The 72,089-nt window shown below is 42.4% G+C and overlaps 3 protein-coding genes and 1 long non-coding RNA gene across 4 annotated transcripts; 1 reads left to right on the forward strand and 3 right to left on the reverse strand.

Annotated features, from left to right (window-relative positions):
• Positions 1–1,117: 1,117 nt before the first annotated feature.
• Positions 1,118–11,470, reverse strand: LOC121568450 (neuroblast differentiation-associated protein AHNAK-like). Its single transcript, XM_045216897.1, has 4 exons — positions 11,461–11,470; positions 10,909–11,102; positions 5,647–10,795; positions 1,118–5,322 (listed from the first exon to the last, which is right to left on the reverse strand). Exons 1-4 carry the CDS (start codon positions 11,468–11,470, stop codon positions 2,249–2,251), a joined length of 8,427 nt encoding a protein of 2,808 aa, XP_045072832.1. The 3' UTR covers positions 1,118–2,248.
• Positions 11,471–26,063: 14,593 nt separating this feature from the next.
• LOC121568257 lies at positions 26,064–32,499 on the reverse strand. Its single transcript, XR_006001222.2, has 3 exons — positions 32,261–32,499; positions 26,684–26,808; positions 26,064–26,365 (listed from the first exon to the last, which is right to left on the reverse strand). It is a non-coding gene; the product is annotated as an uncharacterized LOC121568257 (long non-coding RNA).
• Positions 32,500–33,056: 557 nt separating this feature from the next.
• Positions 33,057–36,448, forward strand: LOC121568258 (homeodomain-interacting protein kinase 4-like). The gene is made up of 2 exons (XM_041878814.1): positions 33,057–34,985; positions 35,124–36,448. Exon 1 carries the CDS (start codon positions 33,689–33,691, stop codon positions 34,775–34,777), a length of 1,089 nt encoding a protein of 362 aa, XP_041734748.1. The 5' UTR covers positions 33,057–33,688; the 3' UTR covers positions 34,778–34,985; positions 35,124–36,448.
• A 49-nt stretch (positions 36,449–36,497) lies between these two features.
• On the reverse strand, positions 36,498–44,887 carry LOC121568259 (5'-3' exonuclease PLD3-like). Its single transcript, XM_041878815.2, has 12 exons — positions 44,633–44,887; positions 43,059–43,157; positions 42,919–42,969; positions 39,145–39,302; positions 38,753–38,933; positions 38,537–38,654; positions 38,264–38,391; positions 37,763–37,963; positions 37,451–37,590; positions 37,157–37,322; positions 36,948–37,047; positions 36,498–36,775 (listed from the first exon to the last, which is right to left on the reverse strand). Exons 2-12 carry the CDS (start codon positions 43,083–43,085, stop codon positions 36,588–36,590), a joined length of 1,458 nt encoding a protein of 485 aa, XP_041734749.1. The 5' UTR covers positions 43,086–43,157; positions 44,633–44,887; the 3' UTR covers positions 36,498–36,587.
• Between the last annotated feature and the right edge of the window lie 27,202 nt (positions 44,888–72,089).

Consider the following 72,089-nt stretch of genomic DNA (forward strand, 5'->3'; position numbering starts at 1 on the left):
TGGCCTTGCTGAAAAATCTGTTTAGATTCTAAATCACTCATAGACAAAGCAAAAGCAGTTAAGAGAGACCCCTACCTCAGTATTCTTGAGTACCGCAACGCTCCAGTTGACAATTTCAAGTCACCGGCCCAGCATTGATGAGCCGCAGACTCTGCTCAAACCTTCCCAACACCAACCAGCAGCTGCAGCTCGAGGTCGTCAGCACAGGAGGTTGGTGGCACCTTAATTGGGGAGGACGGGCTCGTGGTAATCGCTGGAGCGGAATTAGTGAAATGGTATCAAATAAATAAAACACATGGTTTCCATGTGTTTGATGCCATTTCATTCATTCCGTTCCAGCCATTATTCCTCCCCTCAGCAGCCTCCACTAGTCGTCAGCTAAAGTACAAGGAAGTGCATGCAAAACGTGCACAGAGACAGCAACACAAAAAGGGATACTATGACAGGTCAGCTAGACCAATGCCACCACTGCACGATGGAGAGTGAATCAGAATCCAAGAGCATGGCTACTGGAAGCCAGCAGTCGTCATCCAGCCAGCTGACACTTAACGGTCGATCGTACCACGTCCGCACCGCAGAAGGAGCTACGTTTTCTAAAGATCCTGTCATACTGCATTGATTATTTTTATACAAAGTGTGCAAAACAAGACAGTTAGGGTTAGGTTTAGGGGAAGGGTTAGCTAACATGCTAAGTAGTTGCTAATTAGCTAAAATGCTAAAGTTGTTCTTGATGAGATTCGAACACACAACCTTTTGTTTGCTAGACGTTTTGCCTTAAGTAACCTTCTATATTATGTAACCATACCAAACGTAACATATCATACTAATTTAAGTGTCCTGGATTTACTTTACTATGTTACATCTAGTCTATGAAATCAGGCTGGTGGAGAAGGAGCATCTCATTTCAAGCAAGCACATGTTTACTCTCCTTGCTGACTCTCCTCAATTAACTTTGACCTTTTTCAAAAGGAGGCAACAGGACACTGAGGAGAGAGGATGCTGGACAAATCTAATTGATAAAAGGCTCATGACTATGTTGTGATAAGGCATTGAAGTATGTTTGCTGTAGTTGACAGGAGATGGTGCTGTTTGCCTAGAAAGACAATAAAATGGAAGATGATACTACTTTTTTCTTTTTCTTAGGAATATTAAGGTTTATTAATAATATGATCTCTTAACAACATTATTTATAATGACACTTTGTTAACACTTTGCTTTGAAAACTGCTTATTGTGAAGCCATATGCACTGAAAACATCACAAAGGTATTTGTAAAAATCTCTCTATACATGTAAATACTGTTAAACTGTGTTATCTGGTCATGTACATGTTCTCTCCTTGTCATTACCATTCTATGTGGTTATTTCAAATGTTCAGCTCCAACAGGTGTTAAATCTGGTTAATGAAAACTTTGTAAACTTGTTTGACAGATGATTGCTGAGACTCTTCCCATGCAGTTTAGCACATTGTCTTGCTACTTTCTAAGTCACCAAAAAAGAAAAGGAAAAATAAACAGTCTCAATGGAGACATTGAGACATTGTTTTGTCCAAGAGGTTTTGCATTCATTTTTAAATATTTCAATTAAAGAGAGGACATGTTCTGTTTCTTTAAACCATGGCTTAATATCAGATAATAGTTTCCTATTTTTTTAGGTCTTGTCTACTTATCTTGATTCTCATAGAGAGTGTTGAAATGTGTTGCATTGTAGAAGCCTTTAATCTTACATTTCAATATATGGTATAATACAAATAAACCGTAATTATATAAAAAAGAAAAAACAAGCTGAAGAAAGTAAATGATAAAACCAAAACATCCTCAAGTCAAATCACTAATATCCTTATTACTTTCCTATCATCGATAATATGAAAATAATTACATGTTTCATTAAGGGTTACTGCTGTAAGCAGGCAACATGTCAATGTATTTACATACAAATTGCTTTTGGTAAATTGGTTTGTGTTCTTTGTCAGTCTAATTCTACAATCATGCCCAAGTAAATGTCGGTAAATAAAATGGGAAGGCATTGAGAATAGACATTTCCTTTGGGAAATTAAAATGTGTGGTATTTTTGCATTAAAAAAAAGATATCAACAACAATACATAATGAATTGACATTCAGATTTAAAACAGTAAAACTATCAAAGATGATGAAGAGTAAAATAGAAAGAAAACGTGGAGGAACATTTACAAAAACAGTCGTCACATCAGGACAGAGGTAAAATATATTTTTCTCACATCTCTTCAGACTTCAGTAATTACAATGTGATAGCGATGTGTGGGTTTGACCAGTTCTGGACTCTGTTACCGTATGTTTTGTCGTCTTTGTCACCACAGTTACAGTTCCCTCCTTTGTTGTGGTAACATTCTCCTCAGACACCTCCTGTGTGGAGAACCCCATGCTTGAATTGAATTTGGGGGCCTTGAACCAGGTCGACTGCTCTCCTTCTTCTGTCTCCTTCTTGCTGCTCTCAGCCTCTGCCTGCCCCCTAGACTTCCCTGGTACAAAGCCAATGGAGACCATGGGCTTGGGTGATTCTGAACTATCCTGATCTAGCATTTCTGTCCTGGCAGATGAGGACACCAAATTGTCTTGAGTTTCCTCTTCTCCTTTTGCTGTCTTCTTCTTAAATCCCGGGAAGGACATTTTGCCTGATTTCACTTTTTTCCCCTTGGTTTCTCTGTCAGTTCCTGAGGACTCCTTGACAAGCTTAGCGCTCATTTCAAGGTCCTCTTCTCCACTGCCTTTTTTTGAATATGGTGCAGAGAACTCTATCTTTGGAAGCTTGAGGTTCACAAACTTAGCTTTATCCTCCTTGGATCCATTCTGGAATGTTGGATCTTTCTCACCATTGAGGCTGGAACTAGACCCCTCACCTTTTAGGGTTGCATCAAATGAACCTGTTTTGCCTGGAGAGAAAGTGACTTTGGGCATTTTTAGCTTGGCTCCCTTTGACTTGTCATCTCTATCCACATCTCCATCAATGCTCAAAGCAGCACTCTTTTCCTTGGATCCCGACCTTCCAAACAATGGCTTCATTTTGATCTTTGGCTTTTTGATTTTGGCCTCTCCAGACTCTACACTTTCTTCCCATACAGTGGACATAGTGGAGTGGTCTGTTTGGGAATTCACCAAAACAAATACAGCTTTTTTAACTTTGGGCATTTTAGGGCCTTCATACTCAACCTCTGGGTCCTTCAAATGTACTCTAGCTTCAGGTGAAGAAATAGCAGGTAAAGCCACCCCAAACTTGGGTATTTTGATTTTTTGTCTTGTACTTGTATCTGCTCCTTGGTCCTCAGCTTGAGACGCTCCAATAACAAAGTCTATATCTGGTATTTTGGGGGCTTTGATTCCAAGATTAGGTAATGTGAATCCATTCTCTGCGCTGGCGTCTGTGCCAGTGTTTTCTTGTTGTCCACTGTTGATTTGTGCTCCTCCTTGGCCTGTTATTGATGGACCTGAGATCTCCACATTAGGGAGTTTGAATTTTGGCAATTTAGCACTAATCTCTGGGCCACCCTCTTGGCTGGCTCCTTTGGATACTGAGTAGCCCACATCTGGGAGGGAAATGTTTGGCAACACAGAACCATCTGCCTCCGCATCTGCACCTTTGCCAAGTTTTGTCTTCTTAATCATAAATCTACCACTGACCCCTTCATTCTCTTTCCCAGTTTTCTTTGTGGCTGCATCTAATGCTTGATCTCCAGTGTACTTCATTTTTGGCATTCCAATTTTGAATTTGGTGCCTTTGACTTTTGTTCCCTTAACTTTGGTACCAGATGTTTTAAGGTCTAAGTCAGGCAACTCTATTCTTTTTCTATCCTTCTTTCCCTCAGCTTTGTGGATGCCTATATCCAGCTCCAGATCTCCTTTTGGGCACTCTATGTCAATTGTTGGCATTTTGATTTTCATCTTATGGTCTCCCTCTGAATGTGAACCAGTTTTGTCTGAACTTTTCCATTGAACCTCGGCTCCATGGTTGGGTTTTCCAACATTCATGTCTAAATCAAGGTCGGGAGTTGTAAACTTTGGTAAACCAATCAAAGGCATTTTTATCTTTCCTTCTGCCTCAGCATCGGGCTGTTTGATTTCAGCATCAATGTCACCAGACTTTTCCTTTGGCATTGTAATATCTATCTTTGTCAGTTTGATTTCTGGCATCTTATATCTTCCACCCTCACCTTCAATTTCCAATTCAGGTGCAATAACATCTCCAGTTTTTCCTTTTGGAAGTGATATGTCTACCTTTGGCATTTTCATATGTGGCATTTTGAAATGTCCTCCTTCGACTTCCATTTCTGGTGCTCTAATTTCTCCAGACTTTCCTTTCGGAAGTGATATGTCTACCTTTGGCATTTTGCATTTTCCTCCCTCTGCCTGAATTTCCATCTCTGGTGCTTCAATCTCTCCAGTTTTTCCTCTTGGAAGTGATGTACCAATATTTGGTATTGTCTTATGTGGCATGTTTAATTTTCCACCCTCTCCTTCAATGTCCATCTCTGGTCCTTCAATCTCTCCACTTTTTCCTTTGGGAAATGATAAGTCTACCTTTGGCATTTTCATATGTGGCATCTTGAATTTTCCACCTTCTCCTTCCATTTCAATCTCTGGTGCACTGATTTCTCCAGTTTTTCCTTTTGGAAGTGATATATCAACATTTGGCATTTTAATATGTGGCATCTTGAATTTTCCACCTCCTCTTTCAATTTCCATGTCTGGTCCTTCAATTTCTCCACTTTTTCCTTTGGGAAGTGATATACCAATATTTGGCATTTTCATATGTGGCATCTTGAATTTTCCTCCCTCTCCCTCAATTTCCAATTCAGTTGCATTAACAGCACCAGTTTTTCCTTTTGGAAGTGATATATCAACATTTGGCATTTTCATATGTGGCATCTTGAATTTTCCACCTTCTCCTTCCATTTCAATTTCTGGTGCACTGATGTCTCCAGACTTTCCCTTTGGAAGTGATAAGTCTACCTTTGGCATTTTTATTTGTGGCATCTTGAATGTTCCTCCTTCTCCATGAATTTCCATCTCTCGTCCTTCAATCTCTCCAGTTTTTCCTTTTGGAAGTGAAATATCAACATTTGGCATTTTAATATGGGGCATCTTGAATTTTCCACCTCCTCTTTCAATTTCTATGTCTGGTCCTTCAATCTCTCCACTTTTTCCTTTTGGAAGTGATATATCAATATTTGGCATTTTCATATGTGGCATCTTGAATTTTCCTCCCTCTCCCTCAATTTCCAATTCAGTTGCATTAACAGCACCAGTTTTTCCTTTTGGAAGTGATATATCAACATTTGGCATTTTCATATGTGGCATCTTGAATTTTCCACCTTCTCCTTCCATTTCAATTTCTGGTGCACTGATGTCTCCAGACTTTCCCTTTGGAAGTGATAAGTCTACCTTTGGCATTTTCATTTGTGGCATCTTGAATGTTCCTCCTTCTCCATGAATTTCCATCTCTCGTCCTTCAATCTCTCCAGTTTTTCCTTTTGGAAGTGAAATATCAACATTTGGCATTTTAATATGGGGCATCTTGAATTTTCCACCTCCTCTTTCAATTTCTATGTCTGGTCCTTCAATCTCTCCACTTTTTCCTTTTGGAAGTGATATATCAATATTTGGCATTTTCATATGTGGCATCTTGAATTTTCCACCCTCTCCCTCAATTTCCAATGCAGGTGCATTAACATCTCCAGTTTTTCCTTTTGGAAGTGATAGATCTACATTTGGCATTTTCATATATGGCATCTTGAATTTTCCTCCTTCTCCTTCCATTTCCCTTTCTGGTGCACTGATGTCTCCATACTTTCCCTTCGGAAGTGATAAGTCTACCTTTGGCATTTTCATATGTGGCATTTTGAATTTTCCGCCCCCTCCTTTAATTTCCATCTCTGGTCCTTCAATCCCTCCACTTTTCTCTTTGGGAAGTGAAATATCAACATTTGGCATTTCCATATGTGGCATCTTGAATTTTCCACCTTCTCCTTCAATTTCCACCTTGGATACATCCATTTCTCCATGTTTTCCTTTTGGAAGTGATATGTCTACCTTTGGAATTTTAATGCCAGGCATCTTGAATTTTCTACCCTTTCCCTCAATTTCAACTTTGGATGCATCAATGTCACCAGTTCTTCCTTTAGGAAGTGATAAATCTATATCAGGCATTTTGATGTTTGGCATCTTAAATTTGACTCCCTCCCCCTCAATTTCTGTTTCATGCTTGACTTTAGGCAGAGTTACATCAAGATGAATTTTGGGTGCTGATACATCAATAGTTGGCATTTTAGGGATTTTCAGGTTTCCTTCATAACCTCTGATGTCAGCCTCAGATACATCCACCTCAGCCTTTGGGAGTAACACTTCTCGCTCAGATGTCTTGGCAGCTGGCAAGTATATCTCCACTGATGGCATTTTGACCTTTCCTTTGGCATCTAGTTCAGCACTGGGTCCACTCCTGTCAAACTCTATCTCCTTTGAGCCAAACCCTGGCTTGGAGAACTTGGGCATTTTGATTGTAACATCGGGTGCATGAAAGCCACCTTTCCCTTCCATTCCACTATCCAATGAGTCATCTATCTCTCCCTCTGGTAGTTTACCTTTAGGAGATGACTTCTTAAACTTTGGGAATTTTAGTCTATATTTTCTATTTGTTTTGTCCTCTGGATTTTGTACACTGATCCCTGGCTTTGGAATGTCCACTTTCCCCTTTTTTGTCTTGATTTCCACATCCGGGCTGGCTATTGATACATCTTTCTTAGATATTCCAAACATCGGCATTTTCATTTTGGGCTTCTTTAGTTTACCTTTTATTTTTCCGTCTATGCCTATTTCCACTGATGCTGGTCTGCCCTCACCATCCACTTGTGGGGGGCTAATATCAATATCAGCCTCTGTGCCATATCCTTCTAGGTTTACATCTCCAATAGACTTTCCACCAAATTTAGGGAGAGAGAATCTTGGCATTTTAAGAGAGACATCTGGCATTTCAAAACTTGACCCAGAGGATGGCCTACCACCTTCTGCTTTTAGTAGCTCCATCTCTTCCCTATCATCTTCTTTAGCTTTTGACAGCCCAAAGTCTAAGTCAACCTTCGGTGCAGATATGTCTACTGTTGGCAATTTAACAGTTGGTAACTTGACTCCACTCCTACCCTCTGCTTCAATTTTGGCCATTTTAAACCTCCCCCCTTTGACTTCAAGGCCTTCTTTAACATCACCCTCTGGGTGCTTCATCTTCGGTAGTGACACATCAAATGAGGGCATATGAAACTTTCCTCCATTTCCAGAATGTTCTTCAATGTCAATTTCCCCCTCCATTTTTCCTTTTGGAAGTGAAATATCAGTTGTTGGAATTTCAAACTTTCCACCTTTGGCTTCAGGACCTTCTACTTTGACTTCACCCTCAGGTAACGTCATTTTTGGAAGAGTAATGTTAAGTGAGGGCATGTGGAACCTTCCCCCTTTGCCACCATGCCCGTCAACCTCAAGATCACTTTCTGCCTTCCCCTTTGGAAGAGAAATGTCAATGTTAGGCATATGTATTTTACTACCTTTCACTTCTGGCCCCTTTAATTTGATGTCACCATCATTTGACTTCATTTTTGGTAAGGTCATGTCGAATGTGGGCATGTGAAACTTTCCTTTTTTCCCCAAATGTCCATCAATGTCTATTTCCCCCTCTGTTTTTCCTTTTGGAAGTGAAATATCAATCTTTGGTATTTCAAACTTTCCACCTTTCATCTCAGGGCCTTCTAGGCTGACTTCACCTTCTGATGTCTTAATTTTTGGAAGTGATATATCCAATGCTGGCATTTGGAACTTGACTCCTTTTCCAGAATGTCCTTGAGTGTCAATCTCACCCTTTCCCTTGGGAAGGGAAAAGTCCATTGTTGGCATATGAAACTTCCCTCCTTTGATGTCCGGTCCTTCTAAACTGATACCTGCTTCTAGTGACTTCATTTTTGGAAGGGAAACATCAAATGTAGGCATGTGAAATCTTCCTCCTTTTCCAGAATGTCCTTCAATGTCAATTTCCCCCTCCATTTTTCCTTTGGGAAGTGATATATCAATCGATGGCATTTCAATCTTTCCCCCTTTGGCTTCGGGGCCTTCTACTTTGACTTCACCTTCAGGAAACTTCATTTTTGGAAGGGAAATGTCAACTGAGGGCATGTGGAATTTGCTCCCTTTGCTTGCATGTCCCTTAGCGTCTCCTTCCATTTTTCCTTTTGGAAGAGAAATGTTCATCGTTGGCATATTAATGTTCCCCTCTTTGACTTCAGGGCCTTCTAGGCTGACTTCACCTTCTGGTGTCTTCATTTTTGGAAGTGATATATCCAATGCTGGCATTTGGAACTTGCCTCCTTTTCCAGAATGTCCTTCACTGTCAATTTCCCCCTTTCCCTTGGGAAGGGAAAGGTCAATTGTTGGCATATGAAACTTCCCTCCTTTGACTTCTGGTCCTTCTAAACTGATATCTGCTTCTAGTGACTTCATTTTTGGAAGGGAAATGTCACATGTGGGCATATTAAATTTGCCTCCTGCTTCAGAATCTTCTTCAACATTGATGTCACCTTCCGCTTTTCCTTTTGGTAGTGAAATGTCAACTGTAGGCATGTGAAACTTCCCTCCTTTGACTTCAGGTCCCTCTATGTTGACCTTACCCTCTGGTGACTTCAACTTCGGAAAAGAAATGCCGAATTTGGGCATCTTAAACTTGCCCCCTTTACTGACATGGCCTTCAGTGTTAACTTCTCCCGCTGTTTTGCCTTTTGGAAGGGAAACATCAATATTTGGCATTTTAACCTTTCCACCTTTAATTTCAGGGCTTTCTACTTTGGCTTTACCCTCTGGTAACTTCACTTTTGGAGGAGAAATATCAAGTGAAGGCATGTGAAACTTTCCGCCTTGAAATGCATCTCCTTCAACACTGATGTCACATTCTATTTTTCCTGCTGGAAGTGAACAATCTATAGTGGGCATATGAAATGTGCTGCCTTTCACATCAGATCCTTCTATTTTCATGTCACCCTCTGGTAACTTTATTTTTGGAAGCGAGACATCAAATGAGGACATTTGAAACGTCCCTCTTTTTCCAGAATTTCCCTCAATGTCAATTTCACTTTTTCCTTTGGGTAGGGAAATGTCTACTTGTGGCATGTGGAACTTTCTTCCTTTTACATCAGGCCCTTCTACATCAACTTCTGTTCCTGACGACCTCATTTTTGGAAGAGAGATATCAAATGTGGGCATTTTGAACGTTCCTTCTTTTCCTACATTTGCATCAATATTGACTTCACCCTCTGCTTTTTCTTTGGCAAGGGAAATATCAAGTGTGGGCATTTCAAACTTTCCTCCTTTCAATTCAGGTCCCTCTAAACTGACATCACCCTTCATTTTAGGAAGAGAAATGTCACATGAGGGCATTTTGAACTTGCCTCCTTTTCCAGAATGTTCCTCAATGTTAATATTCCCCTCTGCTTTTCCTTTAGGGGGAGATATGTCAATAGAGGGCATTTGAATTTTGCCACCCTTCACTTCAGGTCCTTCTACATTAATTTCTCTCTCTGATGACTTCATTTTTGGTAGAGAAATGTCAAATGTGGGCATCTGAAATTTACCTCCTTTTCCTAAGTATCCTTCAATGTCCATCGCTCCCTGTGCTTTACCTTTTGGGCATAAAAGGTCAACTTTTGGCATGTTGAACTCCCCTTTGACTTCAGGCCCCTCTATATTCATTTCCTCCTCTGAAGACTTGAATTTTGGAAGAGAAACATCGAAAGTTGGCGTTTTGAACTTGCCTCCTTTTCCAATGTGTCCTTCCACATCAACATTGGCTTCTCCTGGTGTCATCTTTGGCAGTGAAATGTCAACAGTGGGTAGGCTAATTTTCCCACCCTTTTCTGGACATTCAATATCCATATTAGATGATCCAATCTTTGGTAATGAGATGTCAATTTTGGGCATGGATATATTTGGCCCTTTAAAAAAGGGTCCCTCTATCTCGTCTGGCACTCTACGCCGGGTGTCCAGCTGCAGATCGATGTTGGGTGCAGAGATGTCAATAGCTGGCATTTTAATGCCAGACAGGCCTGTTGACCCTTCAACTCCTTCAGCTAAACCTTTTGCTTTTATCTCATGATCAATTTCATCAGAGTGACGGGCTGAGGGGAGTCCTAATGAAAGCTCTACCTTTCGATGTATAAACTTTGACCCCTCCTTTACTTTCACTTCTGCTTTCTGTAGGTCAACATCCTTGTTTCCAGATGGCAAACTGTATTCCACTGAGGGTGGTGTGAATTTGACATCAGGAGGTTTCAGCTCCAGGGACCCTCCAGACAAGGCAATGTCCGATATTGTCTTTTTTGTTTTAGGGAAATGAATTCCGAACCTGTGGCCCTTTCCTTTGACTTTGATTTTAGCTCCACGCACGTCTGGCAGGGAGACATCTGCCTGTCCCTCTGGTTGCGTCATGTCAACTTCTCCTGTAGCCGCCTCAGCACCCTTTGCTTTCATCCTGGGACACCTTATCATCCTCTTCTTCCTGCCAGTGGTGACCACTCCTCCATGCTGCTCAGTTCCCTCTGCCTTCCCATCTTTCCTCAGCTTGAATTTGGGGAAGGCAAACTCCACGTCAACAGGGTTGAGCTCCACCTTGGAAGGTGATCCCTCCATCTCCAACTCTGCTCCAGTGCTCCCTTTCTTGTTCTCCTTCAGCCTTTTCAATCCGAAACGTCCTCCCCTCTTTTTCTTTGCTTTGAAAGGTTTGACGCTCTTGACACTCTGCAACAGAGATAGAAGCACGAGTTAGTTGGACATGAACCTGATTAATCTGGAATACCTAGTTGTATATCTCATTGTCAAATTGGCAATTACAAATACTATCAAAGCCGTACCATTTTCTGCATCTTGGTTTTGGGTCCTTTCAGTTCCAAGCTGGTGGCGCCAGGGTGCATGGTGACATCAGCGCCGGCGATGGTCCTCTTCAGGAAAAAGGAGACTTTATAAGGCTCCGCACACTGCAAGATCTTCAGGGCATCCTCATACTTCACATTGTCAAAGTAGACTCTTGCACTGAGCAACTGATCTCCTGCAAGGACACCAATCAACCAGACAAAAGTTAATATGCACACAGCACACATTAGATAAAGAGAACAGGGGGAAATGTTGAAGTCTTATAGTTGTGGTTTGCTTTGACAATCAAAGGAAGGATATGAAAGAGCATGGCATTTTGATGTTTCCATTTTATTTGCACAAGATAATGTACAGTACAGTATACACGTCAGAACAAGGTGATTGGTCAATGAAATGACTTACAATAAAATACACAATACACTTAATGGAAGTTACATGTACACGAGGAAGGGATACAGATGGGGAGAAACAAGATGGTTTCAACATTTTAAGTTATTTCTAGTAAGGAATTAATTTATGTTTGAATAGATTACTGTTGAACATTCTCATTTCTTTTTCTATCTACTAAACTAGTCCATAACTCATTTACCTCAGCTGTGTCTCATATCTTTATATTCATGTAACTCTAATTTCCCCGTCCAGTTACCTTGCTGGAGGCTAAGATGCTTTGCTGCAGTGGAGTCTTTAAGGACGTCCTTAATGAAGATGCCTCGCTCCCCTCCACCTGTGACACTGTAGCCGCTGGCTCCAGCCTCAGCCTCTGTCTCCACCACAACCTCCACCACCTCAGATGCAGTTTCCTCCTGTAAAGACACACCAGAGGAGAGGGTTTCCTCACAAGTCTCTTGTCTTCAAATGTAAACCGTAGAATGGCATGCAATTCTGAGCGTTTTCTAGGCCTGTGTAAATATCTACAGTGATATCAACAAACAACGTGGCTACTGTTTCATGAGTATTAGTTGTTTCTTGGCTCTTTACCACTGCTTGGGCCTCTGTTGAGGAATCCATCTCTGCTTGGGCCAAACGAGACGTCTCTTTCAGGTGGCTTCTCTTCAGACTCAGCACCTGCTTCAGCTCTGCATGAAGTTTCTCTTTCTGAACCTAAAAGGAAGGAAGCATTGTGTCTGTGTTGATGGCTCAGTTGATTGGACCATGATAGTAATGATAATAGTTTCTTATGGGTTCAAATCTTGCATGGGCAACATACAAAATAGGTTATTGTGTGTTATCTGTAAATCCTTTGGATTAAAGTATTTGGCAGGTAAATGACTTTGTAAGCATAGGGGATTGAACCCCAATGAGCTTGATGCGCGCGCGTGTGTGTGTGTGTGTGTGTGTGTGTGTGTGTGTGTGTGTGTGTGTGTGTGTGTGTGTGTGTGTGTGTGTGTGTGTGTGTGTGTGTGTGTGTGTGTGTGTGCTTGCGCCAACGGAACTAGCCAATGAATGCTTTGGGATATGGAGAGAAAATACCTATTAGGGATTGACAGAATACCTTCATTATAGCCACACTCATTATGAGATTCGAGACATTACTTCTCTCATCACATGGGCTTGGACATAGGAATATTACATACTCCATAAGCCCTGTGTTAGCTGCAGCCCTGGCCCCAACCTCACTGACTAAAGTACAATGACATAGTCAAAACCTGCTGAGGTCATTCTCTCCCCCGGTCGCTTCTCTCAACATAAACAATCATTATTTTAGCCAAGCTCAGCAGAGATGCCACTGTTTTCATACAGCAGGGCGCAGTGGCAACAACAATTGACCTCTTGAGTTAGCACACCTCCAAATATGCACAGGTGTTGGGGACTAGAGGATATGTCATAAACATTATTATAATGCATAATACTGTTGTCAATTCTGAAATACTTCAACTTTTTTTTTTAATAGAATATACGAGTGACGTGAAAATATTATACACCAGTGAGTGCATGTCCATAAACACACAGTGTATTGTTTGCTTTCCTTATTTATTTTTAGACCCCTCCCATGTACTTCATTCCGAGTATCAGCTCCTCCCCTCTGACGCTATAGGGTCCTACATGTAAGCTGAACGAGTCTAAGCACTCCTTCATTCCCATGTCTATCATAAAGTGAGCTGGGTTAGTAAGCCACTGACAGAATGTAAGGGAAATGTGCAATATGTATTCTGTATGTGACTGTATGAGAAGTGTACAATGTGTATGTCAGGGATAACATGCAATGTATGTATTATGTTGAGTGTGTAATGTATAGTGTCTATTTTGTATACAGCAGTACTGTGTGTCTAAGACAATTTTCCCCTCGGGGACATTAAAGTTCATCCTATCCTTGCCTGGCTTGAGTGTGTAAGGGTATCCAAACAGTCTCCACTCACCACTCTCTCTGGGCTCTCCTGGTCCTCTGTGGAGGCACTGTGGTGAGGGTTGGCGTGGGGGGCGGTGGGAGGCCTGTGGTGAGGGTTGGTGTGGGGGGTGGTGGGAGGCCTGTCTGAAGGGGGAGACCGCCTTTTGTATTTCACCTGGCTCAGTAGAGGAGATACCAAGTTCAACAGGTCAGTAAATAGCACTGCAGTAAACCACCTCAGATATGGTAAATAGCATGTCTGGAACAAGTGAAAGACAGATAGATAGTGGCTACTCACGGCTGGTTCTCTGGCATGGGTAAATACATGACTTTCTTCCAATTCTCTGTCAGAGTCTGCAAACAGAAGGAGATTGTGTCAATGTTGGCGTGTTATGCACTGACAGTGGACAGATCAGAGATCTCAACAAGACTATAGCACTTCATAGATATCATCAATGGCTTTACTTTGTCTGTTTTGACCACACTGCTACATTGGCTTGACATAATGTCATGGATACATGGATACACACATGGATATAAGATTTTTTTTAGCTTGACGCAGGTATTGCAGCATGCCCATGGATTTCCAACTATTTGATTTAGTGACCGGCCTCTCAGACTGTGGTGCATCGCTATGGCACTCTTGGAATTATTTCCATGGTTTTGCATATCCCTGCACCACCCACCCTAGCCCCTCAATACCCCTCTACTTATAGGTAGGAGGCACTTTACTTTTTTTCCACTATATGGTTTGGCGCCCAGCAATGTCATGCATGCCCTACCCTTTTGGTTTCATGTGATGGCTTCTTGGTGTGTGTTTATGCATGTGTGCGTGTTTCTCAAGGGGGGATCCAGTATTCAGTGTCAGCATATTTCTCATGCCTCTATGGGTGGTGTCAGAGTATCGGGTATCTCAGCCGGTCACGAGAACAAATTACAGAGATTCAGAGTGCTCCTGTTCAGGATGGCTAAACGTTGTGAAAGCAGGGACACCCGCCTTAGATAGAATGCTTCATGAGTACTGGACATCACAATAATAAGGCTGTTACGCATCTGATCTTTTATGATCTATATAATGTTAATACCGGTATCAAGAAATAGCTAAATGGCTCTAACTTCTTGGCATAGCTAAATTAAACAAACCTTTGAGCTGAATTAAAAACATTCAATACTTAGCATGTGTCCATAATACCCAGGTAAAGCAGAGTGCAAATTATACCGTGACATTGGGGGAGGTCTCAATTTTTTCAATGGGACCCCCTACTCTATGTGTGCACGAGCTTGACATTCTTTGATGGGCCTAATCGTAAAGATGTCATTTAATGGTAAAAATGTATTACCTTTTAATGTGGCATGAACACATGGACACAACCAGTCATGATGTTTTCATCTGGTTGTCAAACAAATCACTTGAAAAGTAGGCTACCTGCGCATGTTCGTCCACTTTAAAATTATTCCAGCATCCAAACAGTGCACTGTGCACATTTTTTATATTTTAGTCATTTAGCAGACGCTCTTATCCAGAGCAACTTACAGTTTAGTGAGTGCATACATTTTCATACTGCCACCCCGTGGGAAATGAACCCACAACCCTGGCATTGCAAGCACCATTCTCTACCAACTGAGCTATGGAAAGAGACTTCTGTTACAAAACACCATTAGGCGATTGTCATTAGGTCTACACTCTTGTAGCCTGAATTAATTGATGCGTTTGCAGTGCAGCCACATTATTGACTTTTTTTAAACCATGACACAGAGGTGGGGTTGTTTGTATAATTCAGAATAAGCTTTTATTTGAATATTTACCATTGTAGCATTAGGCTACAAATAGAAGAATGGTTAAATTAGCATTATTTAGAGACCCCCCCCCATTAGATTTGATAATGAAGTAACAGACCTTGACTTGGGGGTCAGCTATTTGCTTCTAGGATATGGGAAAGGACAGGACAGGACAGTTCACTAACATTCTCCCAACATCAAACAGCCTGATCTAGTTAGGAATGGGATAAGAATGGGATCTGGTGATGTGTGGCTTTGTTTTTGGCAGATTGTGCAACAACAACAACGCCAGAGTAATAAAAGCGATATGAGCTATCTAATCTCCAATTAAACAACACATAATCCAATTATAATTTAAATATGTTTCTATTTGGCTCTATTGTGGAGTGGTTATGAAGTCAGGTTTCTGCCATTGGTATTGTGCCCATTAGTATGGTACTTTGCATTGCTTTCATAAATATACCCTTTTAAATATACCTGCACAACTGAGTTCTTAGCATAGACCTACCCTTTTCCATCATAGTGTTTGATACTGGAATTGTCTTTCAGAAGAAGAATATTGTTCAACAACTACAAGCAAATAGAACACCCAGATCTAGAGAGGTCTCAGGGACATGCTTTCAGCAGTGGAGACCAGACTGTTTCACTCACAGAGTTCCAACAAATACACAGTGTGGGTACTATGTAGTAGGAAATGGGACTAATATATGCACCTTATGAATATTTAAATGTCCCCACATACAGTAAACATAGCTCTGGTAGGAAGCGCTGTGTGTCTCATTTGCCCTGCGTATTCTTTGCAGCAGTTGAGTCCTAGGGGCTTCCAGGTCAGTCACTTTGGACACTGATTTGGCTAGTCCTCTAGACACCATGTCCAAATACTAATGAATTCTGCAGAGGATAAATTATGTTTGCTTTTCTCCATCATTTGGAGAGTTACAGTAATTGGGTTAGCAACTAGGCAACTAAAAGAGCATCCTCCAAAGTGGCAAGAAAATCTATTTCACTTGGACTGAAAACATTGGAGAGTCATCTACAGTAACCATCACATTGATAGTCTACCACCAGTTACCCCATATGTACAGCCATAGTATGTAGTATTCAGACACACACAAAGCAGCTACAGACCTGCTGTGTGGAGAAAGCTAACCTGATTGGTGCTAATTCAATGAGTGTCATGAGACCCAGGATGAAGAGAAAGGAGCCTTTGTGTACGCTGTTAATCAATACTATTCCTGTAATAAGTTGACGTGCAAATGTATCAACCAAATAGCATCAAAATGTACAGAGAAAAAGTGGTTAGTTTGTGTACAACTCGGGGATAAAGTTATTCTAAAGCTATTGGATTTGGAGAAACAGTTTATTTAAACAGTTCAATGCTGGGGCACATGATGAGTCATGAAGAGACCTCATAAAACTGCTACACATAGATTTTAGTGTTACCAAATGCCTCCATCTGTTTTCGTCAGTTATTGATCTCTACTTTCCCATGAAGATGGACTACTTCTATTAGAGGTGACCTATACCAGCTTGAGTTGTGGTGTAAAAAAATGTATTCCCACAACTGTGTCCAAACCAAACCCACGTTAGACTCCACAATGTTCACTGATGGATGTTGTCAATTCCCTGTTCATCAGGACAATGAAGAAAAAGCCCTACTCGGCATAGCTGGCATTCACAGAAATGTCTGAGACTTTAAACCATACAGATTCGTTTTGGTAAAAAAAAACACTCCAGACTAAAAATAAAGTATATAGAAATGATCATGAAACTATATGTTTTCAAATAACTGCACTTTTTCTGGCCCGCAAATTGGTTTTGACAAAGAAATCGGTCCTGAAAAAATCTGCGAGGCCCTCCGCTGAATTTTGAAATGTGGCCCTGGAGCCGAAATGATTGCCCACCCCTGCTTTAAACTATTAATTTGGACCACACTGTGCTACTGTTATACCACAAGGTACACAAATATATCTCAGATACAATATCCTATTTAAACACCAAACATTATGAAACAAGAGACATCTATAATTAATCGTGGTATATTATATTCTTCACTAGCAGTTGCCTTGGACCGTTAATAAGTCAGCACGTGGACAGAATAAGGTTTCAGTGTCTGTAACTTGTGAATACAGACATACATACGTCTGGTCTAAACATGGAGGTAATCAGTCCTATGACTCTGGTGAGAGGTATAGTATAGTAATACCCAACCTGGATTCCTAAAGCATCATGTGCTCCCTGAACATAAATCAGTCAGAGCCTTTGCAGAGTCTGTAGTCTCCTCAGAATTGTAAGGTGGAATCAGGTAATGCACAACCTGAATACACAAAACTAACATGTAACATTGGACTGAATATGGGATTGTCTTAGCCAGTCGCAGTTATAAAGGCTCCTCATCCAGAGATGTCTGTCTTTGAAGAGGACTATGGGAACTGAAGTTCAGACATGGAGAGGTTCTTCTTGTCCTTTGAAAGCTCAGATGGAGAAATCAGGCACACCCTGAGGCGGACAGGAAATGCCTCTTTGTAAACAGGAAACCAGGATATTTTGTGAGATAAATACTCAACAAGGAGGGCAAGACACAAACAACCCTCCTTCTCCCATGATAATGTCAAATATAGCACTGTTGGGTGACGAATAAATGTATTCAAAGCACTGACATTCATCTTAAATCCAGCTTTTATCTGTGTATTTTCATGGCTGTTTCCCTGTGTCAAACTATGTTTCCTTGTGAGTTTCCTCAGCTCCCTCCAAATCGCCCAACTGCCTCTTGACCCTGCTACTTCCTCGTCTACTACCAACCCGCCCACTGCTCAAGAAACCTGTCTCTAGGAAACTGTCATAATTTGTTTTCTTATACACATTAATTCATACTAACTTGTCACACTCCCCTACAGCTCAAATAGGATAGGATTCCTGTGATTTTATACCCATGAATCCTACACATTCCCAGTAAAAAAACAGTCATAAACACTTATATTTACATTAAAATCTGTCTTATGATATATCTACAGTGGGGAGAACAAGTATTTGATACACTGCCGATTTTGCAGGTTTTCCTACTTACAAAGCATGTAGAGGTCTGTAATTTTTATCATAGGTACACTTCAACTGTGAGAGACGGAATCTAAAACATACATCCAGAAAATCACATTGTATGATTTTTAAGTAATTAATTTGCATTTTATTGCATGACATAAGTATTTGATCACCTACCAACCAGTAAGAATTCCGGCTCTCACAGACCTGTTAGTTTTTCTTTAAGAAGCCCTCCTGTTCTCCACTCATTACCTGTATTAACTGCACCTGTTTGAACTCGCTACCTGTATAAAAGACACCTGTCCACACACTCAATCAAACAGACTCCAACCTCTCCACAACGGCCAAGACCAGAGAGCTGTGTAAGGACATCAGGGATAAAATTGTAGACCTGCACAAGGCTGGGATGGGCTACAGGACAATAGGCAAGCAGCTTGGTGAGAAGGCAACAACTGTTGGCGCAATTATTAGAAAATGGAAGAAGTTCAAGATGACGGTCAATCACCCTCGGTCTGGGGCTCCATGCAAGATCTCACCTCGTGGGGCATCAATGATCTTGAGGAAGGTGAGGGATCAGCCCAGAACTACACGGCAGGACCTGGTCAATGACCTGAAGAGAGCTGGGACCACAGTCAAAGAAAACCATTAGTAACACACTACGCCGTCATGGATTAAAATCCTGCAGCGCACGCAAGGTCCCCCTGCTCAAGCCAGCGCATGTCCAGGCCCGTCTGAAGTTTGCCAATGACCATCTGGATGATCCAGAGGAGGAATGGGAGAAGGTCATGTGGTCTGATGAGACAAAAATAGAGCTTTTTGGTCTAAACTCCACTTGCCGTGTTTGGAGGATGAAGAAGGATGAGTACAACCCCAAGAATACCATCCCAACCGTGAAGCATGGAGGTGGAAACATCATTCTTTGGGGATACTTTTCTGCAAAGGGGACAGGACGACTGTACCATATTGAGGGGAGGATGGATGGGGCCATGTATCGCGAGATCTTGGCCAACAACCTCATTCCCTCAGTAAGAGCATTGAAGATGGGTCGTGGCTGGGTCTTCCAGCATGACAACGACCCGAAACACACAGCCAGGGCAACTAAGGAGTGGCTCCGTAAGAAGCATCTCAAGGTCCTGGAGTGGTCTAGCCAGTCTCCAGACCTGAACCCAATAGAAAATCTTTGGAGGGAGCTGAAAGTCCGTATTGCCCAGCGACAGCCCCGAAACCTGAAGGATCTGTCCAAAATCCCTGCTGCAGTGTGTGCAAACCTGGTCAAGACCTACAGGAAACGTATGATCTCTGTAATTGCAAACAAAGGTTTCTGTACCAAATATTAAGTTCTGCTTTTCTGGCTTTTCCGAAAAACGAACAGGTCTGTGAGAGCCGGAATTCTTACTGGTTGGTAGGTGATCAAATACTTATGTCATGCAATAAAATGCAAATTAATTACTTAAAAATCATACAATGTGATTTTCTGGATTTTTGTTTTAGATTCCGTCTCTCACAGTTGAAGTGTACCTATGATAAAAATTACAGACCTCTACATGTTTTGTAAGTAGGAAAACCTGCAAAATCGGCAGTGTATCAAATAATTGTTCTCCCCACTGTATATGTCTCTGGCTTGGCTGAATCCACAGCATTTTAGGGGGTCAGATACAGTCTCCCAATTTGAGACGGGATTTTGGAAGGGTTAGCTGCCTGCATTACACCCCGCTATGCAGTGGCATAAACATCTATCTATAGTATATCAACAACATTCATAACAGGTCCCTGGAGTGACGATAACTCCAGAGCAGACTGTCCCCCCCACCCCCATGGGTGGTGCTGATGTCCCATTAACACATTTGACCCCCCAGTCCTCAGAGGAATGGCATGGGGATCACACACACAGACATTCAACACATGCCATCAAAGTGAGGAGAGGGCTTTGGGAACACAGTTCCAAATCAGATAGCAGTTATTACCGAACATCCTAACGAGCAGCCATGTAAGTTGCTACATTTGTTGGCTGAGATAGATTTTAAAAAATAAACATAACTTTAAAATTGTTACGTTTTTTAAACCTTACGATTGTTTTTAAATAGCTACAATAAACGATTCCCAAAGCACACATTAACACCTCTAAAATTACCAACACATTCACATTTTTCAGAGACACAAGGTCACCAGTGGCCTAAGAACCAGAGGAAGGAAAAATAACTTGAATATAACTTTTAGATCAGCTTATACTTTTACATAATACTTACAGTATATGTCTGTTAATGTCATTCCAACCTAGCCTTAACCCTGGGTGGGTCTTGCCCTCAATAGCGGGTTTGCCATTCTACCCACCTTGCCATGGCATACCAAGCTGGTGGGCTGGGGAGCAACACTCAGATCATGTGACCGGCAGGTTGCAGCTGTTGCCCGTGTGTAAAATTAAGACTGAGTGTTTGAAACAACCGTGCGCTGCTACCTCATCAGTAGTCTATGCAAGCGGGAACAGCAGCAGGCAGCAGCAATCCACAACAACCATGCTGAGCATATTGTATGGTAACATAGCCCTATGTTATCAACATTACAAGTGGCATTTGTCCTTCTAAATGGCTTGTGCACTTATCCAACAAATAAGAACTATGTTCTCAATACCTAGCAATGTGCAGTCTATGCTGCACAACACTTTGCACAGTTGGACAAAGTTTTTTATAAAATAAGGGGGGGGGGAGAACATTAAAATTCTCAAGCAACGGTGCTAAAGTATATTACCACCAGTGATCTTGATTCCATTCTGCACTATGTACAAACAGTTGAACATCCATAACACAGAGGTTAAAAAAGTCCTGCCACTATCCTAACCTGAGATACTTGCACCACCGGCACCAACCCACTGCAACAATCCCCCTTCTTCCACATGAACTGTCAACAAACTCTCAGATCTAAGAAGTCCTAATGAGTCAGATGTCAGACAATTCCACTGTAGTGAGATTGAGACTCATCCTACCTGGTTGATACTGCTGTCTCAGTGTGCTTCCTCCCTGGGTAGAGGTGAGAGATTCACCAGGCAGAAGAGCTGAAATCACACACTGTTCTCTGTCAAACTCTCACTCACTCTCTCCTGATCACCCTGTTACCAGCCAGCCTGTCCCTTCACTGAAACCTCAGTGGGGAAATCTCTAGGTGGGACGTAACGAGAGCACTGATTGGATGAGGGCAAAGGGATGCTCCCATATTAGGAAGGTGAGGGGCAGGACTATCAAGATTTGGGAGGACAAAACTTTGACAGGACTCAGTCAGAGTGGCATAAGCTTTCTCCTGCTGCAGATTTGAGAAAAAGACAGGAGACTACTCTTCTTCAGCGACATGTAAACTGCTTGCCTGGCTGGCTGCTGGTGACATTGTTTAAATTCCCTCAGGAGTCAAACAAAGTGGAGGAATAACAAAAGGAATTGTCTTCTGATCTGGGATAGCGGAGCTGATGTTGTGGGGCTTTTTTATCCCTAGAGCTCAAAATAAGAAAAGGCCTTGGGTCTTAATTTAGAGAAAGTGTGACTCTTCTGGGAAGAGCAGCTGTTGTTGTGATCTTAACACTGAGTGTGCTGTGCGTATTGATGGCCTGATATAAACTGCCCCGCTTGCAGAGTTGAGATAGTCAAAGTGAGTGCTGTGGTGGTTAGTAACCACCATGCCTACATAGACATGGAGTAATAGCCTCCATTCTTCCAGCTGGACCCCCATGTGAGCCACACAGGTGGTCACAGTGAGCCCAGACCCTGGCCAGGGACACAAGCCCGCCTCTGGAGGCTGCCAGGGGGATCAGGCCACTTGCATTGTGTTAACGCTGTCATTGTTGCATTCCGCCGCTAACACAAAACTAGGATTTAGACAGGGGGGTGAGGAGCATTGGAGGGTGAGGTGAGGCGGGCAGCTGGCTTGGCACGGGATAGAGTGTCCCAGCGGCCCAGCAATCCCTTCCTGTCAGCGGTTCGCTGTGCCAGGGCCAGGAAACCGGAGCAGGCTGTCTGTGGGAGGCTACATGGGAAAACAACCCCACTGGGATCTGGATTGCAGCCCATAATGTTGACTGACTCCTGACGTTGGTCACGTGGTCACATGATGGCTGTCTGGTCTTTAACAGTGTGTGTGTGTGTGTGTGTGTGTGTGTGTGTGTGTGTGTGTGTGTGTGTGTGCGTGCGTGCGTGCGTGCGTGCGTGTGTGCGTGCGTGTGTGCGTGTATGTGTGTGTGTACTGAAAAAAACAGAGACCGAGCAGACACAATATCTATAGATGATGGGATGAAAAACATTTCTACAAGCCAGCTAATATGACTGCACTTTGTGAGGACAGAAACCCAGACAGTTTATATGGTAAAGCTAATATGAAATGTACAAACATGGCAACCAGAAAACATAAATCTGCTAAGCATCCCCTCCAGCTGTGGATCCCTGTCTCAGACCAGGACAACATCCAAGCATTTAAGAAGTCACAAGGAGGAAACAGTTCTCAGTAGATAAGCCATCACAGACGTCATATAACACCAGGAATGTCTGCCAGATAAGGTTATACTAACTTAACACAACTGTCAGCTAAACAATGCTCATATCCTCTTTTCATTTCACCTTGACCTGGCCCTCCGTCTAGGTGTATTTATAGTCAAAAGACTTGGTGGGGAACCACCCTTTAACATAAATAACAAGAGCGTGAGATGGAATTTGTTTCAGAAGGGAGGTCAACTGGAGTGGGAGGGGTTGCTAGTGCTACCACATAGCATGGCATTGAAGCAAGTCTATGGTTAAAACTAAGAATTGATTTGAGTTGCATCTCTTCATAAAAAACTGTTCCTGTGAAATAAAAGCCACTTTGGAACACACATTTCCCCCAATAAAACTAGATTGGATTAACCAATAGATTTGATTCAAGACAGAATAAGACAATGATGTTGTTGCTCATCACCAGAGACTCATCTATTGAATGCAACTCAAGAAAGCAATGTCTATCACTAGGAACCACAACAGGGCTAATGAACAGCAGATCCCCAATTCCTTTGTCCCCCATCCCTACTGACCTGCATTGGAAGAGGGTGTCCAGGTGACTCTGAATATCCCACGCAGACACTCACACATGGTCCAAAGAGATGTAAACCCACAGAGCACACACACACAAACACACACTGAGAAACAAACAAAAAGAGAGAGAGATGGGTGCAACTGGATGGACAGATAATTATCTGAAGGTTAGCACTCTATCTGTCAGTAGGCTGGTGGAAGACCTAGCTGTTGCTGTGCTAGTGTGTAGAAAGAGGGTCCCAGGCTGGGAAAGAGAGAGAGAGAGGGATAGATAGAGAGTGAGTGAGGGAGGGAGGGATGGATGGATGGATGGAGAGAGAGAGGCCGACAGGAGAGAAACGGGACAGAATGGGGCGGCATTAGCTCAAGTTGAGAGTCAGCAGTTTGGGTGTCCCCCTGGTAAAGCCCTGCTCTTTGTTCAGTGGTGGGATGGCTTTAGCCCCGGTCCAACACGGCCTTGTGAGCAGGCTTAGTGTTAACTGGCCAATGGACACCATGTCAGACAGAGCTCACAATCAGCCACAATATAATCAAAAGAAAAACACATTCCCCCTGCCTGGCCTGTAGTAAACAGGCCAACAGGTTGCCTAGTAAGATTAGCATACTGTACAGTTATTCACACACTACTTCCACTACTAACAGAGCTATGAGGCTGAAGGGACAACTTGAGAATCTTTTTCACGCTTGTTTCCAAACAGTGTAATCACTTCAGAGGGACCGAGAGCAGAGTCCTTATCAATGCAAGTACTACCAGAGCATATTGTTGATCATGTAAGGCATCTGAAGCATACCCACTGGGCACAGACCTCTGTTTAACGTCTAGTTTTGATTTACATTTGGTTGAGTTGTCAACTAACGTGAATTCAACATAAAATCAACAAAATAATTCACCATGTCATTGGATTTAGGTTAAAAGTTGGGTGAAAAAAATACTAAATTCCCTTACGTTGATTACTTTTTGCAAATCCAATCAGTTTTCCATTTTGATTCTACATCATCACATATCATTTTTTTGTTGAAATGATGTGGAAACAACATTGATTCAACCAGTTTTTGCCCAGTGGGTAAAGAGGGTTGTGAATCCCATGGGTAAACATTCACCGTTTGAGTTATTCTACTTTGGTTTAGACCAGGGATCATTAACTAGATTCACCCGCGGGCCGATTTTTATTTGAGCGGATGGTCAAGGGGCCGGAACGTTATTACAAATAATTTGTAGACTGCAAATTGACTGCAAGAAGTCCAAACAGATATAATATTTGACTAAAACATAATCATTTCATACCTTGCTTACATGGTGGGAATACTTAAAATAAATATATATATATACAGTACCAGCCAAAAGTTTGGACACACCTACTCATTCCAGGGTTTTTCTTTATTTTTACTATTTTCTACATTGTAGAATAATAGTGAAGACATCAACACTATGAAATAACACATATGGAATCATGTTGTAACCAAAAGAGTGTTAAACTAATCAAAATATATTTTATATTTGAGATTCTTCAAAGTCTTGACATTCTCTCAACCAGCTTCAACAGTCCTGAAGGAGTTCATATACATATATATGAATTATTATGATTATTTATTTATTAAAAACTTGGGGGCCAAATAAAATCACCGGGCCGCCAGTTGGGGAACTCTGGTTTAGACTTTGAGTCTGAGCTTGACATTTAAACAAAAGCACAAAAGCACAAAAGCACATTCATCACACATTATTCAAAATATTCAATGACTATAAGTTGGTGGAAACTTGATTCAACCATACTTGGGAGAAGACTGCAGTTGCCCTGGCAGAGAGAAAGAGCTCCAGTAGAGGTCCAGGAATACAAACGAAGCAGCTCCCCATCCAAAGACACCCACTCAAGACATTAACAACCAGATGGAAACCCCTCAGTACTTTTATTTCTAATGAGCTGTGAATAGTTAAATTATGTGAGCCATTTCCCACAGGACCTTATAAATTACACAATATACTCAGGATGCTCATCATCCAAATATAACATCCTGTCACGTCTCCTCCGATTGCTCCCCTCCGGCGCACTGATTCGCTGGTCTACTGAGCCACCGGTCTGAGTGCACCACCTCGGCAACACCGGAATGGAAACCCAACGCATCCTAATCACTTCCAGCGCACCTGCACCTCATCATCTCATCACCACCCCTATATAGCCCTGGACTGTTCAGTGTTGTGTTGTGATTGTTAGTGTCTTGTACTCAGGCTTTGTTGTGCTCTTGCTCAGTGTTAAGGAAACCTTTACATTGTTGATTCCGGCGTCTGCGTCCTGCCTCTTCGTATCCTCAGTACTCGTCACACATCCTGACTTACAATTGGAGATGCTGAGATATTGTTGGGCAACTACAGTATATTACCATTTCCAATAATCATACCAATATTCTGTTATAAAAAATGTTACGCCTTAAAATGAATCCATTTTAAGTAATACAAGGCTATTGTAGATAAATAATCCACACTAGATTAGCTATAGATCAATGCAACTTTCACCTGGTGGTATCAGAATTCCAAGTGAGTTTGAATCTACTCCACCGCTTACCTGATTTGCTGTCACTTGGGAAGCATGAGATTCTCCCCTTAATGTGATTAAATCTAAGTGTTGCTGCTGATCATTCATAACTGCCAACAGCCAATCCAATAACACCTGAAGTGGTTAAAAGGTTAAAAGGAAGTATCCTAATTGGATGATATCATTCAAAAGCACGAGGAGACAAGGAACAGAAGTTCAGGGTCAGAACAGTACTTTATTTCCCACATAAACGTGGCAGCAAATCCAAGGTTCACACATAGTTCTGATGACACTAACCTTTTGGCACGTCCATAAATGTTTACATTTTACATTTTAGTATACGCTCTTATCCAGAGCGACTTACGGTTAGTGAGTGCATACATTTTCATACTGGCCCCCAGTGGGAAACGAACCCACAACCCTGGCGTTGCAAGCGCCATGCTCTACCAACTGAGCTACAGGGGACTGACTAATATGACTAATATGTGACAGAATTTATCAAAAACAATCTACTATGAACATGATGAATTGTTAATAGTGTTTTGACTTTTATTGGCTGAGCTACTCATCTCAATAATGGATTGAGCTGGTCATCGTGTTAGATAGGATTGGTCAATAGATCAGGGCTTTGGTCCTCTGGTTCTCTGCAATTCCTTGCCAATCCCTCGCTTTGATGGTCCTTCTGTCTGCCATCACTTGCTTGCAGATCCTCCAGCCACTGGTCCTACAGTTACGCAATAACATACATTAGATAGTCACAAAGCAGAATACACAACTAAGGAAAACATGAAAATGGGTAGGGAACATCAGCGAGCAACAAACCATGACCATAGTTTAATGAATAAAACCATCATCCATAATGAAAGAAACCATTGTGGCTGCAAACCAAATCCTCTGGGACCAAACGCAGCCCACCATGTCTAAGTGTGTTGATTGGAAACTGTGTAACTGGAACTAATTGATGTAACTGGAAGAGAAATGTGGTTCCTGGGCTGTAGGCTGGGATAGAGGGAAGCCAACTCGCAGTGGAAGAGGAACCCACCTTGAAGCCATCTGCTGCCCGCGGAGGAGCCAGACACCACAGATGGAGTCATCACAGACAGTCCCCTGCGGCACTAGCACGGAAAAGGCCTGCCCCTCGTCTGCATCTGGTCCAGCCTAAAGAATCTGGACAGGGAGAGGATCGGAGAGGATCAGAGGGGTAGAAAATGAAAGCTAAAATAATAGAGACAGAGGGGGTGAAAAACTACAGCCCAGTAACTCCTCAGTACACTTTCCATAGAGGGGGAGAAAAGGAGAGATCAGGCATGTTAGTCTACATGGCTAGATATCAATTAAGACAGAGATCTCATTCCATGCCATTTGGAAAGAGTACACCCCAAACCCACCCCTTGCCCATTCTCCCCTGGGTGAATAGAACCACCCAGATGGGTGGGCCACACCTTGGGTTGTGGTGGAGTTCATAAAGGCCCTGGGTCCAGCATGGGGTGCACCAGGCAGGGAGGAGGGTGACGTCCACGACTACTGTACGCACCCTCATCACCACACCTGCCCACTGGCACAACAGGATGGTAATTAAAGTGCATTTATTATTTTAGTAGGAACATTTCCATCAAAGGAAAACAACCATTGGCTACTGTGCCTACACACAAACCAAGATCCTTCCTCCTTACTGGTATGTAAGGTCATCTTCATGGTCTTTCTTTTCCATTAAGGAGTCCAGCAACACCAGCACCTGTGTGGGAAAGGCCATATGACATGTTCATCATCCAGACCAATGGTTAGGTATTCAGCCCTACAGAATCAATATCAAATTCGATGGGAAAGTTGGAGAGTGCAGAGTTGTCTCCCTCTAAGGGGCAGGGGAGCAGGCGAGTAGGCGGCAGGCTGAGTGATTAGGGGTGAGGAGAGTGGGCTGGCGGGCGTCGGGTCCAGGGTGGTGCTCGGAGCGGTGGCTCCACTGTAAACACAGGACATTCAGAGAGAGGCATCCTGTCCTCATAGAGGACAGCACCGCCAATCGACCACCCTGGCTGTAGGCAGTAGGCACGTACCTCTCCACCCTCTCTCCTCTTCTCCACTGGGTGAAGGCACTGGCACAGGGAAACCAAAATAAACTCTAGGCTGGGCTTTGCATACTTCTCTACCTGACGACATGGCATTACAGAAATTGTTCTGAGATCTGATCGTGATAGAGAGTGACGCACATGTTGGTTCATTACAAAGTCCAGTGTATCCAGTACCTTATCATGGCATAGTCCGGTGCATACCTTATTCTGACTGATAGGCCTCTGAGATTAGGTTGGGTGGATTGTAGAACAGTTCCACACAGATCCTCAAATTGCTACATTTACAGAGAGCCTTCCCTGACTATCCACAAAGCATTGATTATGGCTGTTATTCAGCCATGACATGGTTATTAACACATGCAAGAAAAGGTATTGTCAAAATATTATCTTACAGCTAATGATGAGAATGCAAAGCAGCACTGCACACCATGTGACCTCACTACAGCTATGGAAACACCATGTGACCTCACTACAGCTATGGAAACACCATGTGACCTCACTACAGCTATGGAAACACCATGTGACCTCACTACAGCTATGGAAACAGAATGTGACCTCACTACAGCTATGGAAACACCATGTGACCTCACTACAGCTATGGAAACACCATGTGACCTCACTACAGCTTTATAAACACCATGTGACCTCACTACAGCTTTGGAAACACCATGTGACCTCACTACAGCTATGGAAACACCATGTGACCTCACTACAGCTATGGAAACTGCATCAATGCTGCCTTCCAGTGCTCAAACGCTGCTACTGCAATGTGGCAATGTACTCTACTAATCAAACTAAAATGAATGTTTAACATTCAAATGTATCTGAATACATAAATACTGAATCGCCAATCTGGTAATTGATAAAACTAGCAAAGAAAAAAACATGCAGATTTTCTTTCTGGGGGTCTGAAATGCCCGGCACACAATAGCTGCCCATAATTGGCAATGGCAATGCTCTACTCTTGGCACTGGGAGCAGTCATCCAAGGCAGGAACCTGAATGATGAAATGGTTAAAGTTAACCTAAATAAATGTTTGACCTTGAGGAGGTTTAACATAATGAAAGTGATAAATGCAGAGAGAAAAAATACAACCTTATACCTTTAACTCTGGGATTATTTAGTATGTATTAAGATCCCCATTAGCTGCTCCACTGTGAGATATGAGGACTAATCTTGGTGTTTAAACTGGACCTGCAAGGAAAGCATTTCCAGAGTTAAAAGGGATTAGCCATGATTGATAAATTAGAAGTGACACTAACGGTGAGTTTACACCAGGAAGCGGCATCGCGCGGTGAAACATCGAAGCCATTCACTTTCAATGGTAGGAAAGCAAGAGAAGCAGAGTGGGAGGGGACCGTTGAGCGATGCGAGCATGGGCGAGGGCGCTGAACAGGGCGGGACTAAAATTGGGGAAAGCTGAACTTTATTCAAATCCTCCGCGATAACGCAACATGAGTGACCAATCAAAGCTCATCATAGCTTCCAACCCCCTACTGGATTGGCTGACATTGGCTGTTGATATGTAGCGCTACCTAGCTGCTTGCTAGCTTGTTAGCACCCACATGAGGGCGAGGTTAGTGTGGCTAGGAGACTGCCGCCTGTATAGTGTAAATGGCCGGTAAAGGCGGGATTCAATCCGGCTTGCTGAAGACAGGGGCGCAACTTTGGTTTTATAAGTGGGGGGGGCATATTTTCTTTTTTTCTTTTTTTATCAAGTCAGATAAACACTCCAAACAGCCTACCCGACCGCTCGGAGGCGTCCGCATGGTTCTAAAGCACACCTATGCCTCGTTTTGTATCACATTCCAATGATAAAACTGGGGGGGACAAAAATGCAATTTCAGAATGTCCCCCCCTGGCTGAAGGTCCGGGTCCAAATTTAAAGGTAATTTCCGATTGAGCTGACATACAGCTCTGGAAAAAATTAAGAGACCACTGCAAAAATATACGTTTCTCTGGTTTTACTATTTATAGGTGTGTGTTTGGGTGAAATTAACATTTTTGTTTTATTCTATAAACTACTGACAACCTTTCTCCCAAATTCCAAATAAAAATATTGTCATTTAGAGCATTTATTTGCAGAAAATGACAACTGGTCAAAATAACAAAAAAAATATGTAGTGTAGTCAGACCTCGAATAATACAAAGAAAATAAGTTCATGTTCATTTTTAAACAACACATTACTAATGTTTTAACTTAGGAAGAGTTCAGAAATCAATATTTGGTGGAATAACCCTGATTTTTAATCACAGCTTTCATGCGTCTTGGCATGCTCTCCACCAGTCTTTCATGATGTTGGGTGACTTTATGCCACTCCTGGCACAAAAATTCAAGCAGCTCGGCTTTGTTTGATGGCTTGTGACCTCCATCTTCCTCTTGATCACATTCCAGAAGTTTTCAATGGGGTTCATGTCTGGAGATTGGGCTGGCCATGACAGGGTCTTGATCTGGTGGTCCTCCATCCACACCTTGATTGACCTGGCTGTGTGGCATGGCGCATTGTCCTGCTGGAAAAACCAATCCTCAAAGTTGGGGAACAATGTCAGAGCAAAAGGAAGCAAGTTTTCTTCCAGGACAACCTTGTACGTGGCTTGATTCATGTGTCCTTCACAAAGACAAATCTGCCCGATTCCAGCCTTGCTGAAGAACCTCCATATCATCACCGATCCTCCACCAAATTTCACAGTGGGTGCAAACTACTTTGTGACATTGTCAAAGACTACAAATTGCAAGGCAGATCACTTTGGGGTCATATGTTAACAGAATGTGAACTTTAGCCTACACAAAAACTGTTTAAAGTGAGAATTAGGCAGGTCTAATGTCGAAAAAGAAAGGAAATGATTGCCTACTTCACCTATATTTTATTTTGTTTCTACAAAAAAGTAGTGTGTAGTTCAGGGGCGGTGTGTTCAATAGGGCGATATGGGCGACGCACTGCCAAACGGGAAAAGGAAGGGATTTTTTTTCTAATCAATTATATCACGGCAACAGTAGTTATCAGTGTTCTAATCTGATCTGACTGCCACTAAATGTCCAATCAGGCTAAAGTCGTGCTTCAAATGCCCCCCCCCCCCCTTTTGGGGCGATTTCAGTCAGGTTGAAAATCGCCCAGAAGTCTGTCATAGACTCCCATGTAAAATCTATTTTTTTCAAATTTCAGAGCTTTCAATACAATCTCTATGGGTTTCTGAGGGCTTGCACTTACGCGCTTTCGTCATACGTAACGTAACCATGAACGTAACTAAGAAAATAGCGGGTAGCAGCGTCTCTGTTGCGACCTGCAGTGTGGCGTTATCTTATGTTTTTAATTTGTACACTTAGTGGCGTTATTTTATGTTTTTAATTTGTACACTTAGTTTACAAACATTCTGCCAACCATGGATTTCCAGTGGTGGGTTTTGGACTGATCTTGTTGATCGTGTACATACCCGCTACGAACGGACTAAATAATGAAAACGCTGCTGGCAGCGGAATCCAATACAGCAGAACAAACTTCCCTTACCCACCACCTTGCTGATTAATGCCCAGTCACTGAGGGGGAAAGCGGATGAGTTGTCAGCGAATCTGCGCTTCCAACACGAATATCGGGAGGCCTGTTTGCTGGCATTTACTGAGACTTGGCTGGATGACAGAGTCCCGGACAGAGAAGTGGAGCCGGCCGGCTTCACCCTGGTCAGAGCGGACCGCGATCTGACAGTCACAGGGAAAATCGATCCTGGTAAGAGAGCGACTCTGTACCCCCGACATTGAACTGCTTTCTGTGTCACTGCGACCTTACTATCTGCCCCGTGAGTTCCCCCAATTGTTTGTTACCGTTGTGTACATTCAACCAAAAGCTAATATAACAAAGGCATCAGAGATTATTTATAATCTGTCACAGAAACTGGAATCCATCTCCCCAGATCAGTCAATAAATGCTTCTGGTATTGACTTATATGCTGCCCCTGTCTTCATGTTGTTGCTGGACATATCTTTTTTAAAATGTGTGTAGGTCACCTAAATCATCAGAAAAATTGCCCCCCCTGAGAATTTTTTCAGGAGCCGCCACTGGTGTAGTTCCAGTAGTTAGATAAACTGCTACATGGCAAAAAAGCAATTAACTACTGAAAACACTCCCTAGATTTGAATTGTGTTTAACTACCACCAAGCTACTGCAAAATGTAGTTCAATTACTAGTTGAACTACATGTAGTTCACTATTCCCCAACACTGGTTCTGTGCATGTTTTGTCCACCAATGTTAGGCTACCCCAAAGTCACCTTGGCGGGTCATTACTGATACAGTTATACGGAGTCTACAATGAAGTCAAGGCAAACTACACACATCCTATAATTTGCCAGTCTTAGACTCAAATTATTTTATAAATTCAAATTAGTGTCACACAATTATTTCATCAATTCATATGAAAGCCTATTATCGCGTTATGAAACGTTAATTAACAGTGGTTTGCATTGAGAACTGTGTGAGATCAAAAAGGTCCGTGAAAAACCTAGGCTAGCAAATCACCAATAAAATATAAGTTGTAACAGAAATACTTGTATTCTTACCTCATCTTTATGGATGACTTAGACATTCGAAATTCAATCTGTAAAAACTTTGGAAGCCTCACGCAAGGGCTCCAGTTCGAGCGCCCCGGCATCATTAGATAACGGAAACAATTGTCGTGGATAGAGCATGAGCTGCACAATTCTATAGTCTACCAACCACTCCTAAAAAGAAAAACAATAAACGACTGCGATATTGAACTATAAACTGTTGGGCGAAAGTTATTGTGTTTATTATAGGCCTATATAGCGTCATTTTCGCCAGGTCCCAAAATAACTGATGACATAACATATGTGGAGGACATGGACATCGGAATTCAATTGTAGTCTGAAGGATTATGCATATAGACAAGCATAGGCTACTGTATATAGGCATTCGCTAGAACTAGTCAATTTTTTCAGGAATAAAAACAGTGACCAAATGTATTTATTTATTTAGCCTATGTATTATTGATATAATAATAACAACAATAGAAACAACAAATATTTAATATTAATAATACTGTATTAATAAATGTTTCATCATGTATCATCATCATCATCATCATCATAAAGTCCTATTGTTATCATTTTTAGTGTTATCAGTATTAGCCAATTAATATAATCGATGATGATTGATGATGATTTTCTAAAAAAATCTCGGTCATTTCTGCAAATAGTTTAATTCTGATGAAACTTTAAAAATAGAATGCTTAGAATTGTTAGATCGCCCAGGGAACGTTCCATGGATTTAGAACTATTGCCAAGTTGTTTATCATTGAAATTAAAATCACTACAAAGAGCAGGAAGCAAGCTGAGAATGAGAGATATCTATTCTGAAACTGTAGTCTACCACACTTTTGATGTAGTGGGAAAGGGCACCTTCGGAAAAGTGTAAAAATGCTGGAGAGGGAGCGATGGAGAATTAGTGGCGGTAAAAATTATGAAAATGGATGTTCACATAAATAATTTGAAGACAAGCCACATAGTTCAATTTCACGAGGCATTCCGTGACCAAACTAATCATTACCTGGTTTTTGAACTATTGGAGAATAACCTGTATCAGCTTCAGAAAGAGAATGGTTTCAAGCCGATTGCGGTCTGCAACATCCGTACCATGTCAGATGACAAACGCACTAGCCAAGCTGAAGGAACTCGCAATCATTCATGCTGATCTGAAACCTGAAAATATAATGGTCGTGGATCATTGTTGCCATCCCTTCAGCGTAAAGTTGATTGGTTTTGGTTCTGCAAGTATTTTCAGTGAAGTGCATTTTGTTAAGGAGCCATACATCCAATCCAGGTAGAAAGCCTATGTTGCACCACATGCTTTGTGATGTCTTGTATTTATGAAGGTGATCATTAAAAGAAATTCAGGGTGTCTGTGTGAACCCAAAATGACTACTTCCACAAACAAACATTTTGGGAAAGAAAAAACAACATCAATTTGAGATGTTCTATATCTCTCCTGAAATCCTCCTGGGCCTTCTATTCTGTGAGAAAGTGGACATGTGGTCTCTGGATTGTGTGATGTCAGAGTTGTTCCTTGGATGGCCTCTGTATCACGGCGATTCAGAGTTTGATCAAGTGAGGTACATCTGCGAGACGCAAGGACTACCGCAAGCCCATCTGTTCAACATGGCTAGCAAGGTTCACAATTTCTTCAAGCTCACCACCAACAGTCGAGGAGGGGATAAATGGCAGCTCAAGCCCAACAAGAGGCGTCCTCCCTCAGGCACAGAAGGCCGTACCCTGGGGAAGCAGCAGGGATCGACGGATCGGAGGAAGTACATCCTCTCCTCCCTGGACCAGCTGGCGACCATGGAGTGCACAGAGCACGACCCAGAGTTCCTCAACGAAGACGTGGCAGCAGAAGTTGTGGACCGCCGGAGCATGGTGCAGCTCCTCAAGCGGACGTTAACCTTGGACTCCAACCAGAGGATCCTACCCAATGCGGCCTTACACCATCCTTTCATCAACATGAACCACTTATGCATGTACCCAGACTACAACCGCTACTATGAGAAGTCCGCTCGTGAGGCCCTGATTCAGGATACAGCTCCAGAGGGAGACAGCTGTAGGTCTCACCATCTGAATGCAGAGAGGGGCCAGCGGTTCCTGTACCCCAGGGAGAAGGGGACCCACCAGTCATGTCCCCTGGGTCAAAATCACCATGACCACAGGGAGGGCTACCCACCATTCTCAGAGCGCTTCCAAGGTAACAATGGGGTTCTCTCCCAGCAGACCCCAGTGCCCAGTGAGCCTCAGTCCCCCACAGCGCTATTTGAAGACCTGATGGAGAGCCTGTGCATTGTGGATGAGGCCAACCTGGAGGCCACCATGGGGGTATGGGCGGAGGAGGATGCCCAGTGTGCCTTCCATCTGTCCAGCTCTGTGAAACCCTCAGATCTCCAAGCCGGCCTCCAACCAAGTGAAAGCGGTGCCTTCCAGGAGACTGAGCTAGACTGTCCTCCTATAGGCTCCACCAGCAGAGATGACCCAGAGAGTGGCTCCAAGCTGTCCTATTTCACCAGGCTGTGAGAACCAGCGCCTGAGGCAGCCAGTGGCCAGATCCTTGCGGTCCGATCCTACCCACGGGTTGAGCTACACCTCTGGGCCCCAGATGGACAAAGCAGGTGAGCCCAAAGGCTCCAGTCTCTTTTCTAGGGACTCCACCACCCAACAGGACCTTGCAGGGCACAGGGAGCAGGCAGAGGCAAAGGAGGCAGCCTGTGTTTATGGCTTGGAGGTAAGAGTATGTCGTTTTGGAGATAAGAAAATCATTGTCAGTAGAGATTAGAACCATAATACTGTATAAAATGCTGTGGGGATTACAATTCTGGAACGGTTTAGTCATTTTCCATTTTGGTGTCCCACTCTCCCACAGGAGGTCCAGTTTCTCCATTTTTAACCTGAAGGCTACTCCTGTCATTGTTGCCAATGGTGGCCGGCGTGGACCTCGGATCCAAAGGTGGCCTCCTACCTGGGCTACGGCCCCCCAGCCTGCTGTAGCCATACGCAGCAGCACTACCTCCAATACTGAGTCTCCTGGAGGGAGGGGGTCAACAGATACACGTGCCAGTACTGTACCAAAGCTGAGGGCTTCCAACAGCTCCTCTTATCCAACGTGAGCTCCTCAATACACAAAACAGACACTCCGCCAATGCAAAGCAGGCCTGAATAGACAAGCAGACCTGATTTTTCAAACAGCCCTCCGAGAATGTTGTCATTAAGAGTTTAATATTGATTAACTGCACAGTGGATAAATAAATGTATAATTTGCAAGACTGCATGCTTTATTCTTAGTAATGAAATAAGATAGACTTACTTATTCTAAAGACTTTTGCATACAACTGCTAAATATGAAATATAGACTGTTTAAATTCAACTTATTAGGGACATTAACACAAAGGAAGAAGAGTGTACAAAATGCAATCAATATTGTACAGTACCAGTGCTTGCCAAATAATACACAGTGCAGTGCTATTAAACACTTAAGTATTTTGGCAGTTGCTATGACAACATTCTCCACTGCACTGCTCATATTAGACACTCCACGCAGCGCAAATTCAAGAAAAATCTAATGTTTTCTGGACTTTATTGCACACATATGAAATCAGTTACTGCACAATTCTATGGGAAACATACAAGTTTTAAAGTTAGAAGGATTCAGAATGATTTAATTAAAAAAACAGTCTAGGCTGCAGAGAAAAACAATGCACAACATACCAATCATACATCAAAAATAATAAAAAGGATCAAACCAGCATGCCTAGCAACGTCAGTCCAAACATTCAACACATAATACAGCAATCTCCCTGAGATTCACTGGGATTTATTCCCAAAGAGTTAAAGTTGATAATGCATTATTAACACACAGGCTTGTGTTTTGATCATTGAGGTGAGAGATACATATCTCCTGCAATTATACAAATTGTCAATTTATGAAATAATCCCAGAAACAGCTGCTGATTAGAACTAGTGTACAGGGACAGAGAGAAGAAATGTGCATATTTGGCAAAAAAAAACAGCTTGCTGTCAATTGGGCTTCGAATCCAATTCTATATTGGCACGCTTACATCCCATTCCTCCCCATGCTGGCTTGGAGGACACAGGCCCTGTAACAGTCTAGAGTGGTGGTTCCCAACTCCAGTCCTCGAGTACCTCCAACAGTACACATTTCTATTGTAGCCCCAGACAAGCAGACCTGATTCAACTTGTCAACTAATCATCAGGCCCTCAATGAGTTGAATCAGTTTATTTTTGCCCGGGTCAACAACAAAAATGTGTGCTATTGGGGGTAGTCGAGGACTGGAGTTGGGAACCACTGGTCTAGAGTGTAGTATTGTATCTAACACACCATTTTGAGGTCGGTGTGCTGGAGGATTGGGGTGCTGTAGGCGGAGTCCCAGTCCCTTTCGAACACGGCCTGTAGTTGTGCCTGGACCGTAGGCTCCGCTGACTGGGCAGCCGTTTGGTTCACCACCAAAGCCGATCCAGCAGTGTTCACAAAATAGTCTCCAGACCAGTTAGAGGTACCTGGTGATCAATGGGAAACACAAAGTTGCATTTTGTTGTGCATGGGATGTCATTCTGTAGGTTGTGCATAACTTCTGAGAAGTTACCTCTGGTTTTTACATCAGAAATTATTGATTGTACTGATACAGTAGCATGACTGGTGCATATGCTATCTAGGAGAGAGCAGAATTACCTATGTAGGCAACCTTGTCTGTCACCATGTACTTGTTATGGTTGACTCTGGCAAAGGGGATTTCTTTCTGCTTGGGATTGGCTGGCACAACAAAGAGTTTCTGTAAAACAGTGAAGAAGAGTTTAATATCTAACAATTGCCCTTCTGGAGGAGCTTCCCATACTAATGATGATAAATAAAGTGCATGAGTAGCGAGAGATCCTACTCACCACCTGGACATCCAGCTTGGCCTTGGGTTCCTGCATTGAATCCAAGGCTTTCAGGAAGGGGATCATGACAGGCGAAGAGCTCGCCCAACAGCTGATGAGCAGGCGCACCTTCACCCGCTTCTCGTATGCCACGCGTCTGATCTGAGTGTCAATTTCTGCCCAGTACCTGCAGTGGGCGCCACAGAGAGGGTTAGGCCAGAGTCATATGGGCTAAGCCTTGCGTGCTTTATTAATTATACACTGAATACATATCGCAAACGTTGGTGAGGTTAATACATTACATAGAAGGCTGACCTTTTGGGTTGTGAAAACTCCATGGTGGGCAGATAGTTCATGACAGCGATGTAGACAAACTCCCGTGCGTCCTCCATCACACTGAGAATAGACTGCAGGTCTCCGGTCCTCCCGGCAGCACAGAAAGATGGTGGAGAGCTCTGAGGGTACAGCACAGTTAAATTAAATATAGTAGTATGTTGAACATAGGACCAGAGAAAATGAATATGGAGAATTCCATAACCAGACTTCACAAACCGGTCCAATTTGTATTATATGATCCAATTATTGGATTACTTTTTCTGAAAATGTGCACTTTCAGTCAATTCTTACCGACAGATACACGCTGGAGGCTGTGCCATTAAGTGGCAGCTGCAGGGGCGTGTCCTTATTGTAAGGAGTGTTGAAACTGCTGGGCCAAGGGGACGGGATGGGTGTGTCTTTTTGCCCAAGATACCAGTAGGCCTCGAAGATCTTCCCCAGGTCTGCAGCCAAGCAGCTGCAGTTGTACACCACAGCCCCCAGCTCCTTCACCTAAACAGGACAACAACAGAGGACATGTTTCACAGACTGAACCAAAGCTACTTTCCCACAACTTGATGTGCTAATTTTAGACAATACAAACTTGTGATATAATGTTTACACTTTAAAAGAACAAGGAAATATGATTACTTCCTCCAAAAACCACAAGCATGACGTTTCAAATGGTTTACGGAATTCATTTTGTTACATTTTCATTTTTGAACAACGGATTGTTGTTTTTCTACAAAAAAATAAAAAATTAACTTTTTCTATGGGGGTGAGGCTGAGTGTGAGGGCACAGAGGAGACTCACCTGGGTAAGGGACCTCCAGTCCATGTTGGCACTGCCAATATAGATGTGCTTGTTGTCCACCACCCAGAACTTGGTGTGAAGTACTCCAGTGGTCAAATCCCGCATGTTCACGGCTCTTACATCAGCACCTAAAAAAAGAGCTACCATTATCACCACATAAAGCAAACAGACTAATACTTCCTTACTGTAGGTAGCAGCTTGATTGGGGTCAATTTAACTTCTGCAAATTCAATGGAATTGAAAACATAAATGCATGGTCAGAGAACCCCTTACCAGAACTTTTCAAGAGATTGATGTCTTCCTGAGGTTGGGACTTTGTTGGTGTATTTACAGCGATGCGGACAGAGAGCTTTCCCGACACCTGAGCTAGCCTATTCAGGACATCCTCACCCTATAGACGAAACATAACTGTTTAGACTAAAATAACCCACAACTACCCACAGGTTCGATCTGACATCGCATTGGCTGCCAATCACAGAACACACTCACCTGATTCGCTGTTGGCTCGTGAGAGCCTGTGTCTTTGTTGGTGAGCGTCCAATAGAAAGACGCGATGTCCACGCTACTGCGAGCCTCACTAATCAGGTTCAGCCAAGCCTGGTAGATGGATGGGTTGGTGACACTAGAGTTGAACTCTAACCCCTCTGGGATGCTCTCCAATAGAACGATTCTGGAATAGAGAAAGGAAGCATCATTGTTTTACTACATCCTTGAACAGTTAATGATAGCACCTGTTCTGCAAAACATGACCATGGTGGTTAGTCACGTAACCACAAATGAGTTAAAGCTGCAGAATAATAGAGTATGAATGAGCAGAATAAGAGTTTTACAGTGAGCACACTAACAGTGGGAAATTAGACATTGTACAGAGGCCCACTCACTTGCAGGGGTCGGTGCAGGTGTCAGTGAGAGGAAGTGGGAGCTTGAAGCCGGGCTTGTTTGGGGAGGAGTTAACCACGGGAAGCAGCAGGGTTTGGAGGAACAGGGCAGCCAATAGCAGGGTGGCCACCCCAGTGAGACCCAGCAGACACCTATAATACTACACACAGAGATGGCTGGATCAGGAGCACAGTCATGTAGAGGTGACCCTGACCAGACCACCCTGACCAAAGAGGAATGAGATAACGGTTATGGAACAGTGGTTGTATATAATCACCATGAGTCCCGTGAGAATTTGTCTGGTTAAAGGACTATTTTGCCTATATAATTCAGTGGTTGTTGTTTTCAGTAGTCCATAGTAGACACATTCACACAAAAAAATGCTTTTCAAAACAATGTCTAAGTAGATATCTAGCTTTGAATGTCCTGATCAGTCCTGATGTTCCCAATTGCCAGTTTGAGTCAATTCCTACAATTTCCATGATTCCCCTCTCTCTAACTGGGTGGGTGGAGTTGTCAAAAGTGCTTCAACTTCATCAAATATAAGACAGGAGAGATTATTTCACAGAAATGTATAATGTTCCTTGAGTTGTTGGAGTTTAGAGTGAATAGAATTAGTTAACAGCAATGCTCTGTGCCCTCTCACGTCTCGCCATTAAGCAGTCCAAGCAGAGCGTTACTATGCATACTCACATGCATGGTGGATTGACTACGAATACAGTTGAAGTCGGAAGTTTACATACACCTTAACCAAATACATTTAAACTCAAAAATGCCCTGTCTTAGGTCAGTTAGGATGACCACTTAATTTTAAGAATGTGAAATGTCAGAATAATAGTAGAGAGAATGATTTATTTCAGCTTTTATTTATTTCATCACATTCCCAGTGGGTCAGAAGTTTACATACACTCAGTTAGTATTTGGTAGCATTGCCTTTAAATTGTTTAACTTGGGTCAAACGTTTTGGGTAGCCATCCACAAGCTGCCCACAATAAGTTGGGTGAATTTGGGCCCATTCCTCCTGACAGAGCTGGTGTAACTGAGTCAGGTTTGTAGGCCACCTTGCTCGCAAACGCTTTTTCAGTTCTGCCCACACATTTTCTATAGGCTTGAGGTCAGGGCTTTGTGATGGCCACACCAATACCTTGACTTTGCTGTCCTTAAGCCATTTTGCCACAACTTTGGAAGTATGCTTGGGGTCATTGTCCATTTGGAAGACCCATTTGCGACCAAGCTTTAACTTCCTGGCTGATGTCTTGAGATGTTGCTTCAATATATCCACATAATTGTCCTTCCTCATGATGCCATCTATTTTGTGAAGTGCACCAGTCCCTCCTGCAGCAAAGCACCCCCACAGCATGATGCTGCCACCACCGTGCTTCACGGTTGGGATGGTGTTCTTCGGCTTGCAAGCAACCCCCTTTTTCCTCCAAACATAACAATGGTCATTATGGCCAAACAGTTCTATTTTTGTTTCATCAGACCAGAGGACATTTCTCCAAAAAGTACGATCTTTGTCCCCATGTGCAGTTGCAAACCGTAGTCTGGCTTTTTTATGGCGGTTTTGGCGCAGTGGCTTCTTCCTTGCTGAGCGGCCTTTCAGGTTATGTCGATATAGGACTCGTTTTACTGTGGATATACAGCGAGGGAAAAAAGTATTTGATCCCCTGCTGATTTTTTAAGTTTGCCCACTGACAAATATATGATCAGTCTATAATTTTAATGGTAGGTCTATTTGAACAGTGAGAGACAGAATAACAACAAAAAATGCATGTCAAAAATGTTATAAATTGATTTGCATTTTAATGAGGGAAATAAGTATTTCACCCCTCTGCAAAACATGACTTAGTACTTGGTGGCAAAACCCTTGTTGGCAATCACAGAGGTCAGACGTTTCTTGTAGTTGGCCACCAGGTTTACCCACATCTCAGGAGGGATTTTGTCCCACTCCTCTTTGCAGATCTTCTCCAAGTCATTAAGGTTTCGAGGCTGACGTTTGGCAACTCGAACCTTCAGCTCCCTCCACAGATTTTCTATGGGATTAAGGTCTGGAGACTGGCTAGGCCACTCCAGGACCTTAATGTGCTTCTTCTTGAGCCACTCCTTTGTTGCCTTGGCCGTGTGTTTTGGGTCATTGTCATGCTGGAATACCCATCCACGACCCATTTTCAATGCCCTGGCTTAGGGAAGGAGGTTCTCACCCAAGATTTGACGGTACATGGCCCCGTCCATTGTCCCTTTGATGCGGTGAAGTTGTCCTGCCCCCTTATCAGAAAAACACCCCCAAAGCATAATAATGTTTCCACCTCCATGTTTGACGGTGGGGATGGTGTTCTTGCGGTCATAGGCAGCATTCCTCCTCCTCCAAACACGGCGAGTTGAGTTGATGGCAAAGAGCTCGATTTTGGTCTCATCTGACTACAACACCTTCACCCAGTTCACCTCTGAATCATTCATGTTCATTGGCAAACTTCAGACGGGCCTGTATACGTGCTTTCTTGAGCAGGGGGACCTTGCGGGCGCAGCAGGATTTCAGTCCTTCACGGCGTAGTGTGTTACCAATTGTTTTCTTGGTGACTATGGTCCCAGCTGTCTTGAGATCATTGACAAGATCCTCCCGTGTAGTTCTGGGCTGATTCCTCACTGTTCTCATGATCATTGCAACTCCACGAGGTGAGATCTTGCATGGAGCCCCAGGCTGAGGGAGATTGACAGTTATTTTGTGTTTCTTCCATTTGCGAATAATCGCACCAACTGTTGTCACCTTCTCACCAAGCTGCTTGGCGATGGTCTTGTAGCCCATTCCAGCCTTGTGTAGGTCTACAATCTTGTCCCTGACATCCTTGGAGAGCTCTTTGGTCTTGGCCATGGTGGAGAGTTTGGAATCTGATTGATTGATTGCTTCTGTGGATAGGTGTTTTTTATACAGGTAACAAGCTGAGATTAGGAGCACTCCCTTTAAGAGTGTGCTCCTAATCTCAGCTCGTTACCTGTATAAAAGACAGCTGGGAGCCAGAAATCTTTCTGATTGAGAGGGGGTCAAATACTTATTTCCCTCATTAAAATGCAAATCAATTTATAACATTTTTTACATCCATTTTTCTGGATTTATTTGTTGTTATTCTGTCTCTCACTGTTCAAATAAACTTACCATTAAAATTATAGACTGATCATGTCTTTGTCAGTGGGCAAACGTACAAAATCAGCAGGGGATCAAATACTTTTTTCCCCTCAATGTAGATACTTTTGTACCTGTTTCCTCCAGCATCTTCACAAGGTCCTTTGCTGTTGTTCTGGGATTGATTTGCACTTTTCGCACAAAAGTACATTCATCTATCAGAAGCTTCTAAAGCCATGACATCATTTTCTAGAATTTTCCAAGCTGTTTAAAGGCACAGTCAACTTAGTGTATGTAAACTTCTGACCCACTGGAATTGTGATACAGTGAATTATAAGTGAAATAATCTGTCTGTAAACAATTGTTGGAAAAATTACTTGTGTCATGCACAAAGTAGATGTCCTAACCGACTTGCCAAAAATATAGTTTGTTAACAAGAAATGTGTGGAGTGGTTGAAAAACTAGTTTGAATGACTCCAACCTAAGTGTATGTCAACTTCCGACTTCAACTGTACATGTGAAAATTGATTTAGGGTAAATTCCCCTTTAACTCACATCCTTGGCCACTGACTACGGTGTGTGTCTGATTGTAGGTTTCAATCATATTTTTACACCATTTTCATTAGGTTACTTGGTAAATATAATTAATATTTGATACCATCTGTGCTTTCCTGCGGGACTCTTCTCTCCTCGACTCCACATCACACATCTGCACCAGAAGAAGATTTTAACAAGTTAGAATTTTCTGTCTCAGTTTTCTGTCAAAACTTACGACAACAGTACTGACAAAAACCTTACCTTCTCGTAGGGAATATCAGAAATCATTGTTACAGAGTATTGTCTCTTTTGACAAAGTTGTTCAGGATTCTGATCAGAAAATGCAGCTCAGAAAAGGCTCTAAACAAAACAGAAGAAAATTACATCAAATCATGTAAGACCAAGCTATATTTTTACATTTTAGTCATTTAGCAGATGCTCTTATCCAGAGCAATTTACAGGAACAATTAGGGATTAGTGCCTTTCTGTTTGAAGTGACAGGAACCATGTTGAGCTGTATCTTTATGATGCCTGATGAGTACCTTACTCACTGAGCCCCTATATCACAATGAATGGTGGAATACAGTACTCTCAGTCAGTAGTGTTACTCCATCCATGACACACCATTGTCGCCACACTGCCTCTGCCCCCCCAATTCTATAGGAGCGTGTCAAGACCTATTCATAATAGGAAAGTTCTGGGTCTCATTAACAATATAGAAGAAAAATGACTGACGTCAATGCTACAGGCCAGGAGTGTTTGCAGGCAGGTGTTCACGATAATGCACAGGTCGATATGGTGCACACTATACATATAATTTGACAAACAGTATGATAGATTCTTCAGAGCACATTTTGTGGCTCAACGTTTCATTTGTAGAACGCATTTCCCATGCTCATGACTCCAATATGATAATACGCGATTTCTGGACAAAATGTTACAGAAAAGCAGAAGCATCTTAGATACGCTGAAACATCAGTTTCTGAGGAGAGGTTAAATTAGCTGTCTCAGGGCTGCAAGTCACGAGTGGAACGTCTCAACTAAAGTCAGGGCTCTAGTGATTATGAGTAGGCTATCAAGCTACATGAACTTAAAAGGCAGAACATTAACAGAATCAAGTTGACCATTCTGTTTACAACTTTGGTTAACACACAAAAATAACAAGTGCTTTTAGTCTGACAAATGACATATTGTTAGTGCTAAATTCAACAGTGAGCCTCACACAAAACATGTCTGTTGTGGCTGGCCTAGTCTATTTATCTCTTCGTAAGAGTAACTACATTTGAAGGGAAATACGAGGAAGACTGCTTATGGGGTGAGTCAGCGTTAGAGAAAATACTATTTATTTCAAGCTTTACCCTTGAAATGGTTATCTTCAACTACCATGTCATTAGGGAAGATGATAAGATGGCTACTTTTGGAGGTTGCCCCATGGTAATTGCCACTAAGTCATGGACACACAGTTATGCGTAGTTCTCCACATCCATGGTACAGTGAAATGAAGACTGATAAAACATATCGTTTCAGATGTTACGTTTATGTTCCCCTTGCCAATAAATTGAGTGCCGTAACCACGAATTAATTGCCTATGCACATTGAAAAGTTGTGTGTGGAATACCCAGTGTAGGCCTATGTGCCAATTGCCTGTTTTTATTTGCTGAAACTGCCAGTCAAGTAGATATCATATTGCATGAGTATTGTACCAGTTGATCATTAATTGCCTTCATCAAAAGCTTGCAGCGGTTACATTTCGATGTTTGGAGCGTGCCTAGACGATCAAAGGCTATATAAGCGAGTAAAGCAAAAGCAACAACAAAGGGCACTCATATCCATACCTGAAATCATGCGGACAGTCCGTGTGAAATCTTTCATGGAGTAAATTGCCTAATGTAAATGATCGTTAATGTTATTTACCGGTTACATTAGGCTACTGTTTTTAACAACTACATGTGGATAAACAAAATACAATTGCCAGAATGAGAAACTACCAGATCAAATACGTTCCAAATAGGCTACGCCTTCTCGAGCGTGTGGTCATGTGACCAAGCCTAAACAACCAATGAGAATCCAACCCAACGTCATATATGAGGCATCGCACCTAACGCCTGAAACTAGATCGCCTTTATACGGGTGTTGACAAGAAGAAAACGGTCGGCGAGGTTCTCTTCTCCACTGTTCAGCCAATCCAGTAAATGTGGAGGAGGAGTTAAGATGGACTGTCGCCTTGTTAACGTTAAAAGCGGATGTCGCATCACTGGCTCTCTTTCCATTTCCCCTGAAAACCAGAGCATCCCGTTGTCGGGGACTCCGCACGCTCAGAGGCTACATCCATAGAGATAGATAGAGGACTCATCTTTGTATCTGTGCAATATAGCGTCTGTGACAGGCTGGCCAGCACCATTGAGGCAATCTCCATTTTGAAGTAGTACATTTTCTTCTTCACAATTGGCTAAACCCTTCTGATGACCCAGTTGGACATGACTCCAACAGGGTCACCAGAAGGGATCAGCCAATTAAGTTGGACGTCCCACCTAGTACACTACATTAAAATGTTGTAAGAACTCAATGGCGCTGCCCATGCTAATATGCCATTTTGCCACTGGAGGCATCTATCATACTCTATGGCTACATCATACCAAAAGTACCTCACTGTACTCGCCATGTACTTTGAAAACCAAATGAGGGCGCTGTAAGATCATAGAAAACCATATTGGGTTTATTCATGGAGGTGCCATAGATACCTACTGTGTACAGACAGACATTATTGAATTATCTGTCGAAAGAAGAGCGGCAATAAGATTAGACTAACCCTTGACTGTGGAATAGTGAATTGTGTCAAGTCTAATAATCTCAATATAGGCCTACTTATTCATCATGGCCATGTAGCCTATGCTTATGATATGCCTATAACTTTTACAAAATGTATTAACACAATTTCAACATATGTTCTACTGCAATGTAGCCTTAAATGGGCTTTATGGCTAACCCTCTGTAAGGGAGGCAGTAGGTATATACAGTACCTATTATGATGGGCCATTTTATCTGATTATGGCAACAATCCACAAATACTGTGACTGATGCCAAAAGCAGGTCATGCTTAGACACCGAATGGAGAAGTCCCTTTTGTAGTGTGCACTCTCCAACAAGGGTGTTATGTCCGCAGGTCTTTTTATTTTTGTCACATAGCCTAGTGTCACATAGCCTAGTCACAAACCCAATAGTGGCGCCGCTAAAGACCCCCAACTCTGTTCAGATAAATGTTGACCATCGACAATAGGCATATATATGCTTATAATGGCAAAAAAGAACAATCATCTATACAGCATCATCACACGCACGCGTACACACACACACACACACTGTTTACTTTATTTTATAATAAAGTGTTGCGAAATTTGCTGCGTCTTTCAGTGCAGTGAGGCAAGGTCCGGGAAAACTAAGCGGCAATAACGTCCCAAGGGAGGGGACATCGGTTGAAGGGCGAGGCCCTCGGGAACTGTTTCTCATCCAGGATACGATGCGGTCAATAACACCTCGAAAAACTCTCGCTCATCCAGGATACGATATGGTGAATAACTCCTCGCGTCATGCCAATAAACTATACTTTCTCTATGAATTATTCTGTAGGTATGGACATGGTACATATACTCGATGGTGCTCTGACCAGGTCTAAATGGTGCAATGAAAAAGTAAATAATTCAACATAAATAAATAATGATCACTTGCATACGAAGGAAGTGACGTTGGATAATGTAGCCTATTGTTTCTTGCTTTGCTTTATTCCTCGTAGGCCGACTGCTTGGCAAACTTATTCATGAAAATGTTTTTAATCATTGGTTTAGAATAGATCTAACATTTTATTAGGCCAAACTATGTTAAAAGTCATACGTTCAAATATTTAGGATGTTTTTTTTTTTTCATGACAGCCCAGAGACCAGGCAACTGCCCCCAAAAATGTTTGCCTACTGTTTTGACAGTGTCTACGGGTCCTTTCATGTGAACCCGGTGACTCCCCCCATCGACAATCATCCCACCTTATAAACAAAAACGATACTTATCTATTCTGATATATCTTCACGTTCACGCCCTCGAGGGTTGACCTGACATTTGTTTAGCGAACGGCAAACCAGACACACTCCAGGTTAGAAAGACTGACTAGGGCCTAGCCTAACCCAGATCGAACACCTGCTATTGTAAAGGAACTTTCACCTGCTTAGCCTACCCATCCGATACCTTCTTGATGCAAAAAGGTATTTCGTAGGCCTTCATTACAGTTATTCAGGACCATGGCATTAGAATAACACAATTTGCGCAAGTGAAGGCCTATTATGATCAGAGGGATGTTTATTTTCAGATAACAAATTGTAGCCTACAAATCAGAACAATGATGTATCAAAATGAATCCTGAGGTGTATTGTTTCCAATCAATTTAATAATAATAACAAGACTTTTTAATTTATAAAGTCCATTTCCCATGCTCAATGCACATAAGGTAGAAAACAAAACACAAACAAAATTCAGCAACCATACATTGAAAAACAAGCATAATACATCAACCCATGACTTACTAATACAAAATACAGACTTTAAAGGCGCAATATGCCGAAATCACTCCACCATTTCCTGGTTGCAAAAATTCTAATAGTTTGCCTAATTTCAGTTTATCTGACAAAACAAGCAATGCATAGTGTAGAGAATCATTGTACCATCTAAACCGTTGGGAAATATATTTTCAATAACCCAAAATATTTTATTTTCAGCTGTTTGAAGCTGGTGTACAAAACCGAAAGTAAGCAAAACCGAAACGTAAGAATGGGAAGCATAGAAATAGCGCCTATAGAACAGATCACCTGCTTATGAGACTTGCTTTCAAGTAGAACGGTAGAAAGGCAGATCTGTAACTCAGATTTCTATGTGAATTTGGTTGGGTCACCCAAAAAGTTCATATTGCAGATTAAGCGGTCAAACATTAAAAGTTATCTTAAATAGGTAGGTCTTTAGTTGTGTTTTAAACAAGGAAATTGAAGCTGCCTCCCTGACATGTGTAGGTAGCGCATTCCAGAGCTGAGGGGCCTCATGTGAGAAGGCCCTGTCACCCATGCTGCACTGGTTTGTTGCTGGTGTGACAAGGCTGTTTGAGTCTGATGATCATTGTGTGCGTACTGGGGAATAGTTTGCTCGAAGTTGGCATATGTATTTAGGGGCATCACCCTTGAGGGCCTTAAAGGTAAGCAGCAGAATCTTACATTTCATCCTGTATTGAATAGGAAGCCAATGAAGGTTGAATAAAACAGGGGTGATGTGGGTTTTTCATGTAGTTTGTGAGAGCATCCTGGCAGCTGCGTTCTGGATTATCTGGAGTTGCGACAGGAGCGTTTCAGTGTCCCCTTTTGTCCTCACATATATTTGTGTGTCGTCAGCATAAAAATTAAAGTTTAGTCCAAATCCTCTGATTAATATACCAAGTGGCAGCATGTATATAGAGAACAGGAGTGGCCCCAGAACAGAGCCCTGTGGGACACCTTAATGTGACCCTAAATATGTTTGTGCTTTCCACAGTAGGCCTACCTACTGTAACCACATGGTGCCAGAAAGTCTGAAAGAGGAGGGATGGAGATGGTGAATTTGATGAAGCTAACTAGTTCCTCTCTGCGAGGGATGGTTATCCAGTTGTTAAGGTTAGGTTCACTTGATGGATGCCTTCTCACAATGTGAAATGTCCGTAATCTACTGTAGGCTGAAGAATAAAACTCAATCATTAGGCTCATATAGTCTACCTTCCTCAAGAACAGTGTAGTTAAAAAGAGACATCACTGTCAAACTCCCCCAATAACTGATGCAATATCCTGACAGATGAAAGGACTCTTTATTAAACTCTCTTTACAGGCAAATAAACCCATTGTTGGAAAGCTGCTTCAAGCAAATCTCTGACCGACCAGAGGAGAGAAAAAACCTGTCAAATGTTTGCCTTTTGGTGGTTCCACAGTGATAAATGTAATCTGGTTTATGTAGGTGGCCTCTGCAAAGTGTACATCATCACAATAGGCTCTTTGCACATGCTAGCTCAATTAGCTTGCTGGTTCGTGGGACCAGTATGACTGTCCAGGCCAAATGAAAAGCATGAAAAGCATACCGAGTACACTCTGGAGTCAATGTTGACATTGTGTGATTATAAGCCTAGGATTGGTGGCCGGGCAGCTATTGTTGCACCTATCAGCAGTGGAAAAGTCCTCACCTTTGCCTTATTGGCTTGACTTTTTCTCTCAATCCAGAGTAGGAGGAGAATGACTGTCAATCTGTGGCCCTTGAGGCGTAGATTCAAGTTCTCATTCATCTTTCTTTCCAAACCGTTGGGTCAAATGGAGTTAGATAAGTAGAGGGCAGGAGAACCCAGGCATCAACTACAAAGAATATCAGAGGTGATGTCACCAGATAGAGTGGTAATAAATGAATGTGAGAGGCACAGGTGAGTGTGGCGGGTGGGTGAGGGGAGGGGGCGGGGGGTGGGTTACCATGGAGACTTCCCTTATCGCAGACATTTTTCTTTATGACAGGGTGAGTCAGAACCCACTGACGCATTTCCCCTCAGTGGAGCTGTATGCATATCCTTTCCCGGTATGTGACGTCACACCTGGCCGAGGGAACCTATACCTTTTCCCCCTCTCTCTCCCCATTTTCTTCTTCCTCCCTCACCTTCTTCCTCTCTCTCCCTTTTCTTCTTCTCTCTCCCTCCCTCGCTGTCTATCAATTCAATTTCAATTTCAATTCAATTTAAGGGCTTAATTGGCATGGGAAACATATGTTTACATTGCCAAAGCAAGTGAAATAGATAATAAACAAAAGTGAAATAAACAATACATTTTTTTACAGTAAACATTAAACTCACAAAAGTTCCAAAAGAATAAAGACATTTCAAATGTCAAGTACAAAAGGGAAAATAAATAAACAATGGTGTTTGTTCTTCACTGGTTGCCCTTTTCTTGTGGCAACATGTCACAAATCTTGCTGCTGTGATGGCACACTGTGGTATTTCACCCAATAGATATGGGAGTTTATCAAAAGGGGGTTTGTTTTCGAAGTCTTTGTGGGTCTGTGTAATCTGAGGGAAATATGCGTCTCTAATATGGTCATACATTTGGCAGGAGGTTAGGAAGTGCAGCTCAGTTTCCACCAAATTTTGTGGGCAGTGTGCACATAGCCTGTCTTCTCTTGAGAGCCAGGTCTGTACGGCGGCCTTTCTCAATAGCAAGGCTATGCTCACTGAGTCTGTACATAGTCAAAGCTTTCCTTAAGTTTGGGTCAGTCACAGTGGTCAGGTATTCTGCCACTGTGTACTCTCTGTTTAGGGCCACATAGCATTCTAGTTTGCTCTGTTTTTTAGTTGATTCTTTCCAATGTGTCAAGTAATTATTATTTTGTTTTCTCATGATTTGGTTAGGTCTAATTGTGTTGCTGTCCTGGGGCTATGTGGGGTCTGTTTCTGTTTGTGAACAGAGCCCCAGGACCAGCTTGCTTAGGGGACTCTTCTCTCTGTAGCTGATGGCTTTGTTATGGATGGTTTGGAAATCGCTTCCTTTTAGGTGGTTGTAGAATTTAAGGGCTCTTTTCTGGATTTTGATAATTAGCGGGTATCGGCCTAGTTCTGCTCTGCATGCATTATTTGGTGTTTTACGTTGTACACACAGGATATTTTTGCAGAATTCTGCATGCAGAGTCTCAATTTGCCGTTTGTCCCATTTTGTGAATTCTTGGTTGGTGAGCGGACCCCAGACCTCACAACCATAAAGGGCAATGGGTTCTATAACTGATTCAAGTATTTTTAGCCAGATCCTAATTTGTATGTCGAATTTTATGTTCCTTTTGATGGCATAGAAGGCCCTTCTTGCCTTGTCTCTCAGATCATTCACAGCTTTGTGGAAGTTACCTGTGGCACTGATGTTTAGGCCAAGGTATGTATAGTTTTTTGTGTACTATAGAGCAACGTTGTCTAGATGGAATTTATATTTGTGGTCTTGGCAACTGGACATTTTTTGGAACACCATTATTTTTGTCTTACTGAGATTTACTGTCAGGGCCCAGGTATGACAGAATATGTGCAGAAGATATCAATCAATCAATCAATTTTATTTTATATAGCCCTTCTTACATCAGCTAATATCTCGAAGTGCTGTACAGAAACCCAGCCTAAAACCCCAAACAGCTAGTAATGCAGGTGTAGAAGCACGGTGGCTAGGAAAAACTCCCTAGAAAGGCAAAACCTAGGAAGAAACCTAGAGAGGAACCAGGCTATGAGGGGTGGCCAGTCCTCTTCTGGCTGTGCCGGGTGGAGATTATAACAGAACCATGCCAAGATGTTCAAAAATGTTCATAAGTGACAAGCATGGTCAAATAATAATCAGGAATAAATCTCAGTTGGCTTTTCATAGCCGATCATTAGAGTTTAAAACAGCAGGTCTGGGACAGGTAGGGGTTCCATAACCGCAGGCAGAACAGTTTAAACTGGAATAGCAGCAAGGCCAGGCGGACTGGGGACAGCAAGGAGTCACCACGGCCGGTAGTCCCGACGTATGGTCCTAGGGCTCAGGTCTCTCAGTTGGCTTTTCATAGCCGATCATTTAGAGTTGAAAACAGCAGGTCTGGGACAGGTAGGGGTTTCGTAGCCGCAGGCAGAACAGTTGAAACTGGAATAGCAGCAAGGCCAGGCGGACTGGGGACAGCAAGGTGTCATCATGCCCGGTAGTCCTGACGTATGGTCCTAGGGCTCAGGTTCTCAGAGAGAAAGAGAGAACGAGAGAATTAGAGAGAGCATACTTAAATTCACACAGGACACTGGATAAGACAGGAGAAGTACTCCAGGTATAACCAACTAACCCCAGCCCCCCGACACATAAACTACTGCAGCATAAATACTGGAGGCTGAGACAGGAGCGGTCCGGAGACACTGTGGCCCCATCCGAAGAAACCCCCGGACAGGGCCAAACAGGAAGGATATAACCCCACCCACTCCGCCAAAGCACAGCCCCCGCACCACTAGAGGGATATCCCCAACCACCAACTTACAATCCTGAGACAAGGCCGAGTATAGCCCACAGAGGTCTCCACCATAGCACAAACCAAGGGGGGGGGCGCCAACCCAGACAGGAAGATCACGTCAGTAACTCAACCCACTCAAGTGACGCACCCCCCAGGGACGGCATGAAAGAGCACCAGCAGGCCAGTGACTCAGCCCCTGCAACAGGGTTAGAGGCAGAGAACCCCAGTGGAGAGGGGAACCGGCCCGGCAGAGACAGCAAGGGCTGTTCGTTGCTCCAGCCTTTCCGTTCACCTTCACACTCCTGGGCCAGACTACACTCAATCATATGACCTACTGAAGAGATAAGTCTTCAGTAAAGACTTAAAGGTTGAGACCGAGTCTGCGTCTCTCACATGGGTAGGCAGACTGTTCCATAAAAATGGAGATCTATAGGAGAAAGCCCTGCCTCCCGCTGTTTGCTTAGAAATTCTAGGGACAATTAGGAGGCCTGCGTCTTGTGACCGTAGCGTACGTATTGGTATGTACGGCAGGACCAACTCGGAAAGATAGGTAGGAGCAAGCCCATGTAACGCTTTATAGGTTAACAGTAAAACCTTGAAATCAGCCCTTGCCTTAACAGGAAGCCAGTGTAGGGAAGCTAGCACTGGAGTAATATGATCAAATTTCTTGGTTCTAGTCAGGATTCTAGCAGCCGTATTTAGCACTAACTGAAGTTTATTTAGTGCTTTATCCGGGTAGCCGGAAAATAGAGCATTGCAGTAGTCTAACCTAGAAGTAACAAATGCATGGATTAATTTTTCTGCATCATTTTTGGACAGAAAATTTCTGATTTTTGCAATGTTACGTAGATGGAAAAAAGCTGTCCTTGAAACAGTCTTGATATGTTCGTCAAAAGAGAGATCAGGGTCAAGAGTAACGCCTAGGTCCTTCACAGTTTTATTTGAGACGACTTTACAACCATCAAGATGAATTGTCAGATTTAACAGAAGATCTCTTTGTTTCTTGGGACCTAGAACAAGCATCTCTGTTTTGTCCGAGTTTAAAAGTAAAAAGTTTTCAGCCATCCACTTCCTTATGTCTGAAACACAGGCTTCTAGCGAGGGCAATTTTGGGGCTTCACCATGCTTCATTGAAATGTACAGCTGTGTGTCATCCGCATAGCAGTGAAAGTTAACATTATGTTTCGAATAACATCCCCAAGAGGTAAAATATATAGTGAAAACAATAGTGGTCCTAAAACGGAACCTTGAGGAACACCGAAATGTACAGTTGATTTGTCGGAGGACAGACCATTCACAGAGACAAACTGATATCTTTCCGACAGGTAGGATCTAAACCAGGCCAGAACTTGTCCGTGTAGACCAATTTGGGTTTCCAGTCTCTCCAAAAGAATGTGGTGATCGATGGTGTCAAAGGCAGCACTAAGGTCTAGTAGCACGAGGACAGATGCAGAGCCTCGGTCTGACGCCATTAAAGGTCATTTACCACCTTCACAAGTGCAGTCTCAGTGCTATGATGGGGTCTAAAACCAGACTGAAGCATTTCGTATACATTGTTTGTCTTCAGAAAGGCAGTGAGTTGCTGCGCAACAGCTTTTTCTAAAATTTTTGAGAGGAATGGAAGATTCGATATAGGCCGATAGTTTTTTATATTTTCCGGGTCAAGGTTTGGCTTTTTCAAGAGAGGCTTTATCACTGCCACTTTTAGTGAGTTTGGTACACATCCGGTGGATAGAGAGCTGTTTATTATGTTCAACATAGGAGGGCCAAGCACAGGAAGCAGCTCCTTCAGCAGTTTAGTAGGAATAGGATCCAGTATGCAGCTTGAAGGTTTAGAGGCCATGATTATTTTCATCATTGTGTCAAGAGATATAGTACTAAAACACTTAAGTGTCTCTCCCGATCCCAGGCCCTCGCAGAGTCTGTGCAGATCCAGGACAGCTAAGCCCTGGAGGAATACGCAGATTCAAAGAGGAGTCCGTAATTTGCTTTCTAATGGTCATGATCTTTTCCTCAAAGAAGTTCATGAATTTATCACTGCTGAAGTGAAAACCATCCTCTCTTGGGGAATGCTGCTTTTTAGTTAGCTTTGCAACAGTATCAAAAAGAAATTTTGGATTGTTCTTATTTTCCTCGATTAATTTGGAAAAGTAGGATGATCGAGCAGCAGTGAGGGCTCTTCGGTACTGCACGGTACTGTCTTTCCAAGCTAGTCGGAAGACTTCCAGTTTGGTGTGGCGCCATTTCCGTTCCAATTTCCTGGAAGCTTGCTTCAAAGCTCGGGTATTTTCTGTATACCAGGGAGCTAGTTTCTTATGACAAATGTCTTTCGTTTTTAGGGGTGCAACTGCATCTAGGGTATTGTGCAAGGTTAAATTGAGTTCCTCAGTTAAGTGGTTAACTGATTTTTGTCCTCTGACGTCCTTGGGTAGGCAGAAGGAGTCTGGAAGGGCATCAATGAATTTTTGTGTTGTCTGAGAATTTATAGCACGACTTTTGATGCTCCTTGGTTGGGGTCTGAGCAGATTATTTGTGGTGCTGTTGGTTGGGGACAGAAGCACCAGATCATCAGCAAACAGTAGACATTTGACTTCAGATTCTAGTAGGGTGAGGCTGGGTGCTGCAGACTGTTCTAGTGCCCTCGCCAATTCGTTGATATATATGTTGAAGAGGGTGGGGCTGCATCCCTGTCTCACCCCACGGCCCTGTGGAATTTTTTGTGTGTTTTTTGCCAATTTTAACCGCACACTTGTTGTTTGTGTACATGGATTTTATAATGTTGTATGTTTTTCCCCCAATGCCACTTTCCATCAATTTGTATAGCAGACCCTCATGCCAAATTGAGTCAAAAGCTTTTTTGAAATCAACAAAGCATGAGAAGACTTTGCCTTTGTTTTGTTTTGTTTCTTTGTCAGTTAGGATGTGCAGGGTGAATACGTGGTCTGTCATACGGTAATTTGGTAAAAAGCCAATTTGACATTTGCTCAGTACAGTGATTTACATTTATGTTTTTTACATTTTAGTTATTTAGCAGACGCTCTTATCCAGAGCGACTTACAGTTAGTGAGTGCATAATATATATATATTTTTCATACTGGTACCCAGTGGGAAACGAACCCACAACCCTGGCGTTGCAAACGCCATGCTCTACCAACTGAGCTACACGGGACGATTTCACTGAGGAAATGTATGAGTCTGCTGTTAATGATAATGCAGAGGATTTTACCAAGGTTACTGTTGACGCAACCTCTCCCCCCCAGCCCTATTTCTCTCCCTCTTTCTGCTGCCATCTCTCTCTCTCTCTCTCTCTCTCTCTCTCTCTCTCTCTCTCTCTCTCTCTCTCTCTCTCTCTCTCTCTCTCTCTCTCTCTCTCTCTCTCTCTCTCTCTCTCTCTCTCTCTCACACACACACACACACACACACCCTCTCTTTCTACCGTGGTAACGTGTACTGTTAAAAAGACCTCTCTGTGGCCTCCTGAGTGGCGCAGCGGTCTAAGGCACTCCATCGCAGTGCTTGAGGCGTCACTACAGACCGGGAGACCCATGAGGCAGCGCACAATTGGCCCAGCGTCGTCCGGGTTAGGGGAGGGTTTGGCCGGCCGGGATGTCCTTGTCCCATCGCGCTCTAGCGACTCCTGTGGCAGGCCGGGCATTTGCACGCTGACACGGTCGCCAGTTGTACAGTGTTTCCTCCGACACGTCGTATGCACGGTGCGGCTGGCTTCCGGGTTAAGCAAGCAGTGTGTCAAGAAGCACTGCGGCTTGGCAGGGTCGTGTTTCGGAGGACGCATGGCTCTCGACCTTCGCCTCTCCCGAGTCCATACGGGAGTTGCAGCGATGGAACAAGACTGTAACTACCAATTTGATATCACGAAATTGGGGAGAAAAATTTGCAAAAAGTAACACAAAAAATAAAAATAAATAAGACCTCTCCGTGTTTTGGCCTCCTTTCAAACTCAACATTTGTATTTCTATATATTATGGATCCCCATTAGCTGTTGCCAAGGCAAAAGTAAGGCACAAAACAAGTTATATACAATTAAAAACATTACAATACATTTCACAACAGAATTCACAATACATTAAGTGTGTGCCCTCAGGCCACTACTTTACTACCACATATCTACAACACAAAATACATGTGTATGTGTGTGTATAGTGCATATGTTATTATGTGTGTGTGTAAGCGTGTGTCTGTGCCTGTGTGTGTGTGTGTGTGTGTCTCTTCACAGTCCCTGCTGTTCCATAAGGTGTAGTTTTATCTGTAAAAAAAAAAATCTGAGTTTACTGCTTGCATTTGTTACTTAATGTGGAATAGAGTTCCATGTAGTCATGGCTCTAGGTAGTACTGTGCGCTTCCCATAGTCTGTTCTGGACTTGGGGATTGTAAAGAGACCTCTGGTGAGATGTCTTGTGGGGTATGCGTGGGTGTCTGAGCTGTGTGCTAGTAGTTTAAACAGGCAGCTCGGTGCATTCAATATGTCAATACTTCTCACAAATACTGTAGAAGTAGTGATGAAGTCAATCTCTCCTCTACTTTGAGCCAGGAGACATTGACATGCATATTATTAATATTAGCTCTCCGTGTACATTTATATTTCCTTCTGAAGGTGTGCACACATCTGTTCTACAGGGCAATGTAAGGGAGACTCTTTCTCTCTCTCTTGCTCTCTCTCTGTCACACACACACGCACACACATTTAATGTTACCCGGATCTTGAGAAAGCCATTTGCACGGTCTAAGGATTTGGAGAAGAAACAGTGCAGATCTAATCCTGTGGCTTGGTAGCCATTGTGAGCGTGAAACTGGGTGGAGTAGTGCTAGCACCCATTAGCTTGGGTGACACACCTATTCAAACACAAGCTCTGGGCCCACCTAGCCTTATGCTATAGTCATAACAATGACACTCTTGCACAACTTCAGCGTAAATTATATTCAATATTATATTAATCCTTTATTTTGTTTATAGGTAACAGTTTTTCAACAACCCAACACTAATGTTTGATAACTGTCAATTACCAGTTACTGTCAAAGTGACGTCCAAAAGTCCAGAACAAAGTTAAATTCCTATGCTAGAGAATAGGGTAGAGCAATCAATCTTTCAGAGGACAGTAGTCTTTGGCCCTAGAGATAACCTGGTTGGCAGCCTGCACTGGATAGGGTTAACTTTCTGTTGGCCCTCTCTTTTTTGGACCTGGTGACCTGGGGACGTGTATAAGGGAGAGGGTAACAAGAGGGGAACATAGAACAGTTTGTTCACCCGGTTGAAGGCTGGCAGATAATGGACTAAGGTATGGGGGTGTGGGGGTCAGAGAGGAGGAGGGGAGGAATGGACGGGATGAGTAGAGTGACTGGGAGCTGGTGGGGTGGGAGTGATAGGGGGGAGGAAGGGGTGAGTGGGATGGTGCAGAGATCCCAGGTAACTCATTAGCCAATCTGGTCGAACAAGGACGGTGAGCGGGAAGAGATGGGGATAGAGGAGTATCTGAAATATCAATCCAAATTAATGCAAATCCCCAATAGTTGTTGCTCCAAGCGTTGCGGCAGTTATTTTTCTGGACAAAAGGTGTTTGCGTAAGCATCTTTACAAAAAATGACAAAGGATACCCCTTTGACTTACAAGGGTTTAGTGTGAAGTGCCTGTTTCTGTTGCATAATGCTTTATAATAACAGCTACTCTAGCAAAGCTTTTTGAGAGTTTTGGGATTCTGTGTTTTACACACCCGAGAATTGACAGTTGTTCACTTTTTGTTGTTGTTGTGTAAATTCACAGTGATTATATTATATACTGTACTTAAAAAATTTGGAAATAACAGGAAGTAGACTGAATTGGACCAACTGGGTGAGAGTTCAGAGGTCACAGACAGAAAAACCCAGTAGTAATGGCTACTTCACACAGGCTGGCCCTTATAATACAGTATATCTCAACAGTCAGGGATAATAACTATTAGCTCTAGATGGAATAAGGAATCACATGGTTGTATGATTATGATATAAGCTATACCTTCCAATAGGTGGCTTCCAGTGTCACCAACACAAGCTCCTTTGCAATTGGTCCCCTCCCTCTTCTCCCTGGCCATGTCTGCTGGGCTGGCCTTATCTGTCGCTGTCCTTGGCCCCCACACCTGTAGCAGCAGGCCACAGCGCCACGGGCTACTCATTAACTAAGACTTTATTTTATCCACCACAAACTGACGGCCCCTGGGTCAGCGCCCAGTGCAAATGCCAGGACCGTGGGCGAAACTGAAACACAGGGAACATGGTGTAGAAATGAGCCGGTCTTGGGCTGGAACCTCTTTCCAATGAAATATGAGAAATAGGGTAATCTGAAGAGAGAGGATGGATGCTACATAGGTTAGCAAGTAAAACATGAGAGGGAGGTCTTATAATTAGGTGGGAATTTTACATGTCCAACAAAGACTGACTGAGTAACTGAGCTGGAGTATGCTGTCCTGTTAATAGATCCTGTTTAGAAATAGGCTATGGCTCCAGTGCAGCTACTCTGAGGGGTTGGGGTTGAACTCCTTTTGATGTTGGGTTTGGTTGAATCGTCTTAAAGAACAGAAGGAAAGACTCAGGTGTTGCTGTTCAGGATTGTTGAGTTCTGTTGAAGAAGAAATCTTTGCACCAGTTATCATATTGTCTGTAGTTGTTCAAATATTACGATTTTACAGAGGGGTTCAACTTTTTTCTAATCGGACGTGTTCTCTGGTAACTGCTGGAGTAGAAGGCAGTCTTGACCAATCATTAATACAGGTGGTATGTGATGGCCTTATCAGTTGGCACCGAGCCAGCAGCCGGGCCAGTGTGGGGACTGAAAAACATATAAAGACCCTTATCAGTTCATGTTGGACAACAACACTGCAAATCTGCTAGCAGCCAACCCCTAACATAGGAAACATTAAAAAAAACAGATTGAAATGTTTGACTCATCCTTTTTGATACACAACAAACCGTGTTGATTAGTATTTTGTTAGACCCTGCTAACAGATTGCAGTTACTTCGATAGGCTACTTTAATGATATGCTTCTTTTGTGATTTCAGTCTTCCATTTAGAAGTGAAAATATTGCCAGTACTGTTAAATGTTAGGCTTTGAACTCTTTCATTGTTTTGGTAATGTGATTTAAGTCCATACGAAAATGGCAAGGTGCCTTGGCCCCAACCGTCAATGGAGAACGGGAGAAACCCTTATTTCCAAACGTTGGCCTATCAATAATGTGCGTGACAAATTGGGAGAAAAGCTTGCTGCCATTGTTTCGAGCTGTGGAATCCCCATCCTTCACCCTCCACCATGTCACCTCGTCGTCCCAGTGTATCCTCGTCCAAACTGTCCCTCTTAGCTCTCTCTGCCAGGCTTTGAGGGAGTTTTCACCTTGTGTTCTTTTGGGAGTTTTCAGCTGTCAAAAGAACACATCCGTCAGGCAGGTGACTGACCTAGCGCCCAACAGTCAACGGCAAACATTCCAGACCATCACTGCTTTACAGGCACCGTCAATAGTGGGGAGGAGAGGGCTTTCCAGCAGACGGAAGAGGTAGTTGTAAAGGGCTATAAAGAAAATAGAGAATTTACAGAATGAATGGGTCTGCTGAAACATTTTCTCTCTCACACACTGTGAAAGAGATTCATATACATTAGCACAAAGCTTTGCAGGAAGAGAAATGTGCATGTGAAAAGAGAAAGGTGCTGGTCTAGGACCTTGTAACAACGGTTAATGTAAGAACACCGGTTAATGTAATAACACTGGTTAATGTAATAACTTTTCTAAATGTAATCTTAAAAATATATATATATATAATTATACCGGTAAATGTAATAACTTGCCAGTTAACGTAATAAAATGTTTAACGGTTAACTTTTTCAGCTAAATGTAATAAGTTATTATATTAACTGGTAGTTATTACATTAACTGGCAAGTAACAACTTTTTGGATGAATAATTTAATAACTTCAACCAATCATGTAATAACATACCAAAATCTATGTTTTTAAGTTCTACATCCCTCAATTTGATGCACATGCCACCACCAACTGCCAATTACAGTGCCTTGAAAAAGTATTCATCCCCCTTGGCATTTTTCCTATTTTGTTGCATTACAACCTGTAATTTAAAATGATTTTTATTTGGATTTCATGTAATGGACATACACAAAATAGTCCAAATTGGTGAAGTGAAGTGAAATGAAAAAAAATTCAAAAAATTCAAAAAAATAAATAACGGAAAAGTGGTGCGTGCATATGTATTCACCCCCTTTGCTATGAAGCCCCAAAATAAGATCTGGTGCAACCAATTTCCTTCAGAAGTCACATAATTAGTTGAAGAAAGTCCACCTGTGTGCAATCTAAGTGTCACATGATCTCAGTATATATACATCTGTTCTGAAGGCCCCAGAGTATGCAACACCACTAAGCAAAGGGCACCACCAAGCAAGCGGCACCATGAAGACCAAAGAGATCTCCAAACAGGTCAGGGACAAAGTTGTGGAGAAGTACAGATCAGGGTTGGGTTATTAAAAAATATCTGAAACTTTGAACATCCCACGGAGCACCATTAAATCCATTATTAAAAAATTTAAAGAATATGGCACCACAACAAACCTGCCAAGAGAGGGCCGCCCACTAAAACTCACGGACCAGGCAAGGAAGGCATTAATCAGAGAGGCAACAAAGAGACCAAAGATAAACCTGAAGGAGCTGCAAAGCTCCACAGCGGAGATTGGAGTATCTGTCCATAGGACCACTTTAAGCCGTACACTCCACAGAGCTGGGCTTTACGGAAGAGTGGCCAGAAAAAAGACATTGCTTAAAGAAAAAAATAAGCAGTTTGGTGTTCGCCAAAGGGCATGTGGGAGACTCCCCAAACATATGGAAGAAGGTACTCTTGTCAGATCTAGCTTTTTGGCCATCAAGGAAAACGCTATGTCTGGCGCAAACCCAACACCTCTCATCATCCCGAGAACACCATCCCCACAGTGAAGCATGGTGGTGGCAGCATCATGCTGTGGGGATGTTTTTCATCGGCAGGGACTGGGAAACTGGTCAGAATTGAAGGAATGATGGATGGCGCTAAATACAGGGAAATTCTTGAGGGAAACCTGTTTCAGTCTTCCAGAAATTTGAGACTGGGACGGAGGTTCACCTTCCAGAAGGACAATGATCCTAAGCATACTGCTAAAGCAACACTCAAGTGGTTTAAGGGAAAACATTTAAATGTCTTGGAATGGCCTAGTCAAAGCCCAGACCTCAATCCAACTGAGAATCCCAGTGGCTAGATGTGCCAAGCTTATAGAGACATACCCTAAGAGACTTGCAGCTGTAATTGCTGCAAAAGGTGGCTCTAGAAAGTATTGACTTTTGGGGGGATAGTTATGCACGCTCAAGTTTTCTGTTTTTTTGTCTTATTTCTTGTTTGTTTCACACAAAAAAATATTTTGCATCTTCAAAGTGGTAGGCATGTCGTGTAAATCAAATGATACAAACCCCCAAAAAATCAATTTTAATTCCAGGTTGTAAGGCAACAAAATAAGAAAAATGCCAATGGGGGTGAATACTTTCGCAAGCCACTGTACAACACAAACAAACTCATGCACATCATACAGGAATACTCATACATAGAGACACTCACAAACAATAGAAAACATCTTTACTTAGGCCAGGATTCAAACCGATCGCCTCCTTTTCGGCTATGTAGCGTTTAAAGGCAGTGTTGTTGCGAAGATCGCATTCAAAGTAAACGCTGCAGATGTTGGCTCAATCCTTTAAATATCAACCGCACTACAGTGCAGATCTTTCACAGTCCGGATTTTTGTTCAACTGGAACTTGTATTTTTGCTGTCACAGTACCTAACCCCTGACACACCATACACACAACAGGAAGTGTATCATGATGAGTATCCTATGTGGAGTCGCCAGAAAACGCTAACATCCCGTTTTCAGGGATACAGTATTTTCAACCTAACTTCAGATTCCCCTGAAAAATGGAAGTGGGAACTCCGCTCAGGTGTCTTTCTATGCCTGCTACGGTAGTTTAAATGATGAGTAACCTTGCTTGAGACCTTGTGGTAGACTGGGTTATAGAGACCTGGGTTAGAATCTAGTCTTTGCCCAGATGGGTCTAGAAGTGTAACAGATGTGGTTTGGTAGTTTGGGGAACCAAACTTACATGTTAAGTAACCTTGTGTGAGACCTGCAGACTTGTGTTAGCTCCCCTGAAATAAAGAAGAAGATTACACCTTGGAACCGTTTTGTGGTTGTGCCTTGCTCAAGGGCACAACAACAGGATATGGCATCTAGGATTAGATACCAGCAACTCTCCGGTTGTTGGCCGGCCCCTCTACCCTCTAGGCTACATGTGTCCCATAGTTCAGCAAGGGAATAGGTCACCCAGGTTTGAATTTAGTCGATAACACCATTAACTGTCTGGCTCACACCAGCCAGATTTTTCCCTGTCAACCATGGGATTAAAACCGGCAACCTTCCAGTTACTGGCATACCACTTAAACCTCTTTAGGTATCAAAAAAGGTTTCTAAACACTCAAGCATGGCTTACAGAACCACCTATGTGACACTCCACCACCTATTTCACCTCCTCACAGATATCTATCCAGGTCACCGCACCAATGGGACAAACTGGTTTCTAACCTACAGGTAACTGCCAAATAAAGGAAACACCAACATAAAATGTCTTATTAGGGTGTTGGGCCACCACGAGCAGCCAGAACAGCTTCAATGCACCTTTGCATAGATTCTACAAGTGTCTGGAACTCTATTGGAGGGATGCGATACCATTCTTCCACAAGAAATTCCATTATTTGGTGTTTGGTTGATGGTGGTGGAAAACACTGTCTCAGGTGCCGCTTCAGAATCTCCCATAAGTGTTCAATGGGGTTGAGATCTGGTGACTGAGACGGCCATGGCATATGGTTTACATTGTTTTTATGCTCATCAAACCATTCAGTGACCACTCTTGCCCTGTGGATGCGGGCATTGTCATCTTGGAAGAGACCACTCCCATCAGGATAGAAATGCTTCCTCATAGGCAGAAGGTGATCACTCAGAATGGCTGTGCATTTATTGGTGTTTACCTTGCCCTCTAAGGGGTTGAGTGGACCTAAAACATGCCAGGAAAATGCACCTAACACCATAACAGAGCCACCAGATCCCTAATTTACTCAAGTGTTCCCTTTATTTTGGCAGTTACTGCAGGCCAAGCTAAGCTTAAGTGTAGACATTAGCTCAGGGAGCTTACACAAATCTTTAGGTCTCAGAAAAGTTTAACCACACCTACATCACTTTTCAGGTGCTATTTCCTACTGCCTTGGTGACCATGAGTAAGGTACTTTGCCCCTAAACTGCTACAAGGGCAATGCTGACCCTGTTCTGCTCCAAGCCTGTTCTGTGTTTGGTGTCATGGGGTTGGGTATGGTGACAACAAAAATACATGTTTCCATTATACAATAGACTTTAATTTTGAAATAAATGTATGTGTGTGTGTTATTTTGTCACATGCCTATGTGTTCCTGTAAGTGTATATACATGTGTGTTTGTAATACATATTGATTGTGTATGTGTGGGCAGTGTTGGGAAAGCTACTCTGAAAATATAGTTTACCAAGCGACCAATCACTTCACACTGGAAGAAGTGAAGTTACACTAAATCTACTGTTAAGAAGAGTATAGTTTACTTAACTAAAGTTACTTTGAAAAAGTAGTTCACTACATACAAACTACTTTGTGAAAAATTGTCATATTTTAATCTGAAATGTCATAGACTATAAATTGCAAGAATAGGTCACTCTGTACTCAGATCTTAACAGAATTTGTGATGTATCCTATTAAACACAAAAACAGTTTCAAGTGAGAATTAGGCAGGTCTGATGCCGAAAAAGAAACGAACGTCTGGCCTACTTCATCCATATTTTATTGTATTTTTGCAAAAAAAGTAGTTTGTAGTTCCAGTAGTTAGCTACACCTCTCATGGCAAAATAAGTAATTACCTACTGAAACCCAAGATTTAAATTTAGTTCAACTACCACCAAGCTACAGCAAAATGTACTTAAATTACTAATTGAACTACGTGTAGTTCACTACTCAGTATGTGTGATTTGGCAACACCAAAAGGGGTAAACATAATGCATAATACCTTTATGAAGTCATTCATGAATGTTGCAGTATCATTCATAATAGCCTTCATACCACATTAATACAACATCAATCATGTGTAATCTTTGAAAATAAAGTCCTGTTTTCATTACAGTATTACAAGTTATTTGATAGTAGAAATATCTGGTGCGATTGAGCTGGATGGTTGCTGGTGTTACTGACTGGGTTAGTTCTGCAGCACAATACTTTGATAGACCCTGCTGAGTTTAAGCCAAGGTGTTAGCTTGTGGAGCTAATGCAAGTCTTCATGTTTCAGGCAAGGTTACTCAACATGTTAAAATGACACCAATTGCCCTATAACGAAATAACCACGGGATAACTTAATAATAAGCAGAAAAAGTTATTACGTTAATCGTTTAAAATTGTATTACGTTATCAGATTGAATCCCGGCCTAAGTAAAGTTGTGTTCTATTGTGACTTTTATTTCGAAAATCACATTCCACTGATGGTTTCATAAAGGTGTTATTATTATGATTGCCAATCTATAATCAAGTAAAGTGTTACCCAGGTGTGTATGTGTGTGTGTATACATTTCAATGTGTTACTTTGGTGTGTGTGTGTGTGTGTGTCTATGTATGAGTATTCCTGTATGATGTGCATGAGTTTGTTTGTGTTGTAATTGGCTGTGGGTGGTGGCATGTGCATCAAATTGAGGGAAGTAGTACATCAAAACATTGATTTTGGTATGTTATTATACTGTTTGATCGGTTAAAGTTATTACATTATTCATCCAAAACGTTATTACACATAGGTTAATGTAATAACTTATTACATTTAGTGGGAAAAGGTTATTACGTTAACCATTCAACATTTTATTACATTAAAGCGGCAATCTGCAGTTGCTACATCAATCTTTTTACTTTTAAATTAATTATATATACCTATTGTTTCTTCAAGACTATAACTTATATATGCCTCAGGAGTTAGTTCCACTGTCATACCTCATCAGAACCCCAAATATGCACTGTTTTACTCAATTTTTTTGTAAACACAGTAAATGGCAACAAACACTGTATAGCCTCAAAACATGGTTAAGACTATAATTTTATATTATGGATGATCAGTCCTTGCATCCATAGCTCTGTCTATGCATTTGAGAGTGGTTACATTTCTTTAGCCCCATCCCTGAGTTTTTTTTACCAAAAAGGGGGTGAACAGTAAGCTTTGTAATTGTTTCAACTGCTGATTGCCCCTTTAACCGGCAAGTTATTACATTATCAAATCAAATTACATTTTATTTGTCAAATGCTTCATAAACAGCAAGTGTGGACTAACAGTGAAATGCTTACTTACAGGCCCTTCCCAACAGTGCAATAAAATAGAGAAATAATAGAAAAGTAAAACACATAATAATAAAAGTAATAATAGATGCACAATGACTCACTATTTAGCAGTCTTATGGCTTGGGGGTAGAAGCTGTTTAGGGTCCTGTTGGTTCCAGAATTGGTGCATCGGTGCTGCTTGCCGTGCGGTAGCAGAGAGAACAGGGCGGCAGGTAGCTTAGTGGTTAAGAGCGTTGTGCCAGTAACCGAAAGGTCGCTGGTTCTAATCCCCGAGCCGACTAGGTGAGAAATCTGTCGATGTGCCCTTGAGCAAGGCACTTAACCCTAATTGCTTCTGTAAGTCGCTCTGGATAAGAGTGTCTGCTAAATGACTAAAATGTAAACAGTCTATGAATTGGGTGGTTGGAGTCTTTGACAATTTTTAGGACCTTCCTCTGACACCGCCTGGTATAGAGGTCCTGGATGGCAGGGAGCTCGGTCAAAATGATGTACTGGGCCATACGCATTACCTTCTGTAGTGCCTTGCGGTCAGATGCCAAGCAGTTGCCATACCAAGCGGTGATGCAGCCAGTCAAGATGCTCTCAATGGTGCAGCTATATAACTTTTTGAGGATCTGAGGGCTCATGACAAATCTTTTCAGCCTCCTGAGGGGGAGAGGTGTTGTCGTACCCTCTTCACGACTGTGTTGGTGTGTTTGGACCATGATAGATACTTAGTGATGTGGACACTGAGGAACTTGAAGCTCTCGACTCGCTCCACTACAGCTCTGTCAATGTGAATGGGGGCGTGCTCGGCCCTCCGTTTCCTGTAGTCCACGATCAGCTCCTTCGTCTTGCTGATGTTGAGGGAGAGGTTGTTGTCCTGTCACCACACTGCCAGGTCTCTGACCTCCTCCCTATAGGCTCTCTCATCGTCGTCGGTGATCAGGCTTACCACCGTTAGTGATGGTGTTGGATTCGTGCACGGACAAATTAGGTAAAACAGATTTCAGTTTTCCTGCATTGAAATCACCGGCCACTAGGAGCGCCGCCTCTGGATGAGGATTTTCTTCTTTGCTTATGGCCCTATACAGCTCGTTGAGTGCAGTCTTAGTGCCAGCATCGGTTAGTGGTTGTAAATAGACAGCTACAAAAAATATAGATGAAAAAACTATCTTGGTAAATAGTATGGTCTACAGCTTATCATGAGGTATTCTAACTCAGGCGAGCAGAACCTTAAGACTTCCTTAACATTAGGGATCGCGCACCAGCTGTTGTTAACAAAGAGATACACACCACCCCTCTCGAGCTTATCCGGTGCTGCCGTTCTGTCCTGCCGATGCATAGAAAAACCAGCTAGATTTATATTATCCATGTTCTTGTTCAGCCACGACTCTGAGAAGCATAGGATATTACTGTTCTTCAGGTTCCATTGATAGGATAGTCTCAAACAGAGCTTGTCCAGTTTGTTCTCCAGTGATTGTACATAAGCCAATAGAATAGAGGGTAGAGGGGCTTTATCTACTCACCAGTGTAGTTTCATCAGGGTGCCCGACTGTGTTTTTACGTAGAAAATCTGGTGTTTCTATGTCAAACAGTTTTGTTATATTTCAGTCTATATTTCAGTCTTCTGTGATGTATATAAAGTGTAATATTGGGATGCAAACTCAAAATGGAATACTTGTCAACTCTTTATCTGACATGGTACAGGTGTCTTATTTTTATTACGTCATAACCATGTGTGTGAGATGTATACTTTTGTTTCAAAGTAGATTAGTTTAAGACTACCAAGAAACACTCTGTGGACCCTAATTTAGCCCACTGCAGTAAAAAGTTAATGCGTGTTTCATTTAGAGTGGGGAAAAAAAGTATTTAGTCAGCCACCAATTGTGCAAGTTCTCCCACTTAAAAAGATGAGAGAGGCCTGTAATTTTTATCATAGGTACACGTCAACTATGACAGACAAAATGAGATTTTTTTTCTCCAGGAAATCACATTGTAGGATTTTTTATGAATTTATTTGCAAATTATGGTGGAAAATAAGTATTTGGTCACCTACAAACAAGCAAGATTTCTGGCTCTCACAGACCTGTAACTTCTTCTTTAAGAGGCTCCTCTGTCCTCCACTCATTACCTGTATTAATGGCACCTGTTTGAACTTGTTATCAGTATAAAAGACACCTGTCCACAACCTCAAACAGTTACACTCCAAACTCCACTATGGCCAAGACCAAAGAGCTGTCAAAGGACACCAGAAACAAAATTGTAGACCTGCACCAGGCTGGGAAGACTGAATCTGCAATAGGTAAGCAGCTTGGTTTGAAGAAATCAACTGTGGGAGCAATTATTAGGAAATGGAAGACATACAAGACCACTGATAATCTCCCTAGATCTGGGGCTCCACGCAAGATCTCACCCCGTGGGGTCAAAATGATCACAAGAACGGTGAGCAAAAATCCCAGAACCACACGGGGGGACCTAGTGAATGACCTGCAGAGAGCTGGGACCAAATTAACAAAGCCTACCATCAGTAACACACTACGCCGCCAGGGACTCAAATCCTGCAGTGCCAGACGTGTCCCCCTGCTTAAGCCAGTACATGTCCAGGCCCGTCTGAAGTTTGCTAGAGTGCATTTGGATGATCCAGAAAAGGATTGGGAGAATCTCATATGGTCAGATGAAACCAAAATATAACTTTTTGGTAATTAATATGCCATTTAGCAGACACTTTTATCCAAAGCGACTTACAGTCATGTGTGCATACATTTTTACATATGGGTGGTCCCGGGGATCGAACCCACTACCCTGGCGTTACAAGCGCCATGCTCTACCGATTGAGCTACAGAGGACCTCACTCAACTCGTCGTGTTTGGAGGACAAAGAATTCTGAGTTGCATCCAAAGAACACCATACCTACTGTGAAGCATGGGGGTGGAAACATCATGCTTTGGGGCTGTTTTTCTGCAAAGGGACCAGGACGACTGATCCGTGTAAAGGAAAGAATGAATGGGGCCATGTATCGTGAGATTTTGAGTGAAAACCTCCTTCCATCAGCAAGGGCATTGAAGATGAAACGTGGCTGGGTCTTTCAGCATGACAATGATCCCAAACACACCGCCCGGGTAACGAAGGAGTGGCTTCGTAAGAAGCATTTCAAGGTCCTGGAGTGGCCTAGCCAGTCTCCAGATCTCAACCCCATAGAAAATCTTTGGAGGGAGTTGAAAGTCCGTGTTGCCCAGCGACAGCCCCAAAACATCACTGCTCTAGAGGAGATCTGCATGGAGGAATGGGCCAAAATACCAGCAACAGTGTGTGAAAACCTTGTGAAGACTTACAGAAAACGTTTGACCTGTGTCATTGCCAACAAAGGGTATATAACAAAGTATTGAGAAACTTTTGTTATTGACCAAATACTTATTTTCCACCATAATTTGCAAATAAATTCATAAAGATCCTACAATGTGATTTTCTGGAAAAAAAATTCTCATTTTGTCTGTCATAGTTGACGTGTACCTATGATGAAAATTACAGGCCTCTCTCATCTTTTTAAGTGGGAGAACTTGCACAATTGGTGGCTGACTAAATACTTTTTTCCCCCACTGTATGTTACAATACCTGCTTCTACCCTCTTCAGTTTTGGATCTCACAAGTTGACATTATTGGAGACCAAACACTGAATAGATTGCTTTCCTGTGTATTCTAATTAAGGCACCATGACAAGGGAACATGGAAATCATACTGATAAACCTCACCTATTACACCTTCAACAGTCTGTGTGTAGTCTCTGATTGGACCTGTTCTCATTATTTAATGGTGATGTAATCATAATTACTTTATTGTTTGTGCTATTATTTGCTTGGCAAACATCTTGGTCTAGTATAACCTCCAACTCTCACTACAGTTGACGGTTTATAGGTGAGGTGGTTAAATCACACACACCTGTTGAAACAGTCTCACAACCGTAAACTGGGTTCAAATACAATGAAGAGCACATTCTATATCGACAGCGAGCAGTCAGAACCTCCTGAGTTCTCCTCACAATACTATTCCAATGCAATGCAGAAGAGGGGAAATATTCTGAATGAATAGTCTTCCCCTTTTTGGGTTCACACATTGTTCTTTACTCATCTCGTATCTTTGTCCTACTTCATTTATCATAGACACTCTGTATCCGTCCCAAGTTGCACCCTATTCCCTATTTAGTGCAATATATAGGGAGTAGGGTGCAATTTGGAACAAAGCCTTTATTAATTTAGTTTTGGTAGTAACTACGGCTGTCACAGTTCATTAGTTAACTCAAGTTAACTTTTTTAAATTTTAGTGCACACATTTCTTTTCCCGTTATTAATCGCATTATACACTACCGGTCAAAAGTTTTAGAACACCTACTCATTCCAGTGTTTTTCTTAAATTTTTACTATTTTTTACATTGTAGAATAATAGTGAAGACATCAAAACTATGAAATAACACATATGGAATCATGAAGTAAACAAAAAAGTGTTAAACAAATCAAAATATATTTTATATTTGAGATTCTTCAAATAGCCACCCTTTCCCTTGATGACAGCTTTGCACACTCTTGGCATTCTCTCAACCAGCTTCATGAGGTATTCACCTGGAATGCATTTCAATTAACAGGTGTGCCTTCTTAAAAGTTAATTTGTGGAATTTCTTCCCTTCTTAATGCATTCGAGCCAATCAATTGTTGTGAAGAAGATAGCCTTATTTGGTAAAATACCAAGTCCATATTATGGCAAGAACACCTCAAATAAGCAAAGAGAAACAACAGTCCATCATTACTTTAAGACATGAAGGTCAGTCAATACGGAACATCAAGCGCTATGATGAAACTGGATCGCATGAGAACCGCCACAGGAATGGAAGACCCAGAGTTACCTCTGCTATAGAGGATAAGTTCATTAGAGTTACCAGCCTCAGAAATTGCAGCCCAAATAAATGCTTCACAGAGTTCAAGTAACAGACACATCTCAACATCAACTGTTTAGAGGAGACTGTGTGAATCAGGCCTTCATGCTCGAATTACTGCAAAGAAACCACTACTAAAGGACACCAATAATAAGAAGAGACCTGCTTGGGCCAAGAAACATGAGCAATGGACATTAGACTGGTGGAAATGTGTCCTTTGGTCTGGAGTCCAAATTAGAGATTTTTGGTTCCAACCGCCATGTCTTTGTGAGACGCGGTGTGGGGGAACGGATGATCTCTGCATGTGTATTTCCCACCGTAAAGCATGGAGGAAGACGTGTTATGGTGTGGGGGTGCTTTGGTGGTGACACTGTCTGTGATTTAACCAGCATGGCTACCACAGCATTCTGCAACGATATGCCATCCCATCTGGTTTGGGCTTAGTGGGACTATCATTTGTTTTTCAACAGGACAATGACCCAACACAGCTCCAGGCTGTGTAAGGGCTATTCTACCAAGAAGGAGAGTGGTGGAGTGCTGCATCAGATGACCTGGCCTCCACAATCCCCCGACCTCAACCAAATTGAGATGGTTTGGGATGAGTTGGACCGCAGAGTGAAGGAAAAGCAGCCTCAGTGCTCAGAATATGTGGGAACTCAATCAAGACTGTTGGAAAAGCATTCCAGGTGAAGCTGGTTGAGAGAATGCCAAGAGTTTGCGAAGCCGTCATCAAGGCAAACGGTGGCTATTTGAAGAATCTCAAATATAAAATATATTTTGATTTGTTTAACACTTTTTTGGTTACTACATAATTCCATATGTGTTATTTCATAGTTTTGATGTCTTCAGTATTATTCTACAATGTAGAAAATAGTAAAAAATAAAGAAAAACCCTTGAATGAGTAGGTGTTCTAAAACTTTTGACCGGTAGTGTATATTGAAAACGTCCAAAATACATAACCGATACAGCTAAAAAACTTGGGTAACCCAGATGTGGAGATCACGGGGTGAACCACGCGGTGAACGTCACGTTGGACTTATTTAATCTTCAGGGGCATCCTTCCCACAATGCACATTGTTTCTCCCTGATGGTCCCTACTGAGCCATTGTCTTGTTACACTGCACCCTTCACAATCTTGACAGCCTTCACATTATGTCAGAGAGGCATACACACCTGTGTGTGTGTGTGTGTGTGTGTGTGTGTGTGTATCTGTGTCTGTGTGTGCACATGTGCATGCAAGTGCATGTGTGTGTGTGCCTTCCCTGTCCTGGGTGACACACTAAAACAGGGGTTCCCAAACTTTTTGGGGCCAGGGACCTCTTTCGTGATAGCAAATTAATCAAAGTCCCCCTTAAAATCAGAGGACAACTCTGATTTTAGAGTGCATTAAAGTAGCATACAAGGAGTTTTACTATAACTGCTGCAGCGCATGGTCGGACTAACCAAGTCTCGGGCCCTGGAAAATATCATTTTAAATCCCCCCCTCTTCGCATCGGAGATAACATTTAGCAGTTTTCAAGGTAATTTCCTGCAATTCTACACATTTAGCCAAGGGACAGGGACAACATTTTGCTGTTCTAAAGCTAATTTCCTGCAAATATACACATTTTCCCATGGAGCAGAGAGCCACTTTTGCAGTTTTGAAACTTAAATTACAGTGCAAAACAACATTTTTAGGTAATACAAGAAGTATTGAGTTGAAAATCGGATCATTGATAGAGTACTGTGGATCCCTATGAGCCTCCCAGGCAATGTTGTGCATCTAAGGGTAGCTTATATTGTAGATTAATAATATTACATTGTATTGTAATGCACCCTCTAAACTTGTTTAACAGACACCTTAGCCAAATTAATTTAATCTGTTGTTACTAGCATTTTTAAAATACTTTTTTAAAGAAAAACTAAT

The sequence above is a fragment of the Coregonus clupeaformis genome, chromosome 6 (assembly GCF_020615455.1).
Source record: "Coregonus clupeaformis isolate EN_2021a chromosome 6, ASM2061545v1, whole genome shotgun sequence".
Lineage (NCBI taxonomy): Eukaryota > Metazoa > Chordata > Actinopteri > Salmoniformes > Salmonidae > Coregonus > Coregonus clupeaformis.

What these genes read in the sequence shown, in the direction of transcription:
- LOC121568450 (XM_045216897.1), bottom strand. An exon ending in AAACCAAGATGCAGAAAATG is followed by an intron (nt 10,796 to 10,908) that starts GTACGGCTTTGA and finishes TCTCTGTTGCAG; the next exon opens with AGTGTCAAGAGCGTCAAACC. An exon ending in TGGAAAATTCAAGATGCCAC is followed by an intron (nt 5,323 to 5,646) that starts ATATGAAAATGC and finishes TCAAGATGCCAC; the next exon opens with ATATGAAAATGCCAAATGTT.
- LOC121568259 (XM_041878815.2), bottom strand. Translation starts at nt 43,085, where the DNA reads ATGATTTCTGATATTCCCTACGAGAAG. An exon ending in CCCGCAGGAAAGCACAGATG is followed by an intron (nt 39,303 to 42,918) that starts GTATCAAATATT and finishes CTCTGTGTGTAG; the next exon opens with TATTATAGGTGTCTGCTGGG. An exon ending in AGACAAGGTTGCCTACATAG is followed by an intron (nt 36,776 to 36,947) that starts GTAATTCTGCTC and finishes ATTGATCACCAG; the next exon opens with GTACCTCTAACTGGTCTGGA.
- LOC121568258 (XM_041878814.1), top strand. Translation starts at nt 33,689, where the DNA reads ATGTTCTATATCTCTCCTGAAATCCTCCTGGGCCTTCTATTCTGTGAG.